This window comes from Mobula birostris, chromosome 30 (assembly GCF_030028105.1).
Source record: "Mobula birostris isolate sMobBir1 chromosome 30, sMobBir1.hap1, whole genome shotgun sequence".
NCBI classification, from domain to species: domain Eukaryota; kingdom Metazoa; phylum Chordata; class Chondrichthyes; order Myliobatiformes; family Myliobatidae; genus Mobula; species Mobula birostris.
Genome location: NC_092399.1, coordinates 12506826 through 12578914, shown reverse-complemented (window position 1 = coordinate 12578914; position 72089 = coordinate 12506826).

The window sequence follows — 72089 nt, the reverse complement described above, 5'->3', positions numbered from 1 at the left end:
TCCTTAAGGGAAACGTGAAAGATCCTGGTTGGTATAGATCTCCTTAAGGGAAACGTGAAAGGTCCTCGTCAGTATAGACCTCCTTAAGGGAAATGTGAAAGGTCCTCGTCAGTATAGGCCTCCTTAAGGGAAATGTGAAAGGTCCTGGTTGGTACAGACCTCCTTAAGGGAAACGTGAAAGGTCCTGGTTGGTATAGATCTCCTTAAAGGAAACATGAAAGGTCCTGGTTGGTATAGACCTCCTTAAGGGAAACATGAAAGGTCTTGGTAGGTATAGACCTCCTTAAGGGAAACATGAAAGGTCTTGGTAGGTATAGACCTCCTTAACAGAACATGATTGTGAACATGTTATGTATGAAATGGAAATGTGGTGGACTGGGAGGTAACATACCACATATTACAGTGTGTCATGCATGTCAGCCACTGACTTTTTACTTTTTTCAGAAAAGATTTAAAACAGGGGCAGTGATCAAAACAGGATAACAGAAAGGATTGCAAGAGTGGACAGTAATGCGACCGGTGCAAAAGAGAAAGGAAGGAAGTACAATCAAATGGAGGTCAAATGTTAACACAAGGAAAGGAAGTCAACAGTTTTGCCTGCAGTCCGTTGGGTGTGTGCTTCTCTGGGTGTGAGTGGACCTTTACCCTCGTGACTCGTGCCAACCCATATTCCGCCGGCGTCATTCAGTTACTGGAGCTGTGCCCTGAACTCCAATCTTTCTCCTCACAGTTTCCTAATCGGCCCTATTGCAGCATGACACTTCCTGAACTGAGAGAGTGCATTTACATAAACAGATAAATCACTCTCCATTATTACATCCGCAGTTTCTGGAGCAAGCAGCAAGGCTTGTGAACGCGCCGCAGAGGAAGAGTCTAAAACTTCCTCCATCCTGCAATTTGGAATTCCATGCGGCGATATTCTAAGAGATTTGCTGCTCCGGCAGCCCACGGATAAAAGGAAAAGGCAAACAAAAGTAAGCAACCGAAATGGAACAAAGGAATAAAAATAGAACCAGGGTGGAAATTGGTGGGAAATGAAATGCTAGCAAAAACGATTGGTAGAAAATTTCCACCAATATCTGGGGCCAAGAAGATGTGGAATTCAGCACTGTGCAGCACCACCGGAGACAAGGCACTTCCCAAGAGGGAAAAAAATTGCTGAAAGAGGGTGATACTATTTCTTCAGGCTGGCATTGACCACCCGGTCATTCAAAGCAACTGTGAGGTGTCTGGGGCCAAATTAACCAGCTGATCCCTTTTCTCCACAGTTGAATTCAGAAGTGGAAAGTAGATACCTGAAACATACAGGTTATTGCTCAGAAAAACTACTCTTTGCATGGTAGCATCGTGGTTAGCACAATGCTTTATAGTACAGGGGACCTGGGTTCAATTCCTGCTGCTGCCCGTAAGGAGTTTGTACGTTCTCCCCGTGACTGCATGTGTTTCCTCTGGGTGCTCTGGTTTCCTCCCAAAGTCCAAAGGCAAACTGGTTGGTAGGTTAACTGGTCGTTGTAAATTGTCCTGTGATTAGTCTACTATTAAATTGAGGGATTGCCGGGTGGCATGGCGTGAAGGGCCAGGAGGGGCTTTTCTGTGCTATATCTCAATAAATAAAAATAAGTATTTCATTGTGCTAACCCTGAATGTGCCATGGTTCAAAAGCTCCAGACCCCATCCACCAGTGAGTGGGTGGTGGCAAAGCTGGGTAGGGCAGAAAAGATTGGTTCTTTGGAGGCACAAGATGCCCAAATCTGGAGGATAAGTCTGCTGGAAGAAGTCTGTTGGTTGAGCAGCATTTGTATGGGGAAAGGAATTGGTTGACATTTCGGGTCAAAAACCCTGAGTGTTTTTTGTTAAAAATTGATACTTGATTCTTGGGGATGGGAGGCAGTGAACTAACTGTATCAAAAGGGAAACACAAAGCTTGCTCATGAATGCTTGTATCTAGCATGGATACTTCTTTTAAAATTCACTTTGATTCTGATGTCAATATTGGAAAAGAAGAAGAAGAGAAGAAAGCCCTTAACTCCGAGTAGAGTCATCAGGATGCTATCATGATGGCTTTTTTTTTTAGCAGGCTTTACAAGGCTGAGTTGCTAGCTCGATGCTCAACCCAGCACGGACGGAAAGCGTGCAAGGGAGCCCGCTGGATTTGAACTCGGGAGCCTTCGCTCCAAAGTCTGGCGCTGATGCCACTATGCCACCAGCCAGCTCTCCATATTGGAAAGGCAGGTACTTTTGCTGCTCTTGTAATGATTTTGAGGGGTTAGGTTGTTGGATGAGGTGCTGTCTCCTTTCCTTGCCGAGGAGTATATGCCAAAGCCCAGAGGGTGTCACAGTAGCGTAGTGGTTAGTACAGACCTTCATAGTACAGGCGATCTGGGTTCAATTCCCACTGCACCCTGTAAGGAGTTTGCATGTTGCTCCTGTGACCGCGCGAGTTTCCTCCCAATTTCCAAATACGTACCAGGTAGTTAACTGGTCATTGCAAATTGTCCTGTGATTAGGTTAGAGCTAAATTGGGGGTTTTTGGGCGGTGAGCGGCCTATTCTGATGCAGAGTGGAGAAGCGCTGTGGTGTTTAACCCGAAGGTGGTGTTAATTGATGTTCATGAGAACCTTTACAGTATGATCAGAGACCCTTCAATGCTCCTGTTTCAGAATCAGAATTAGGTTTAATATCATTGGCATATGTCACGACCCACCCAGCCAACAAACTTTTCGTCCCTCTTCCCTCTGGGAGAAGGCTCAGGAGCTTGAAGACTCGTACAGCCAGATTTGGGATCAGCTTCTTTCCAACTGTGATAAGACTGCTGAACGGATCCTGACCCAGATCTGGGCCGTACCCTCCAAATACCCAGACCTGCCTCTCGGTTTTTTTACACTACCTTACTTTCTGATTTTCTATTTTCTATTTATGATTTATAATTTAAGTTTTTAATATTTACTAATTTTTACTATTTTTAATATTTAATATTTGTAATCATGGGAGTGGGAAGCGCAGAATCAAATATCGCTGTGATGATTGTACGTTCTGGTATCAATTGTTTGGCGACAATAAAGTATAAGTATTTGTTGTGGAATGTATTGCAGCAGTACAATGCAATACATGGTAAATAGAGAAAAAAATAAACGAATTACAGTAAGTATATATATATCTATATTAAATAGTAGTGCAAAACCAGAAATAATTTAACGAAAGTAGTGAGGTAGAGTTCATGGGTTCAATGTCCACTTAGAATTTGGATGGCAGACGGGAAGCAGCTGTTCCTAAATTGCTGGTGTGTGCCTTCAGGCTTCTGTACTTCCTTCCTTAACAATCAGAAGAGGGCATGTCCTGGGTGATGTGGGTCCTTAATAATGAGCGCTGTTTTTCTGAGACACCGCTCTTTGAAGATGTCTTGGATACGACGGAGGCTAGTACCCATGATGGAGCTAACTAATTTTACAACTTTCTGTAGCTTCTTTTGCATTGCACTGTAGCTCCCCCAAACCAGACAGTGATGCAGCCTGTCAGAATGCTCTCCTCAGTACATCTGTAGAAGTTTTCAAGTGCTTTCGGTGACAAACCAAATCTCCTCAAATTCCTGATGAAATATAGCCACTGTCTTGACTTCTTTATAGCTGCATCGATATGTTGGGACCAGGTTAGGTCCTTGGAGACCTTGACACCCAGGAATTTGCTCACTCTCCCCACCTCTGATCCCTCTATGAGGATTGGTTCATGTTCCCTCGTCTTACCCATCCTGAAGTCCACAATCAGCTCTTGGGTCTTACTGACATTGAGTGCAAGGTTGTTGCTACGAAACTGCTCCATCAGCTGGTATATTACTGACATTTTTATGACGTTATGCAGAGCTGAAAGAACACTAGATTGTGCAAAAACTGTGCCTACTCTGCTTTAGATAAAGAGTGCTAAGTGTAAAGTATTTATTGAAATGGGAACCAGCATATTCTGAGGAGGTCAGATAATGGTACGTACATTAGCAAAACTAGCAGGCTGTATTTCTAGCTTTAAGAGCTGCCTACACTTCTAAAGCACCCCTCTGGAAGCTCACCACCGTCATCATTGTGGGTGATCATGGCCTCATGACCATGATTGTCCTTGGTAACCTTCAGAATATGTTTCAGCTGATATTTCTTTTCATTAGTTGAAATTGGAGCTTCAAACAAATTTCTGTGTCGGAGTTGGACACATTGGCTCCGTAGAGTCGAGCTCTCCCATTCTGCCTGAAGGCAACTCTTACATCATTGGTGTGACATTGAACATTTTCAAAAGCAGCCTTCCTCATGGTATGTATAACATCAGAGGAAACAGAGCTGGGGTACAAACAGAAGCACAAAGTGCCTGAGGAACTCAGATGGTCAGGCGGCACCTATAGAGAGGGGTCAACAATTGATGTTTTGGGCCAAGACGTTTCATCAGTACCAGAAAGGAAGGAGGAAGAAGCCAGAATAATAAACTGAGGGGAGGAAAAGGTTTACAAACTGGCAGATGATAGGCGAAACTAGGTGAGGAGGAAGGTGGGTGGGGGTGGGAGGACGGAGTGAGAAGATGCGAGGTGATAGGTTGAAGAGATAAAAGGCAGAAGAAGAAGGAATCTGATAGGAAAGGAGAGTGGGCCATAGGAGGAAGCCGAGGAGGGAGGTGATAGGCAGGTGAGGAGAAGAGAAGGGGAGAGAAGGGAGCCAGAATGGGGAATGGAGGAGAAATTACAGGAAGTTAGAGGAACTAACATTCATAACCCAGGCCCCTGCTAAGCCATTCATTTGCAGCTGATCAGATAGACAGTTCATTTTGCCTCCATATCCCTGTCTCTCCTGGATTCCTTAATGTCTGAAAATCTTCTTATCTTAGTCTTTAACATCCATTGCAGTTAGTGAGAAGATTTATAATCTACTATACAGAGAGATAGCCGACCCCTAATCACAAAAAGTCTCCACTTCTAGGTTCTCTAGATACAGTGAAGTCTCTCAACATCGATATTAGCACTTCCTTCCACAATCTACAGTATACACAATACTTAACTGATCTAAACTCCAGTGGGCATTGATCAACTTTGCTCAGACTTGCCTCATAAAGCAACAGTCCCCTCTCCATTACTAAACCCAGCTCAACCTTTAGGCCGGTAAATCCTTCCTTTGCCATGAAAGCTGAATGAAGTGCTCCAAGTAAAGCCCTTCAGTGTGGCAGCATTTGCAATAAAGGGCAAAACACACTTTCCTGCCAAATATTAGATCTCTACATCTCATCACAGTTTACTTTCCCGATCCGCGTTGTATTGTCTGCAACCAGGACATGGCTTACTGTGGCTGATCTTTGTTCCATTAGTAATCATATAATGAAAGTATCATACATACAAGTTAGGAACAGTATTCCATTATCGCCTTCTCAGAACTGCTCTGCCACTTAATGAGGAACAAGAGAAATTCTGCAGATGCTAGAAATCCAAGCAGCACACTCAAAACGCAGGAGGAACTCAGCAGGCCAGGCAGCATCTATGGAAAAGAGTAAACAGTCGACGTTTCAGGCCAAGACTCTCTATCAGGACTGGAGAATAAAAGCTGAGGCTAGTGTTAGAAAGAGGGGAGAGTGGAAGAAAAAATACAAGATGATAGGTGAAACTGGAAGGGGGGAAAGATTGAAGTAACGAGCTGGGAAGTTGACTGGTGAAAAAGATAAAGGGCTGGAGAAGGGAGAATCTGATTGGAGAGGACAGAAGGACATGAAAGAAAGGGAAGGGAGGTGATGGTCAGGTAAGGAGATTGGAGACAGGGGGAAGTAGGAACGGAGAATAGTGAAGAGGGATAGGCCATTACTGGAAGTTCAAGAAATCGATGTTCATGCTGTCAGGTTGGAGGTTACCCGGATGGAATATAAGGTGTTGCTCCTCCAACCTGAGTGAGGCCTCATCGTGACAGTAGAGGAGACCATGGGCTGACATGTCAGAATGGGAATTTAAATTGGTGGCCAATGGGATATCCCAATTTTTCTGGTGGATGGAGCGTAGGTGCTCGGCGAAGTGGTCCCCCAACCTATGTCGGGTCTCACCGATATACAGGAGGCCCTACAGTAGATGATCCCAACAGATCTGCAGGTGAAGTGTTGCCTCACCTGGAAGGACTGATTGAGGACCTGAATGGTAGTGAGGGAAGAGGTGTAGGGGCAGGTGTAGCACTTGTTTTGCTTGCAAGGTGTGTACATAAGCCGTGATTTGCACTTCCTTACAGGTTTGGGGATGGTACAAATCTGGTATTTGTATTGAATTGAATTGGCTTTATTCTTACATCCTTCAGATACATGAGGAGTCAAAATCTTCACATTCCGTCTCCATTCAAATGTGCAATGTGCAAATTATAGCAATTTGTAATAAATAGTATGTACAGTAAGATATACAACAGAACAGTCAGTATAGTTTAGAAATACAATTGTGTCAGTGTGAATTAATCAGTCTGATGGCCTGGTGGAAGAAGTTGTCCTGGTGCCTGTTGGTAGTTGGGGTGACTAGGGTCCCCAGTGATCCTTCAGGCCTTTTTTACGCACCTGTCACTGTAAATGTCCTGAATAGTGGGAAGTTCACATCCACCGATGCCCTGTTTAGTCTGCACCACTCTCTGCAGAGTCCTGCGATTGAGGGAAGTACAATTCCCATACTAAACAGTGATGCAACCACTCAGGATGCTCTCAATTTTGCCCCTCTAGAAAGTCCTTAGGTTTTGAAGACTCATACCAAACTTCTTCAACCATCTGAGGTGAAAGAGGCGCTGTAGTAATTTTTTCACCACACAGCCAGTATGTACAGACCACATGAGATCCTCAGTGATGTGTATACTGAGGAACTTGAAGCTGTTCACCTTCTCAACAGGTGTCAATAGGGGTTAGCCTGTTTCCATTCGTCCTGCAGTCCACAACCAGCTCCTTTGTTTTTGTGACATTAAAGGAGAGGTTGTTTTCTTGACACCACTGTGTCAGGGTGATGACTTCTTCTCTGTAGGCATCTAGCAATCCTTCCGGAAACCGTGGAAATATACGGAAAACAGTCAGTATTGACAGGTTGCTCCTTGTAGTTAGGCTTCCGGGTTTTTCTGTCGGCTCTTTTAAGGGCCTGATTGATTTCCTTCACCTTATGGCCATTCTGTAGGAATGTCATGAGTAATCGTTTTTTTTTCTTGGGGAGACGCTCCAGGTCTGAAATAGTTTTCATGCGGTTAATCAAAGCAAAAAGAACTGCTCTACATTGGAAGGCGTGATGGTGGCTGTTATTGTTGAGGTATGTCAGTCTGAGTGGGTTTCTGATTGATGCCATGTCCAGGGCTACTGTCTGGTTTCCATTGTATTAGAATATCCAGGAACAGCAAGCAACCTTTCTTCTCCATCTCCACTGTAAATTGAATGTTTGGATATATACTGTTCAGATGGTTGTGGAACCTTTGGAGTGCCTGGAATCCATAAGGCCACACTATGAGGGTGTCATCGACATATTCGAAGAAGCATTTGGGGCGTAAAGATGATGAACTAGCCCTCTTCTCAAAGTTCTCCATGTAGAAATTAGCAATAGCCAACGACACAGGTGATCCTGTGGCCTCTTCGTCCGTTTATTCATAATAGTTCCTCTTATGGAGGAAGTACGTCGATGCAAGGGTGTGCTCATCAAGAACATGTTGGGCAGGCAAAAGTAAATGAACTGTTCAGGGAAGAGAAAAAAAGATAAAGTGCTAAGCTGCAGTTTCAAAAAGGGCACTAGTCTACATGCTGTTCATGAAACCGCTGATAATGATGAGAGTGACTCAGAGCTGGGTAGCCTTGAGATTTATAATGTGAAAACTAACAAGAGACAAGCAGTGTGTCTTGCAGCAGAAGCGAACAACAAATTAATTAAAATGGAATTGGACACTGGCTTAACACAGGTGTTGTGTGTGTTGATTTTCTCTTGTTTGTAATACAGACATGGATCTTTACATCTGACTCCAGCACAAATTTCTGTAGCATAAATACTGTAGAATCTCAGCCAGGTGGAGGTCTGTTACTGAACTCCTTGTGGGATCCAGTGTTAATGTTATGAATCTGTCCACGGGTTTAGAATAAGTCAATGAATATGCAGTAAAAAAAATCACTCCCTACTATGTACAGTTTTCTTTTTTCGATTGTTCTTTCTTTCCTCTCCTTTCTATAAGTGTATACCTCAGATAAATATTATGTGGAGATTTGTGACAAATATGATTATATGATATATATGTCCAGTATCTGAAATACATCTTATGGAAATGTTTGTTTGATGATGAAATTCAATAAAAAATAAATTACAAAAAAAAGAATATTGCTGTTTGTTTGAAATTTGCTTAAATTTAAACTAAAATTAAATACTAAAAGTTTTTCTATATCCATGGACCACAATTAGATTGCATATTGAATCATGAAATGTGATGTGCTGCTGTATTTCTCAGTTTCTTTTTCTTATTCTAGAATCTTGGTCCTTCTGAAGATCTCCATGGCTATGACTATGTAGAGATGGCAAAAAGATGGGAAAAAGGTGATGGCATTCCTTTTGATTCCACTTATAAAACTTAAAGCATTCTGCAATCAACAATGGTTTTGGTTCTAAATGTTCCTGTATTACTTTTGCAATATCATCAACCTTTATTTCACCTGGCTTGGATGGAGCAGTTGACCTTCTAAGCAAATGGTACGCTTTTCCACCCATTGCAGTCAGCTACACCGGCACTTGCGTTTTCTTGGCTATTTCATTTGCTTCAAGATACCTTTCAATTCATTCAGTATACTTCATCCAGTTATCTGTTCTGCAATCAAAGAGTATTTACTTTTCGCTTCTTCTGAATTCACCTGTGGGGAAAGGGGAGCAGCTGGCTAATTTGGCCCCAGACCTCTCACAGTTGTTTTGAAGGCCCCTGGGGGAACAATGCAAAAGAGCCTGCTCTCTAGTATTACCACAGTGCGGCTCAGGTCAGTAATTTAGCACAGTGCAAAATCGAACCTGTATTCCTCGGCCCTACATATTGGTGCTTCGGTGCAGTGATCCTCGTGTTGCTCTGCCAGCTACACTTAGTGGCCCCCGCCCTCCCCCCCCCATTAGGTATATCTGAACACCTGTTTGTTAATGCAAATATCTAATCAGCCAATCATGTGGCAGCAACGCAATGCATAAAACATGCAGACATGGCCAAGAGGTTCAGTGCTCTTCAAACCAAACTTCAAATTGGGGGAGAAATGTGATCTAAGTGTCTTATACCTTGGAACCATTGTTGGTGCCAGTCGGGGTGGTTTGAGTATCTCAGAAACTGCTGACCTCCTGGGATTTCCACACACAAGTCTTTGGAGTTTACAGAGGGTGGTATGAAAAACAAAAAGCATTCAGTGAGTGATAGCTCTGTGGGTGAAAATACCTTGTTAATGAGAGAGATCAGAGGAGAATGATCAGACTGGTACACGCTGACAGAAAGGCGACATTAACTCAAATACCTATGTAAGCTGCAGAATTATCTGCAGCTTAATGTGAAAAAGACTAAGGAGCTGGTGGTAGACCTGAGGAGAGCTAGGGTACCGGTGACCCCTGTTTCCATCCAGGGGGTCAGTGTGGACATGGTGGAGGATTACAAATACCTAGGGATACGAATTGACAATAAACTGGACTGGTCAAAGAACACTGAGGCTGTCTACAAGAAGGGCCAGAGCTGTCTCTACTTCCTGAGGAGACTGAGGTCCTTTAACATCTGCCGGACGACGCTGAGGATGTTCTACGAGTCTGTGGTGGCCAGTGCTATCATGTTTGCTGTTGTGTGCTGGGGCAGCAGGCTGAGGGTAGCAGACACCAACAGAATCAACAAACTCATCCATAAGGCCAGTGATTTTGTGGGGATGGAACTGGACTCTCTCACGGTGGTGTCTGAAAAGAGGATGCTGTCTAAGTTGCATGCCATCTTGGTCAATGTTTCCCATCCACTACATAATGTACTGGGTAGGCACAGGAGTACATTCAGCCAGAGACTCATTCCACCGAGATGCAACACAGAGCGTCATAGGAAGTCATTCCTGCCTGTGGCCATCAAACTTTACAACTCCTCCCTTGGAGGGTCAGACACCCTGAGCCGATAGGCTGGTCCTGGACTTATTTCATAATTTACTGGCATAATTTACGTACTACTATTTAACTATTCATGGTTCTATTACTATTTATTATTTATGGTGCAACTGTAACGAAAACCAATTTCCCACGGGATCAATAAAGTATGACTATGACTATGACTTTGTAATACAATGGTAGTGTACAGAAGAGCATCTCTGACTACACAACACAATGAACCTTGATGTGGACGGGCAACAGCAGAAGACCACAAACATATACTCAGTGGCAACTTTATTAGGTATTGGAGATGGAGTATCTAATAAAGGGGCTATTGAGTTTATATTGAAGTTATTGAGTTTATATTATCTCCAAGGAAAGACTGCTTGTTTTAATATGTTGTCAGACCAGAACCATGTACTACAAATGGCTCCTGCACTCCCAGCCTGCCACTCCTGCTTCATAATGGTTGCTGCATTCTCAACCTTTTACACCTGATAACACTACCATGTGAGAGCAATTTTATCAAGTATAGACAGGATACTCTTGATTCCTAATGGTTTTGGAATTAACAAACAATTTGTTACACAGTAAGGGTTTTTTGGTTTCTCAATGTGGAAATTGCATAAAATGTTGCACTCAAACCTCCTTATCTGTGAACAGGATTTAAAAAAAATGAGTGTAGGTTAATTGCAAAAAAAAATCCCAAATTTTTCCTGATTAGTTGTGATAGAGTCCAGTCCAATTCTGTTGACAGTAACACCTGTGCCATCGTGTGCAGAGTTCTCCTCTTCACTTTAGGACTGCTTTTTGACTCCTTGCCAGTAAAAACCTGCCTGCAGAGTGCACCTCCCAATGTCTGGCACCTGTTTGACCTGCTGCTATCAAGGGAGAGTAATTTTAGAAATGCTGCTTAATATTTTTCACCTTACATAGGCAAACAAAACTGCTGGAGGTTTTAATAATGATGGAACGTTTTCCTATTTCTTTGGAATAATTGCACGTCGCCACAAATTTGCCCTCATCTAAAGATGATATAATTGTAACTGATGAATGTCCGTGAACAGCTTTTCTGAAACTTCTATGCGCAAACAGCATCAGCCAATTAATCCATTTTGTGCAATCTTTTGTCTGTTTCAGTGCCAGGTTTTAAAAGTTCATGTTGGAACTAGTCCTTTGCTATAGCATCACTATTCATTCAAGTTATAGCTTTTAAAACTTCACCCTTTAATTTTCTTTCAATATTATAGAATTACATCCTACCAATAAAATTGCAGAAATATTGTTTGGGGTGGAGGTAGAGTGGTAGGGGAAGGGACTGTGAAAGTGCAGGAAGCTACCTGTGTAAAATAGCTTTAACATCAAGTAGGGTGAGCTCGCTAATTATAATCAGCTGTCCAATCACAACATTAAGAAAATTATGCTTGGTAAGGCTGCTCTAAGCTTGCAGAGGCTGGTGATTGGCACTAGGAATGTATTTTTGGTAATCAGCTGCATTCTTCCTGTGTTTGAAAGTCCTTGGTTTATGTATGTACATATATCCATGTGCAAAGCTTCACAGCACCCAGCAAGTTCAATTTTAATGTTGGAGAGCTATAGATAATTGACACCCCCAATATTTGAAATTTAAAATGCTCAAGGCTAAATTTCAAAAAGTACAATTTCACTGGTTTTGGGACTAAATAATTTATCAGTCTGAAGTTAACTTCTACATGGAAGAAGATAGTTTAGTAATTTTTTCAAAGTTTTTGATTTAAGTTTATTCCATCTCTTCTTAGACCCTTAACTTCTAATGGACCACAGGCCACCTGTCTCCATTGTCCTCTGTTTTGAGCCACTTTCTTGAGGGTGGGCTAGGACTGTGCCCATTGTCTAATTTCGGCCTCGATGTCTTTCCTCCATTTGATCGTTGCATGTCCCATTTTCCTCTTCCATTGGAGATTCCTTTTTAATGCCTGCCTGGTGATATCATAGGTTATCTTCTTCAAGGTGTGGCCAAACCACTTCCATTTCCATTTCCATTTGCATATTTGTATCTCTAAAGTTTATTCCATAGTGAGACTATCTAGTCCTCCAATAAACATCTCTGAACTTAATTGATGCACCATGCTTTCAGCAATTCAAGTTCTTAAGCTATGATATTCCTCTCTTCTCTGTCTCTCCTACTTAAAGTGCTCCTTATAACCCTGTCCCTGATCACTATGGACTTCTGTCCTAATATATGGCTTAGTCTCAAATGCCAAAAACTTTTATGAAGTACCAATGTATAGTACATTTGCCTCCCATATATTTAGCAATGACACTGTAGGGTAGTGGTTAGCACAGTGGTTTGCAATGCAGGCCACGAGGGTTCAATTCCCGTTGCTGTCTGTAAGGAGTTTGGTTTATTGTCCCCGTGACGGTGTCAGTTTCCTCCGGGTGCTCTGGTTTCCTCCCAGATTCCAACTGGTCATTGTAAATTGTCCCGTGATTAGGCTAGGATTAAAAATTGGGGAACCGCTGGACGGCGTGGCTTGAAGGGCCAGGAGGACCTATACCGTACCGCGCTGTATCTAAATAAATAAACATTCATCAAAGCTTCGAAAAATACAATGAAGCATGTCACTTGTGTCAATGACCTACGCGGTCTGAATATATATGCTCGGGGCTTCTGACACCAACATGCCCACAGCTTGCTAACCCCCACTACTATGTACATCTTTGGAATGTGGGAGGAAACCCAGGTAGCCATGGGGCAAATGTACATGAATTCCAAAAGTAAATTGATATGTACTTACATGCTCGTATTACAGAGGCCTGTGAGCGTTTACCTTACATGATAAAGAGATGAAGATTGAGGCTGTGTAAATTACCAAAGCCGCAGTTGCTTGGTTCTTTTTTTGTTTTTATTCTCAAGCAGACCAAATAGTAACTTGTTCATGCCAGCTAATAGTTTAATGCTACTCTGCACACATTCCACTCTACTTTGGACATGGCTGACGCAGGGCATCCCACAGATGTTTTAATACTCTGTTCATAGATCTTCATAGATGTTTTAATACTCTGACAGCCTATCAACACAAGAGAGCAAAGTGCCATTTAGTGAGGTGGAACAGGAAGAGGTTCTGGGTGTGACATTTGGAAAAATATTGTAATATCACAGTAAAACATTAAAATGATGCTGAGGTAAAGGGGACTTTGGATACCTATGTAATTCTGTAAGGTTTCAGTTCAGTGAAAATTTTTACAGATACCATTAAGTTGATACACTATTGTTAGTTCTTAGGGCTAGAGTTGGATAATCCCAATCACAGCAGTTACATTGGGGAATAAACCCTTGAGTCCTGCCGAAGGTTAGAAAGAATTATGTTCTTTATTTTATGTATTGATTTATTTAAGTTTAAAGCTTTGTTTTGTTTTCCAAAGTCAGTGTCGAAATAATATTTTTAAAGTATGTATATGTCACTATATTACATTGTGATTCATTTTCTTGCAAGCATTTACAAGAAAGTAAAGAAATACAATAAAATTTATGAAAAAACATACATATTTATAATTCTTTATAGCATTTATACAGATATTTTTACATTTAGAAACATTTGAAAATCCTGGCAGCTGTAACAGCCAGCAGGGTGTGGGGCAGAACACAGACCACTGTCAAAGCTGCTAATATAAAAACATAAGAATTAGGCCTTTCTGCCCATCTAGCCTATCCCATCACTCAGTATGGTCATGGTTGATATTTTGCCTCACTTTCCTGCACTAATCTGTATCATTTGATTTGTTGCAACATACAGAAAATGTTGGAGGAACTCAAGAAATGAGCAGTGAATGTTTCGGGCTGAGACCGCTCAACAAGACTGGAAAGAAGGAGGCCAGAAGCTATAATTAATGGGTGGGGGAGAGGGTGGAACAAGACATAGAAGGGAATAGTGAATCCAGGTGAACGAGGGAAGGTAGGTAGCGGGTGGGGCCAAAATGATGTCTGTTGAGTTCCTCTAGCACCTTTATGTGTGTGTGTTGCTCTAGATTTCCAGATTTTTTTTGTGTCCGCTAAATTGCTTAATATGCAGAAACATCTCAGTCTTTGTCCTGAGGGTATTTAGTGTCTGAACCTCCCCATCACCTTTAGATGGTGGATTTGAAAGAATCACTCTCCTCTGGCTGAAAAAAAATTCTTCTAATCACAGTTCTGAAAAACCAAATGCTTATACTGAGACAGTGAATTGGGTTCTAAGCATTACAAGCAGGGAATCGTTATCCCTGTATCTACTGTCAATCACTGTAAGATTTTATCTTCCATTAAATAATCTGTCATCCTTCTAAAGTCTAGAGCAGCGGTTCCCAACCTGAGGTCCACAGACTCCTTGCTTAATGGCATTGGTCCGTGGCGTAAAAAAGGTTGGGAACCCCGGTCTAGAGGGTCCATCTGCTTAATCTCTCCTAATGGGGCAAACGTCCATCCCAGGAATCAATCTGGTGAACCTTTGCTGTATGCCTTTATCACGAACCTCCAAGGGATCTTGTACCTCCCTTGAATAGGTAGAACAGAGTTGTACACAAATCACATGTATCTTCCTCTTAATCTATTCCACTTCATGGAAGACAGACCTAGCCTCTCTGCACTCTCCTTGTAATTCAAGGACTCCATCTCCCACAACATCCTGGTTGCTGAACCTTCTCTGCATCCTCTCCAGTGCTTTCACATCCTTCTGATAGTATGGTGACAAGAAGTGCACTCAGTACTCTGGTTCAGGTCTGATCAACGTTTTGTAAAGTTACAGCATCATCTCCCTCCTCAGGTATTCAGTGCCCTGTCTAATGAAGTTCAGTATCCGACAGAGCCATTGAATTATACAATGCAGAAACTGGCTCTTTGGCCCAAGGTGTCTATAAAGTATATAGCATGTTTAGAATGTCTTATTAAGCATATCATCTAACTGCCACCTTTTTAACATCCTTGAATTTGCACTCCAAAGTCCCTTTTCATTAATATTCCCCAGAACCATACAATTCATGGTCTATGCTAGCCTTATTAATATTCCCCAATAATAGTACTTCACCTCACTATTATCAGGATTAAACTCCAATTGCCATGTCTCAGCCATTTTACTAACATGTCAATATTACTCTGTGATCTCAGACTATTCTCTGCTCTGTTAACAGCTCAGTGTTATCTGCTAGTTTACTGAGAACAATCAGGGGTTCCCAACCTGTGGTCCATAGATGCCTTGGTTAATGGTATCGGTCCATGGCTTAGAAAAAGGTTGGGATCCCCAGTCCTACATCCATATACAAATCATTAATGTATACCTGTATTACAAACTGCATGGGTCCCAATTGAAAACCACTGGCCACAGGCATCCAATCACAAAATCAAGCCTTTACCATCACCCACAGTCTCTCATTACCAATCTGTAATCTACGTACTCTTATGTAGATGTACTGTATATTACCTGTAAACTATATACTGTATTAATTATTTCAAAGTTAGACAATTCTTTATCCATCTTAAATGTAGCTTTCCCATTTTACCAGTTCATTCTTCATATTTTCATCGTTTGCTTCACCTAGGTTTAAGACCCTGATTTCAGATGGTACTAAATTACTTTTAATCTTTATGTAAGATGCTATCATATCATGACTATTCTTCGCTGATAGCTGCATGAACCACCAGCTAATTAATCAACACTTTCTCATTGCACATTACCAGATCTGAAATACCCTGTACCTCTGGATACTCACCTGGTCAACCAAGTCTCGCACCCCTCATGATTTCATCCTTACGATTTCTGCTAAATGGATTTTCCCAATCAACAGGCAGATTAAAGTTACTCATGATTACCGTGTTATCTTTGTTACATACATTTGTAATTTCCTGACTTACACCTTACCCAGAACTACCACTGTTTCAGGCTACAGATAGCTCCACACTAATGCTTTCTCATCATCATCATCAGGTGCCATGCCCAGTTTGAGCTTTGACTGCCATGGCCCACACACTCTTGTTTTGGGTCAAGTGGATCAATTCAATGGTATTCATTTCAAATTCTCTGGCTGCTGTCTCCATCATCATTTGTCTTTGTCTTCCTCTTGCTTTCTTCCCTTCAATCTTTCCCATAATTACCGTGCATTCTAACTCCTCTTTCCTAATCACATGTCCAATGAAGTTACGTTGTCTTTTTATGATCTCATACATTATTTCTCTTTTTGTGTTTGCTCTGTTCATGACATCCTCGTTAGATATTCATTTCGTCCAAGATATTCTTTGCATCCTCCTCAAAAACCACATCTCTGTTACTACAACTCGTTTCCTCATGTTACTAGATATTGTCCAACATTCTGAGCCATATAACATAGCTGGATAAACGTAACATTTCAGAACTCTGAGGCGGGTTGTCACGCCTAGTTTAGTATTGATCAGTATACTCTTCATTCTCGTAAAGGTGCCTTTTGCCATCCCTATTCTTCTTTTGATGTGCAAGTCGCACCTGCCATCTGATGTCACCCAGCTTCCTAAATAGCAAAAGTTCTTTACTTGTTTTATGTCTTCCCCATTTATTCCCAGCCTGCAGATAGGATTCTCCTTCTTTTTGGATATCACCATACATTCTGTCTTTTTGCAATTGATAGATAGACCCATTTTTGCACTTTCTTCAACAATTATATCAATTAAGTTTTGTAGTTCTTCCTCCGTACTTGCAATTAACACAGTGTCATCTGCATATCTGAAATTATTGATGTTTTCACCGCCAACTTTGATTCCCAAGATGTCTCTTATTTTTTGTAATATTGTTTCACTGTACACATTAAATAAATCAGGGGAGAAAACACACCCTTGTCTAATTCCTCTCTTGATTTTCATAAACCGACTCACTTCTCCATCTATTCTTACAGCGGCAGTTTGTTCCCAGTACAGATTTCTGATTAGGTGTAGGTCTTTCGAATCTAGATCTGGAGTTTCCTGTAATATTTCAAATAACTTATTGTGCTTCACTTTATCAAATGCTTTTGTGCAGTTGATAAAAGAAACAAACCTTTTTGCACTTGAATAGCTTGTTCTGTTAGTATCCTTAACATCAATATTGCTCTTCTTGTACCTTCGTCTTTCACAAAACCACATTGTTCTTTGCCTGTTTCAGATTGTATCTTATTTTTAGCTCTTGTCATAAAAATTCTTAGAAGTATCTTGGTGATATGACTCATTAAACTTATTGTCCTATGTAATTCACATTCGATTGCTCTCTACCCTTGCATTTTTCTTATCACCAGCCAAACTGATTCCATCTCTAGATTTTCTGAGCTAGCATTGTTTTTTTCTTTACTGTCTTTATGCCATCCTTTATTATAAGGGTGACACTTCCACCTTCACCATTTTGCATAACTCTTCTGTCAGTTATGTAGTGTATTTGGTATTTCAGTAATATTGTAAGTGTGTTGTTTGATTAAGCATTCATTTGCTTGCATAATTCAACATAGGTTATATGTAAAGGTATGTAAATGGCATATGTCATTATGCCACCACATCATATGTGAGCGTCTCCCAAAAAAAATAAAAGGAAGAAAACTAAGTAGGCAAGTATCCTCGCTCCTGTGTTTTTTTTATGATTATGTAATAGTGGAGATGAGGAAGCTTTAAAACAAATTTGAGACAACTACCCACCTGTTGAATAGCAGCAATGGTTATCTTCACGAGGGGAGAGAGATATTCAAGTAAAATAAAAGGCAGAAAATAGATGAAATTAACAAGCCATGAGTGTTCATAAACAATAAATACTGGATGATAATGATAATTAATAAATAAAAAGCAGAAATGGCTGGCTACACGGAGAAGATTGACGAGTTCAATTGCACAACAGATAACTGGTTGGTGTATACTGAATGAATTGAGCAGAATTTTGAAGCAAATGAAATAGTGGAAGAAAAACAAATGCTAGTGTTGCTGAGTGCAATGGGTGCAAAAGCATACAGTTTGCTTAGAAGTTTAACTTCTCGAACCAAACTAGCCGAAATGAGCTTTGCAGATATTGTAAATGTAATGCAGGAACACTTACAGCCAAAAACATTGTTGATTGCAGGATGCTTTAGGTTTCATAAGCAGAATCAAAAAGAAGAGGAGTCCATTTCAGCTTAGGTGGCTGAATTGAGGAAATTGTCCATGCGTTTTCAGTTCAGTGATGGAATGATGCACTGAGAAATTGTTTAGTTTGTGAAATCTTAGAACAAAACATTCAAAAGTAGTTCCTAACTGAAGCACAACTCACATTTTAGAAGGGCACCCCTCCCGCGGCTCTCCACCCTCGCCATTCCCAATATTCTTTGCTCCGGCCAGATCTACAAACTCGCTCTCTGATCCATGCTGACAAATAGAGTACTGCGCAAAATCCTTGGGCATCTAGGTGTGTAAATGTGCCTAAGACTTTTGCATAGTACTGTAGATTACAAAAACATGGCTCAAGTAAAAGAATGATTTTAGAAGCTGCTGACACACAAGTAAATTAATGTGATGTGAAGAATGTGCAACATAAAAATTTTAGCCTTTGTTTACCACCTGTGGTGCAGTACCTGGTGACTGTACATCCTGTCAAATATAGTCACCAGATCCACAGTCAGAGGAGCAGATTACAGAGAGATGCATGTGAACTACTACTTGCAGTAGAAATCTAGTGTAAATGCAGTCAGGGTCCATGCTAATAATTACTTAACCTCCCTATAAAGATCAGGTCCTGCTGACTACCTGAAATAAAACAGAGGAATGCATGCTCAGTCAGTTAGTGATTGCTTTACAAAATGTGAGATGAGCTGCTGGATTTCTATAAATCCTCCCGGCAGTATGGTATCCCTCCAAAAACACAAGAGGTTTTGCAGATGCTGGAAATCCAAAGTAATACACACAAAAAGCTTGAGGTGTTATTATTTGGGAAGACCCCTCCTGGACCCAGCGTGTATGTGCAATTACGAAGAAAGCATGACGATGCTTCTATTTCCATAGGTGTTTGCAGAGATTTGGCATGTCATTTCAAACTTTGACAGACTTTTATAGATGTGTAGCGGGAAGTATATTGATTGGCTGCATCACAGGCAGGTATGGAAACACCAATACCCTTGAAAGGAAAATCCTACAAAAAGTAGTGTTTTTCACCAATTCATCATGGGTAAAGCCCTTGCAACCATTGAGCACATGTACACGAAGCACTCTCACAGGAAAGCAGCATCCATCATCAGGGACCCCCACCACCCAAGGGAACGTCGACTCAGACCATGAGAGGCCTGCGTCGGGCATTTTCATACCTTACAAGGTGCAGATTGGAAGTCTGTGTAGGGCGCCACTCCTCGCACAGACACTAGAGCAATGTGTGGTTAAGTGCCTTGCTCAAGGGCACAAACATGCTGCCACAGCTGAGGCTTGAACTAGCAACCTTGAGGTAACTAGGCCAACGCCTTAACCACTTGGCCACGTGCCCAACACAAATCATGGCCTCTTCTCACTGCGGTTATCAGGAAGAAGATACAAGACTCCGAGGACTTATACCACCAGGTTCAGGAACAGTTACCACCCCTTAACCATCAGGCCCTTGAACCAAAGGGGATAACTTCACTCAACTTCACTTGTCCATTACTGAAATGTTCCCACAGCCGATGGGCTCACTTTCAAGGAGTGAGTCTTCATCTCATGTTCTCGATATTTATTTATTTATTATTATTTCTTCTTTTTGTACTTGCACAGTTTGTTGTCTTCTGCACTCTGGTTGAAAACCCTAGATTGGCAGCCATTCATTGATTCTGCTATGGTTATTATTCTATAGGTTTATTGAGTATGCCCACAAGAAAATAAACCTCAGGATTGTATATGGTGACATATATGTACTCTGATAACAAAATTTATTAACCCAGGTACATGCACAGCTTATTTTTGTCTGAGAGATTTTAATGAATCTTGTACTGTTGATTTTGCACGGTATCTAAGATTTAGGTTGAAATAGACTGCTACCATTTCACCATAATCCTTTGGTTTCAGTTTCAACGTCCCCTATGCTTCACTTTCATTGTGCCGTGTTGTATGAAATGCACGATCATGGTCTACGATCATGATTGCCCTTGGCAAATTTTTCTGCAGTTATCATTTTCCATTGCTTTCTCCTGGGCAGTGTCAGTACAAGACAGGTGACCACAGCCATTATCAATACCCTTCAGAGATTGTCTGCCTGGTGTCAGTGGTCGCATAACCAGGACTTGTGATCTGCACCGGCTGCTCATATGACCATCCACCATCTGCTCCCACAGCTTCCCGTGACTCTGATCAGGAGGGCTAAGCAGGTGCTACAACTTTCTCAAGGGTGACCTTCAGACTAGCAGAGGGAAGGAGCGCCTTACACCTCCTTTAGTAGAGACGTATCTCAACCCCGCCACCCATATGCTTCACTTTAGTCTCTAATTAATTAGTAACTGTGCAGGTCCACGTAATAACTGTGAACACTTTGGACCTTCAGTCACGTCATTCCACAAATTCAAAATTATCTGCAAGTGACCTTGGAAAGCACAAAGTACCTTGGGAATGAAATTGCTGGAGCACAACAATAGTCAGACCACAATGTGTTCAAAACGAAGCAATGTTTTATTCTGAATATTGTAGTTACAAAATTATAGTTCAGTTATAGTTCAGTCGATGTTGTTTATTTGGATCTTCAGAAGACCTTTGACAAGCTGTCACTCATGAGACTTCTTAACAAGATAAGAGTCCATGGTATTACAGGAAAGATACTAGCATGGATAGAAGATTGGCTGACTGGCAGGAGATAAAGAATGGGAATAATGAGGAGCTTTTTTGGTTGGCTGCCGATGACGAGTGGTGTTCTGCAGGGGTCAAAGTTTTCATGTCATATGTCAATGATTTGGATGATGGCATTGATGGTTTTGTGGCCAAGTTTATGGAAGAAACCAAGGTAAGTGTAGGGGCAGGTAGTGTTGAACAAGGAGGGAGTCTGCAGAAGATCTTGAACAGATTAAGAGAAGCTGCAAAATAGTGGTAGATGGAATATAGTACAGGGAAGTATATGGTCATGCAGTTTGGTGGAAGGAATAAAGGTGTAGACTATATTCTAATAGGGAGAAAATTCAAAAATCAGAGGTGCAAAGGGACTTGGGAGTCCTTGTGCAGGATTCCCTAAAGGTTAACTTGCAGGTTTGGTTCGTGGTAAGGAAGGCAAATGCAATGTTAGCATTCATTTCAAGAGGACTAGAACACAAAAGCAAGGTTGTAATGCTGAGGCTTTATAAGGCACTGGTCAGACTGCTTTTTCCTAGGGCTGAAATGGCTAACATGAGAGGCCACAGTTTTAAGGTGCTTGGAATTAGGTACAAAAGAGGTATCAGGGTAAGTTTTTTATGCAGGGAGTGGTGAGTGCGTGGAATGTACTGCGGGTGACGGTGGTGGAGGCGAATACGATAAGGTCTATTAAGAGACTCGTGGATAGGTACATGGAGGTTAGAAAAATAGAGGGCTATGGGTAACCCTAGGTAATTTCAAAAGTAAGTTCATGTTCGGCACAGCATTGCGGGCCAAAGGGCCTGTATTACGCTGTAGGTTTTCTATGTTTTTCTATGTTTCTAACCCTGAGATTCGACTTCCCCAGAGACAGCCATGGAACAAGAAGAACATGGTGCCCGTTCAAAGAAGAAAACATCAAAAAGGTACTTAATGAATACTTTGCTTCAGTATTCACTACGGAAAAGGATATTAGCGATTGTAGGGATGACTTGCAGAGGGCTGAAAAGCTTGAGCATGTAGACATTAAGTAAGAGGATGTGCTAGAGCTTTTGGAAAGCACCGTTGGATAAGTCACCAGGACCGGATGAGATGTACCCCAGGCTACTGTGGGAAGCAGGGGAGGATATTGCTGAGCCTTTGGCGATTATCTTTGCATGAAGACGGGAGAGGTTCCAAAGGATTGGAGGGTTGCAGATGTTGTTCCCTTATTCAAGAAAGGGAGTAGGGATAGTCCAGGAAATTATAGATCAGTGAGTCTTACTTCAGTGGTTGGTAGTTTGATGGAGAAGATCCTGAGAGGCAGGATTTATGAACATTTGGAGAGGCATAATATGATTAGGAATAGTCAGCATGGCTTTGTCAAAGGCAGGTCGTGCCTTACAAGCCTGATTGAATTTTTTGAGAATGTGACTAAACACGTTGATGAAGGTAGACCCATAGATGTAGTGTATATGGATTTTAGCAAGGCATTTGATAAGGTATCCCATGCAAGGCTTATTGAGAAAATAAGGAGGCATGAGATCTAAGGGAACATTGCTTTGTGGATCCAGAAATGGCTTGCCCACAGAAGCAAAGAGTGGTTCTAGACGGGTCATATTCTGCCTGGAAGTCGGTGACCAATGGTGTGCCTCAGGAATCTATTCTGGGACCCCTTCTCTTTGTGATTTTTATAAATGACCTGGATGAGGAAGTGGAGGGATGGGTTAGTAAGTTTGCTGACGACACAAAGGTTGGGGGTGTTATGGATAGTGTGGAGGGCCGTCAGAGGTTACAGTGGGACATTGATAGGATGCAAAACTGGGTTGAGAAGTGGCAGATGGAGTTTAACTCAGTTAAGTGTGAGGCAGTTCATTTTGGTAGCTCAAATATGATGGCAGAATATAGCATTAATGGCAAGACTCTTGACAGTGTGAAGGATCAGAAGGATCTTTTTCTAATTCCATAGGACACTTAAAGCTGCTATGCAGGTTGACTCCATGGTTAAGAAGGCATACGGTGGATTAGCCTTCATCAATTGTGGGATTAAGTTTCAGAGCCGAGAGGTAATGTTGCATCTATATAGGACCCTGGTCAGACCCCACTTGGAGTACTGTGCTCAATTCTGCTCGCCTCACTACAGGAAGGATGTGGAAACCGTAGAAAGGGTGCAGGGAAGATTTACAACGATGTTGCCTGGATTGGAGAGCATGCCTTATGAGAATAGGTTGAGTGAACTCGGCCTTTTCTCCTTGGAGCGACGGAGGATGAGAGGTGACCTGATAGAGGTGTACAAGATAATGAGAGGCATTGATCGTGTGGATAGTCAGAGGCTTTTTCCCAGGGCTGAAATGGCTAGCAAGAGAGGGCATAGTTTTAAGGCGCTTGGAAGTATGTACAGAGGAGATGTCAGGGGTAAGTTTTTTGCGCAGAGAGTGGTGAGTGCGTGGAATGGGCTGCTGGCGACGGTGGTGGAGGCAGAAACGATAGGCTCTTTTAAGAGACTCCTGGATGGATACATGGAGCTTAGAAAAATAGAGGGCTATGGGTAAACCTAGGAAGTTCTAAGGTAAGGACAAGTTCGGCACAGATTTGTGGGCCAAGGGCCTGTATTGTGCTTTAGGTTTTCTATGTTTCTGTGTTTCTAAAAACACCCTGCCTCCCCACATACAAAAAAGAAACAAATGAGAAGCACAGAAAATAAAACACAAAATCAAAAGGCATTTTACAGTTTAGCTCAGTGTTTCTTATCAGCAGGCCGCCCCAATTCAAAATCGCCCAAACCAGCAGCAAAAGAAAGGGAACGACCAGAGGAACTAGAAACACATCATAATGTGTTTCAGTTCACAATCCACAAACCAGAGCGATTAAACCTTGCTCTGGTACCATCCTCCAACAGCGTCGAGGGAGAGAGAGAGAGAACTTCTTCGAATGCAAGGACCTTCCCTTGAGAGCAGTGAGTGAGAAGGAGAGAGAGGCCATCACATGGAGACAACTTCCTTTGGCAGCACCGAGCAAGACGCTGGTAGATGGCGCTGAACACTCGCTGGTCCTCCGCACCCGCCTCGGCCATTTCACTCTTCCTCGGTGCTTCAATCGGTGAGATCGGTGAGAAATGGAGTCGACCATGGGCCTGTGCCCCACCTCCAGCTTCCCGGACTCGGCACTGCATGCTTGTGGGATCCTCTCAGAGACAGCAAACACACACCACCGGTAGATCACAGGCTCCAACAGGAGCAGGACCACATCTGAAATAAAAGGAAGAAGCAAAAGAAGTGAAAGGGGTAGCTTTGTAAACAATCTTGATAATATCACCTCCGGTTAGCGCTGTTCTTTGCCGCCATCTTCTTCAAGCCACCATCTTCTGTGTTGACACTATACAGAATTTGTGGCAGCTCAGTCAGGGTGCATTCTACAGCTCTGCTGCAAAGTGAAGGTTAAAGTTCAAAATCAATTTATTATCCAAAAGCACATACATCACCATGTACAATCCTGAGATTCATTTTCTTGTGGGCATACTCAATAAATCCATAATAGAATAATAACCATAACAGAATCAATGAAAGACTGCATCAATTTGGGCATTCAACCAGTGTGCAAAAGAAAACATACTGTGCAAATACAAAAGGAGATAAATAATAATCAATAAATAAGCAATAAATATCGAGAACATGAGATGAAGAGTCTTTGAAAGTGAGTTGATAGGTCATAGGAAGTGAAGGGGCGAGTGAATTTGAATGAAGTTATTCCATTTGGTTCAAGAGCCTGATGGTTAGGGGTTGTCGTCGTGGCTATCCCTCGAGGTCGAGGATGATGGTCTTTGTTCTGTTGATCTACTTATGGGCTCTCAAGTGGCTTATGAGTCTAATAACAAACAACAGGAATTCTGCAGATGCTGGAAATTCAAGCAACACACATCAAAGTTGCTGGTGAATGCAGCAGGCCAGGCAACATCTGTAGGAAGAGGCGCAGTCGACGTTTCAGGCCGAGACCCTTCGTCAGGACTAACTGAAGGAAGAGTGAGTAAGGGATTTGAAAGTTGGAGGGGGAGGGGGAGATCCAAAATGATAGGAGAAGACAGGAGGGGGAGGGATAGAGCCAAGAGCTGGACAGGTGATAGGCAAAAGGGAATATGAGAGGATCATGGGACAGGAGGTCCGGGAAGAAAGACAAGGTGGGGGGGACCCAGAGGATGGGCAAGAGGTATATTCAGAGGGACAGAGGGAGAAAAAGGAGAATGAGAGAAAGAATGTGTGCATAAAAATGAGTAACAGATGGGGTACGAGGGGGAGGTGGGGCATTAGCGGAAGTTAGAGAAGTCGATGTTCATGCCATCAGGTTGGAGGCTACCCAAATGGAATATAAGGTGTTGTTCCTCCAACCTGAGTGTGGCTTCATCTTTACAGTAGAGGAGGCCATGGATGGACATGTCAGAATGGGAATGGGATGTGGAATTAAAATGTGTGGCCACTGGGAGATGCTGCTTTCTCTGGCGGACAGAGCGTAGATGTTCAGCAAAGCGGTCTCCCAGTCTGCGTCGGGTCTCGCCAATATATAAAAGGCCACATCGGGAGCACCGGACGCAGTATATCACCCCAGTCGACTCACAGGTGAAGTGTTGCCTCACCTGGAAGGACTGTTTGGGGCCCTGAATGGTGGTAAGGGAGGAAGTGTAAGGGCATGTGTAGCACTTGTTCCGCTTAGACGGATAAGTGCCAGGAGGGAGATCAGTGGGGAGGGATGGGGGGGACGAATGGACAAGGGAGTTGTGTAGGGAGCGATCCCTGCGGAATGCAGAGAGGGGGGGGAGGGAAAGATGTGCTTAGTGGTGGGATCCCGTTGGAGGTGGCGGAAGTTACGGAGAATAATATGTTGGAGACGGAGGCTGGTGGGGTGGTAGGTGAGGACCAGGGGAACCCTATTCCTAGTGGGGTGGCGAGAGGATGGAGTGAGAGCAGATGTACGTGAAATGGGGGAGATGCGTTTAAGAGCAGAGTTGATAGTGGAGGAAGGGAAGCCCCTTTCTTTAAAAAAGGAAGACATCTCCCTCGTCTTAGAATGAAAAGCCTCATCCTGAGAGCAGATGCGGCGGAGACGGAGGAATTGCGAGAAGGGGATGGCGTTTTTGCAAGAGACAGGGTGAGAAGAGGAATAGTCCAGATAGCTGTGAGAGTCAGTAGGCTTATAGTAGACATCAGTGGATAAGCTGTCTCCAGAGACAGAGACAGAAAGATCTAGAAAGGGGAGGGAGGTGTCGGAAATGGACCAGGTAAACTTGAGGGCAGGGTGAAAGTTGGAGGCAAAGTTAATAAAGTCAACGAGTTCTGCATGCGTGCAGGAAGCAGCACCAATGTAGTCATCGATGTAGCGAAGGAAAAGTGGGGTACAGATACCAGAATAGGCACGGAACATAGATTGTTCCACAATCCCAACAAAAAGGCAGACATAGCTGGGACCCATACGGGTGTCCATAGCTACATCTTTAGTTTGGAGGAAGTGGGAGGAGCCAAAGGAGAAATTATTAAGAGTAAGGACTAATTCCGCTAGACGGAGCAGAGTGGTGGTAGAGGGGAACTGATTAGGTCTGGAATCCAAAAAGAAGCGTAGAGTCTAATCTTGGCTTTGAAAGTTCTTCCACATTCAGGACAGGTAGTTCCAGATGGCAGATCAGGCTTGGTTGTTGCTGCCTAGAAATTGTTCCAATCAATTATGTTGAAATATTGACTTATTCACATTGTAAGCATGCTTGATATCTTTTTCAATTAAGTGTTACACAATAATTAATTTAATAAATGAAAAATTTAGGTGTCATCGATTATTTCAGAGCTATTTCAAGATAGTTCAGGATTGTGATCTTCCTAAGTTCAAAGGTTATCATGTGTAACATGGCAATGTAGCGGTTATCATATTACTTTTCAGTGCCAGCAACCCTCATAGGGGTTTGAATCCTGCCACTGCCTGTAAGGAATTTGTACGTTTTCCCTATGACTGCATGGGTTTCTTCCAGGTGCTTCAATTTCCTCCCTCATTCCAAAGACATATGGTTAAGATTAGGGAGTTGCAGGCATGCTATTTTGATGCTAGAACTGTGACAACGTTTGTGGACTGCCCGGCACAAATTTCAATGATTTGATCTAACGCAAATGACGCATCTCACTGCATGTTTCGATGCACATGTGACAAGTACAGCTAATCTTTTGAACTATGACATAGACATTATATAAATTAGACCGCTCAATACATGATAGAATGACTTGGAGTTTCCGACCACTTTTGGTTTGGCTGACTGGTTATGTTTCTCCTGTACTACTTTGGAGCTAAGCTTTTGATCTTCTAAAAACATCTTTTTGAATGAAAACTATTCCAATGAAAATAATAAGACTTTGCTGTCAAGGGTATAAATTAATTGGGACTGATAAAGGCTGTACATTGAAATATTGTAACACCAAATGAATATCTAAAAGTGTTAAAAAATTGAATAAAATCAGAACTTTTAGAGACACTAGAAAAAGCTTAAACACTAAATAAATTGATTAGCTAAATTAAAATAAAATTGCATAAATTAACTGAAGCATGCTTGTCTGTTGCACTTTGTTAAGAAGAATGGCATAGCCATACCTGTACCAGCTCTCACCTGGTACCAACTCAATGAACAACATCTCTGGAGAATTTCAGGAAGTTGGCCGTCTGCCACCAGACACCATGAAGAGGCCAAAATCAGGGTACAGTCAAAATATTATCAGAAGTATGCCTCAAAATGTTTTCTGCATTCATGCATGTTTTCCTGGGAGCCTTGAGCCTCCCAAAAGTTTTGAAGAGGCTTGATGGCAATTTGATAGTGGTGATTCAGAGACTGGTGACATTTCTCAGCAGAATTCAATTCATTAGTCTACGATTCTTTCAAGGACAAACTGGGAATGTCTTTTATTTTCCTTAATTCAAAGACAGACTTTACCCTGAAGTCTAAAGTCTAGACATTACTGGACTTTATAGGGAAGACAGTACAACCAGTTCACATCTTTCTCGACATTCATTATATGAGGAGACTGGAACATGAAAGCAAGGATGTAATGCCAAGACTTGATAAGGCATTGGCCAGTCCACATTTGGAGTACTGGGAGCCGATTTGGGCCCCATATCTGAGAAAGGATATGCTAGTGTTGGAAAGGGGCCAGAGGGATTTTGCGAGAATGATCCTGTGAGTGAAAGGGTTAACATACAGTGTGAGGAATATGATAGCTCTAGACTTGTTCTTGCTGCACAGTTTAGAAGAATGAGGAGGGAATCTCATTGAAACCTACCAAACATTGAAGGACTTAGACAGAGTGGACATGGAGAGAATGTTTCCACTAATATAGAGTCATAGAGTTGTAGAGAACGACAGCAAAGAAACAGGCCCTTTGGCCCATCTAGTCCATGCCAAACCACTTAGCCTGCCTAGTCCCATTGACCTGCACCATCCACATGTAGGACTAGAGAGCACAGCCTCAAAATAGAAGGAGACAATAGTGCCTAATGGCGACTCCTCTGCTTGCATCTTCAGAAACAGCTCTATTTCCACCTTTACTATCTCTATATTTCCCTTTCAGGGTTACTTTGAAGACCCTGACCCAGTGTTACACGCTGACTTTGGTTCTTTGCTGGAATGGGACCCACTCTCGGGGTTTCACGACCGGCCGCTATTCGACATGCCAAGGGCATGGCCTAAGAGCTCTGCTCGCTTTCAGAGGGCCAAGATCTCGTGGCTCTGGAGATGGGCGGATCGAAGGTCAGTGTCCCGGCAGGTCGGTGTGTCATGGGAGTCTGAAGATCTATGGCTGTGTGCCCAGAGACCTGAGATCTTTGGGCACAGAGCTCGCAAAAAGTGACGCAACAGACTTTTAACATCATAAACCAGTGAGCTGTTTGTTATGTCTCTCCTCTCGCTGTGAAATGGAGGCATTTCTTTCTCCCTTATTAGGGAGAGAGAGAGAGAGCCTATGTTATGTTGAATACCAGGTGAACGAGTAGTCTTTGGGGTACTGCAAGTCTGTGTCTTTGCTGTTGCTTTGCTGCACGCTCGAGTGCTCAGTGGTGGGTGCTGATGCTCATTTTGCCGGTGGGTGGAGGGGGGATTGTTGCTTGCTGCCGCTTACACGCGGGAGGGAGGAGCTGGGGGGGGGGACCTTGGGGTTCTAACATTTAATTGTCATTCATTCTTTGGGGGCACTCCTCTGTTTTCGTGGATGGTTGCGAAGAAAAAACATTTCAGGATGTATATTGTATACATTCCTCTGACATTAAATGTACCTTTGAAACCTTTGAACCTTTGAAATGAGGAAGAATTTCTTTAGCCAGAGCGTGGTGATTCTGTGGAATTCATTGCCACAGACACCAAGTCATTGGGTATATTTAAAGCGGAGATTGATAAGTTCTTGATTAGTAAGAGCATCAAAGGTTATGGGGAGAAGACAGGAGGATGGGTTGAGAGGGAAAATAAATCAGCCATAATAGAATGGTGGAGTGTCTCACTAGGCCGTATAGCTTAATTCTGCTCCTATGTATTTTTTTTGCGTGTGCCTGCGTGCGTGCGAGTCTGTGCGTGTGCGTGCGTGTGCGTCTGTGTGTCCATGTGTGCGTGCGTGCATGCGTCCATGATGATGTCTTTTTCATGGCTTTTACAAGGCGCGGAGTGAGAGAGAGAGACTGTGTGGCACGCCACTCCTCACACAGACATTTTCGCAGTATTTTTCCCTTTGTTTTACAAGGTGAAGTTGCGATCTCGACACCCAACCTGGCACAGATGGAAAGCGTACTCGGGAGCGGACCTGAGTGGTTTTGAACCCAGGAACCTCTGCTCCCGGGTCTGGCGCTGATGTCATTGCGTCACCAGCCGGTCTGCTCCTAAGTATTATGATCTTCAAATTAATACATTCTATTACAATGCAGCAATACCTCTTGTTTCATTTTAAATCCTGAGCCCATGAAGTGATTGAGAAGCTGTTTCACACGGCCCTGTCACTCAGTGTTCAGTAGTAGCAGGATCTTAGACTGTGGCCCTTCCCCACAAAGATTCAGTGCATCCTTCGCCATGGAACATGCCAGTCAGGAGTATTTGCTTGTTGTCCTGTCTTGCAGTGGAAGAAGAAAACACTTCAGGCAGACTAAAACAGCACCTTTCACAGAATTGAGCTTCCAGTAGCAGTTGATCTTTACATCATCATGCACAGTCGGGAACAACCCATTTATCCAATGCCCCTCTGTTATACAGCTTCTCGGGGCGCACCTCGACAAGGAATATTGCATCCTTTCCTGAACGTTCTCGGCAAACACATTGTGCACAATGAAGAGGGTGATTGGTACATTCACATCGCAGCCCTCTCAAGGATGGTGTGCAGAGTGAGACTCTGACCGTACAGGAAGGATCTGTCAGGGAGGGCCCTTCTCACTGCCAGCCGGGTGAAGTTGATCCTTGCTCATGAGTTCAGGTGATGAGGCATTCTGCCAAATGCTTGGGTAATCCTCTCAAATGATTCACCATGGCCTATTCACACAGGCTGGGCAGGATGGTCCTGCCTGACTTGTGGCCCTGGGTGTTTCTCAGCATGAAGGACAGATGGTGTGGCAAGATCTAATTGAGTGAAACACTGAGTTGCAATGAGGCCATGCCAGTACTCGGACCTGTGAAGCAGCAGCTCAAACACTTTATGGGTTCAACGGTTCAGTTTAATATCGGAGAATATATGCAGTATGCAACCTGACATTCTTACTCTTCACAGACGTCCATGAAACAGAAAAACCCTAAAGAATGAATGACAGAAACATCAGAACCCCAAAGTCCCCCCATGCACAAGCAGTACCAAAGGCATCGACATACCCCCTCCCCCTAACTGCACCAGCAAAAGCACCGATACCCCTTCGCCCCATCATGCAAAAGCCCCCCGTGGTTCAAATAGGGAGCATAAGTAGTATGAATGCATTGTAATTGAAAATATTGATTTGACTGTACAATGCATATTGACAAAGATGTGAAATAATCATAATGTGTCCCTCATATTAATTAATCAATCTACCTTTTCTTTTTGTATTTGCACAGTTCGTCTGCTTTCGCACATTGTTGTGTAGTTTTTCATTGATTTTATTGTATTTCTGTGTTCTACTCTCTGACCAGATGGAGGAAGCACAGCAGCTACTGACAAAAGTGGAAATTGAGTGCAATAAAGTTGGACTTCACCTGAACGCTAAAAAGACAGAGTACATGGTGTATAACTGCGACGAAGGTACTCTCAAGACCGTAAAGAATGATACCATTAAGAAAGTCTTTGACTACAAGTACCTCGGGTCAAGAATGATGAGTTCGGAGAAGGACATAAAGATACGGAAGGCGCTGGCGTGGAGGGCTATGAATGATACGAAGGAACTCTGGAAGTCGAACTGACCAGAGGGCTTAAAAAGAGGATTTTCATAGCAGTCATAGAGTCCATTCTCACATACAGATGCGAGATGTGGACACTCACCAAGACTATGCGAAAATCTCTAGATGGTTGCCATACACGAATGCTCCGGATGGCTCTTGACATGAGCTGGCAACAGCACTTGACGAACGTCGAGCTCTATAATGACCTACCTACCGATGCTCACCATTAAAATTGAGGCGAGAAGACTGCAACTAACGGGGCACTGTCTACACCACCCTGAGCTACCTGCCAGCCTAGTCATCATCTGGGAGCCCAAGCACAGGAGGATGAACCCTGGGCGCCCTCCCAAGACTATGGTCAACACGCTCCTAGAAGACAGCGGCGCGGCTAATGTAGATGAACTGAACACACTGATGAGGGAGAGGGAGAATTGTAGAGTCCGTCATCGTGCCCGACGCCGGCCCCCTAGGCCTGAGTTGACGTAGTAGTAGTAGTAGTAGTAGTCAGTTTTCTACTGTCAATGCTGGTAAGAAATGAATCTCAGGGAAATTATGGTGACATAATTGTACTTTGATAATTACTTTTAACTTTGAAAATTGAAATTCAGCGTCTGATTGTATTTGTTGGCATGCTTTGGTTCTATGCACAGCTTGATTCACCCACACACAAAGGCGGGTCATCAGGTTGTGGGTTACGTTGGGATTGTTTCCTCCTCTCCCTCTGGAGATTTGCGTATCATGACCCGATGGAATTGATTCAGGACCACAGCGCAGGGTTCTTCTGCTACTGGAGAGGGAAGGGCCAGGTTGGGTGATGAGATGATTATGACGATGATGATGGCATCCGTCTGTCTTGAAGGACAATGGAGTAAGTGGCTTCTCCAGGGCACAAGCTTGGGCAGAAGATATGGAGATCCTGGGATGCCCAGTCGTCAAGATTCCCCCTCGGGCTCACTGGTATAGTCCAAAGGAAAGCGAAGCAGTATGCTTGGCACCAGCTTATTTGCAGGAGCTGCCCAAAGGGTGTTCAGTGATGTGCAGCTGCCTTAGGAGCTTCACTGTGGATTTTCTATCTGGGTTTACCCCATAGCCTTCGTTTCTCCCTGTCTGGGTTTACCCATAGCCGGGGATCTAGTTCATGAGCACCGGGACGTGCCCACGCGCCGGTGGGCCTGCGTGCTACGTGGGCAGGGGCTGGACCTCCTCCTTGTTCTCTGTAGTTCTGCCTGAGTCCGAAAGATGTTCGGTTTCCCTGTGTCGCCAGCTTGGAGGCACGTTGGAGAGGCTATGTACTGGCAGGGAGAGACTTACACACTCAACTCTCCTTTTTGCGGGACTGCTAGCCGGCGGTGGAAGCTGAAAGCGGGAGTGTCAAGCCACACTACCACACTAAACGCGCCACAACAACCATCTGACACCATGAAACCCGTCAATTATTGTGGTAGTATACCACCTCGGGGGGGCCACATGAGTGGCAGCCGTACTATTGATGTGTGTGAATGTTTTGGGACAATACAGAAGGGATTCACTCTGAATGTATGGAATAAACAGATATTGCAAAGTTTAGCCTTGTAAATTTTTTTAAATTATGAATAAACTTTATTTTGATAATGGTCCTTAATAAGAATGCTCACTGTGCCATCCCACACCCACGATATGATCACCTGACTGTACTTCTACTCCCAGTGTATAGGCGGAGATTAAAGACTGCATCACAAGTGGCGAGGACCAAGAAGATATGGTCAAGGGAAGCAGAGAAGCACTTCCAGGACTGCTTTGAGTTGCTGAACTGGACAATATTCAGGGATTCATATTTAAATCTGAATGAATATGTCACGTTTGTCACCGATTCCATCAAGACCTGCGTGGGTGAGTGTGTGCCTTCAAGAACATACCAGGCGTACTCAAACCAAAAGCCATGGATGAATCAGGAGGTTCATAGCCTGCTGAGGGCTAGATCTGTGACATTCAAGACCAGTGAACCAAAACTAGACAAGAATTCCAGGTATGACCATTGGAACGATATTTTAAGAGCAAAAAAGAAATTCCAATTGAAGAGCAAAAAGGCAAAAGTTTAGGGGTAACATGAGGGGTAACTTCTTTACTCAGAGAGTGGTGGCTGTGTGGAACGAGCTTCCAGCAGAAGTGGTTGAGGCAGTTTCGATGTCATCTAAAGTTAAATTGGACAGATATATGGACAGGAAGGGAATGGAGGGTTATGGACCGGGTGCAGGTCGGTGGGACTAGGTGAGGGTAGGAGTTCGGCACGGATTAGAACGGCTGAGATGGCCTGTTTCCGTGCTGTAATTGTTATATGGTTATATGTTATATGGTTAGAAATGGGATCAGATGTATGCCAGCTCTGGTAGGGTTTGCTGGCCATTACTTACTACAAAGCCAAACCTAACCGTAAATGGCTGTGATGATCACTCCCAGATGAGCTAAATGCCTTTTATGCACGTTTTGAAAGGGAGAATGAAACTACACCTGTGTGAATCCCTACAGCATCTTCTGACCTTGTGATCTCTATCTCAGAGGCTGACTTTAGGACATCTTTCAAGAGGGTGAATCCTCACAAAGTGCCGGGCCCTGATGATGTACAAGATCATAAGACATGGGAGCAGAATTAGGCCATTTGGCCCATCGAGTCCACTCCGCCATTTCATCGTGGCTGATTTCAGATCCCATTCAACCCCATACAGCTTCCCCCTCACCATTACCCTTGATGCCGCGAGCAATCAGGAATCTATCAGCTTCTGCTTTGAATATACCCATGGACCTGGCCTCCACTGCAGTCGGCGGCAGAGCATTCCACAGATTCACTACTCTTTGGCTAAAAAAGTTCCTCCTTATTTCTGTTCTAAAAGGTTGACCCTCAATTTTGAGGCTGTGCCTTCTAGTTCTGGATACCCCCACCAGAGGAAACATCCTCTCCACATCCACCTTATCTAGTCCCTTCAACACTCGGTAGGTTTCAGTGAGATCCCCACGTATTCCAGTAAACACAAAGTTGCAAAACGCTCCTCATGTGTTAACCCCTTCATTCCCTGAATCATCCTTGTGAACCTCCTCTGGACTCTCTCCAATGAAAATACATCCTTTCCGAGATAAGGGGCCCAGAACTGTTGATAATGCTCCAAGTGTGGCCTTACTGGTAAGGAAGTAAACCTGCTCCAGCCAACTGGCAGGACTGTTCAGGGACATTTTCAATCTCGCTCTGCTTTAGTCAGTGGTTCCCACCTCCATCGGGGGAGCCGAGTGAGTTGCCTCATTAACTATCACCCAGTTGTATTCACATCCACTGTAACACACACAAGATGCTGGAGGAACTCAGCAGATAAGGCAGCATCTATGGAAAAGATTAAACAGTCCATGTTTTAGGCCGAGACCTTTCTTCAGGATTCTGAAGGAGTCAGTCCTGAAGAAGGTTCTTGGCTCAAAATGGCGACTGTTTACTCTTTTCCACAGATGCTGCCTGACCTGCTGAGTTCCTCCAGCGTTTTGTGTGTGTTGCTTTGGATTTCCGGCATCTGCAGATGTTCTCGTGTTTCTTCATGTCTGCTGTGATGAAATGCTTTGAGAGGTTGGTCATGGCCAGAATCAACTCCTGCCTAAGCAAGGACCTAGACCCACTGCAATTTGCCTATCGCGACAATAGGTCCACAATGGATGCAATCTTACTGGCTCACTACTTGATCTTGGATCACCTGGACAATAACAATACCTACGTCATTGCTGTTTATTGATTACAGCTCAGCATTCAACACAACATACTCCCACTTCTAATCAATGCGCTCCAATACCTGGGCCTCTGTACCTCCCTCTGCAACTGGATCCTCGACTTCCTCACTTGGTGGCCCCAGTCAGTGCCGATCGGAAATCACATCTCCTCCTCACTGACGATCAACACTGGCACACCTCAAGGATGCGTGCTCCACTCTCTCTACACCCACAATTGCGTGGCTAGGCACAGCTCAACCACCGTCTATAAATTTGCTGATGGCGTTGGCAGAATTTTAGATGGTGACGAGGACAGGAATGAGATTGATCAGTTGGTTCAGTGGCGTTGTAACAACAGCTTTGCACAGCGTCAGAAAGACCAAGGAATTGGATTATGGATTTCAAGAAGGGGAAGTCGAGGGAACACACGCCAGTTTTCATTGAGGGATCAGAAGTGGAAAAGGTGAGCAGTTTCATCTTCTTGGGTGTCAACATCTCTGAAGATCTAAACTAGGCCCAACATATTGATGCAATTATAAAGAGGACATGACAGTGGTTATTCTTCATTAGGTGTTTGAGTAGATTTGGTTAAGGCATCAAGGACTCGCAAATTCCTACAGATGTGCCGTGGAGAGCATCCTAGCTGGTTGCATCACCGTCTGGTATGGAGGGGCCACTGCACAGGATTGGATAAAGCTGTAGGAAGTTGGAAACTGTACCAGCTCCATCTTGGGCACAAGCCTCCCCAGGATTGAGGACACCTCCAAAATAGAGGCATCTGTCAATAAGCATCCCCATCACCCAAGACGTGCTCTCTTCTTAGTGTTGCCATCAAGGGGAAGGCACAGGACCCTGAAGACACACACTCAACATTTTAGAAATGGTTTCTTCCCCTCCACCTTCAGATTTCTGAACAGACAATGAACCCATGTACATCACCTCACTATTTTTTCCCAATTTTAATTTAATTTAATTTTTATACCTTATATTTCTTATTGTAATATATAGCTTTTTAAATATTGTGTATTGCAATGTACTGCTGCCACGAAACAACGAATTTCACGACATATGTCAGTGATATTAAACCTTATTCTGATTCTGAAAATTTGGTTCTTCATGGATCTCCAGTTGAAGCAGAAGGTACCTCGAGTTACTGCCAAGGCCCAGGAGCCAGATGTGGGCCATGTGAACACCATATACAGCAACACTGAAAGCATCACACCTGGTGGTCATGAGGAGAGGGTGCTCCCTCCCCCGCCCACCGTTAAAGTTTTTGTTTGACCTTGCCTATCCACTCCGGCCAATTCTTGCCATACACACTCTTTCTTCCAAACCAGATGCTCAGGCAGTCAAACCAATTAGTGAAGGGACCAGTATATTGGTTGGGTGGTTGCTAAAGGAAATGGCCTTACTTTTCCCTGAAGCTGAATCTGGCCCCTGACCCTCAAAATGGTAGCAGATACCAATATGATCTGACTAGATTGTATTTTATAGAAAGACATTAAATACTGGCTTATTGCATTGAAGTGATGAACTTAGGCCATTGTTCCTCTCCCTGCATCCACTAACACACTTTTACAGTAAATGCTGATTTGCATTGGTAGTGTTCTTTGCATCGTTGAATAATGATACGTTTGGTGTAACTTATCACCATGCGATTTCCCTCAGTAACCAAGAAACTTATTGCTTTATAATGCATTGTATCAATTTATGCAAATACCTGGTATCATCAGTTTCTTCAGGCATAAATTCAGGTTTAACATTGGATTTTGAGTCTGGGCCCACTAGGAACTGCAGGTGCAAGTTCTGTTGCCAGTGGAATTCAGCACCTTTGTTATAGTACAATGCAAAACTTATATCAGTATTTTAGTTAATTTAAATAATTGAAAATATAACTTGTTAATTTATATAATAATATGGAAAACAGGCCAGAATTTGCAAGCAGAACAATAACTCATTGTAAATTTGTGGTGAGGGCAATAAACTAGGGGCCATGAACTGTCATTAATTATTGGATAATTTTTAATTGTCTGTTTTTACCTGGTAAACCTCAGCTCCAACATTACTGAAGAGGAGGAAACTGACGCACTTGTATTCGAAGTACAAACTAAGTAAACTTTCTGCTGCATGACAGGAGTGATATGACAAGCTAAGTACCCTTACCACCATGCCATTCAACTTTACTGGCCCAGAAAGAAATTTTGAAGTTTGACATCTACAGCATTTAAATAGTTCATCAATCTTCTTCAGTGCTAAATTTCTATGTATTTTTTTTTTTACCTTTCTGTCATTTTTCTTTTCCTTTTGCTGCACATTTTTAACTTAAATCATTTCCTTCATCTGTGCTTTCCTCTATTCCTGAATGTCATGAGTGGCCCATTCCCCCATGGTCATGCACTCGGGTCAGAGTGAGGGTTAGATGCTGCCCTCTCCTCTTACTGTTGTGTTACCACTTCATACACGCTTGCGGTGAAACATCGCGTTGGTCCAAAGAAAATCCAGTAGTGATGCTCATCACACAAAGCCCACACCAGCCAGTAAAAACATTTGCCCAGACCCTCACCGAATCAGATTAAATTAACTGCAAGAATATATATTTTTTAACTTGGAGGTTTCATCTTAAAGTACAACTGATGGGATTTCACCTGCGGGGTGAGGGTGAGACCATTAAACCATTGTATTTCCAGAAATAACTTCTGGAAATGAGGGTCGGGCTGGTTCTGCTCACTGCTGTGCGATGTTTGCTCTGGTCTTTGCTGCACTGAGGCTGAGGGTGTGGCCCTGCTCTGGGCTTCGTGCTTCTGAGCTCCATGCTGACGTGTCCCGCTGTGCGATGAACCGAGGCTGAGCCTGTGGACCTGCTTTGGCTGCTCCAGGACCTCGTGTCTTATGGACCCGGTTTTATTCTAAATGCTGTTGCCTGCTTTTATTGCTTGCATGATTTGTGTTTCTTTTCCTGTCTCTGTGTACTGGGTGTTTGCTAGTCTTTTCGTTATGGGTTCTCTTAAGCTTCTTGTTTTGAGGCTGCCTGTAAGGAGATAAATCTCAAATATACATACTTTGATAAAAAATGTACTTTGAACTTTGAACTTCTACCTTTATTTGGTATCACTTCTTGAGTTTTGCAACATCTTTGGTGCATTTCTCCCAGTGCCATATCACCAGGTTCCATGTGTAAAGCATTGGTGCCCAGTCTAACGTCTCCAACAGCTGTGGAGGGGGACAGGAGACGGTGTATATGGGTCTGATTACCTGACATGAGTTCTAGAGTTAGTTCCAGTTCCTTGCAGTTCACTGTTGGGGAAAGCAAACTCATCAGCTTGGGTACCTACAACAAATTCGCCTCTGTTGTCACCCAGTGTCCTTGCCATCAGCTGAGAATAAAGCAAGCAGCCACTCAGGTCCTGTGGACATCCCAGAAATATTTGCAGCCCCCGACTCACTTCGGTGCTTTTACCATCTGATCTCTTTTACATTCCAGGGTCTTTAATCAGTTCAGCACTACCTAATACTGCTCACCTAGAAATCCTATCTTCCCCAAGATCTCTGCTCTAGGTACTCATTGAAAAAGGATCTAGTGCTTTTCTGGTATATATGATGCAGAAACTCTTCTCAGACTTCCAGCCAGGTCCATCCCTGATGAAGAAGGCAGAGTTTGACATCGAAATGTTGATAAAACCGACAACTGGATCTGGCTGGAAGTCCAAGTAGAGTTTATGTGTCAACATATTTATTCTCTCTATGAATGTGTTTGCCTCCACCTTTGCAATGTTTTTCTGTTCTTTATCTACTGCTGAAATATTCCATTTTATTTAACTCCTGCCTTATGCATTTTCTTTGATCTGCCAATGGTCATAGAGACCTCAGCTTCTGGGCCCACTTTCTAAACATTCCTCCTAATTCTTGTTAGCAAATCCTTAACAAACCTTACAACAGCTAAGCTTTAGTTATAAGAAGTAGGATCATAAAACAGAGGAGCAGAATTAGGCCATTCATCACGATATATCATCTATCAGGGATGAGCAACCATATCTAAGCAACTACAGATAATGGAATATGGAGCAATTAACAAATTTCAGGAGGAAATCAGTGCGTTGGACACATATGTGGAGGGAAAAGAATTGCTGATGTAATCTTTTCCCTCTGCGGGTGTCCCCCAACCTGTGGAGTTCCTCTAGCACTTTGTTTTTGCTTTGGTCATCTTTGTTTCCCTTCCTGCCTCCTGTTTCTTGTTGTATAAACACAGGCTATAGTTACAGAAAAATAATTGTACAATGTGATCGTTGACTTAAATTACGCTTGTGTTGGTAAAAGAGAATAAGATGTGGCTGTACTCTTACTGGGAGATTGTAACATCGGAACAGCGAGCTGCTGGTCTCTTGCTCTCGTTGCTGCAGAATGAACTCTCTCTCCCCCGCTAGGGAGAGATAGCCTGTCTCAGGCACCAAGGTGCTGGGTTATGGACTGTCGTTTCTGATGGACTCTAGATCCAAGTATCTTTGAGGGATTTTGCTATTGCTTGCATGGTGAGGGGAGTGGGGAGGTCAGTGCTTTTGCTGGTGCAAGTGGGGAGAGGGGGAGGCAGAGGACTGGTTCTTCTGCTGCTGCTTGCAAGGGGGAGGGAGGGCTTTGGGGTTCTGATGTTTGAGTCCTTCATTCTTTGGGGGTCTTTTGTTCTGTGGATGTCTGTGAAGAGTAAGAATTTCAGGTTGTATACAAGTACATTCACTGATACGCTGACAGTGGACTGTCTTGTATCCCTTTCTCTTCACCATTTACACCTCGGACTTCAACTACTGCACAGAGTCTTGTCATCTTCAGAAGTTTTCTGATGACTCTGCCATAGTTGAGTGCATCAGCAAGGGAGATGAGGCTGAGTACAGGGCTATGGTAGGAAACTTTGTCACATGGTGTGAGCAGAATTATCTGCAGCTTAATGTGAAAAAGACTAAGGAGCTGGTGGTAGACCTGAGGAGAGCTAAGGTACCGGCGACACCTGTTTCCATCCAAGGGGTCAGTGTGGACATGGTGGAGGATTACAAATACCTGGGGATACGAGTTGACAATAAACTGGACTGGTCAAAGAACACTGAGGTTGTCTACAAGAAGGGTCAGAGCCGTCTTTATTTCCTGAAGTGACTGAGGTCCTTTAACATCTGCCAGACGATGGTGAGGATGTTCTACGAGACTGTGGTGGCCAGTGCAATCATGTTTGCTGTTGTGTGCTGGTGCAGCAGGCTGAGGGTAGCAGACACCAACAGAATCAACAAGCTCATTCGTAAGGCCAGTGATGTTATGGGGATGGAACTGGACTCTCTGACGTTGGTGTCTGAAAAGGGGATGCTGGCCAAGTTCCATGCCATCTTGGTCAATGTCTCCCATCCACTACATAATGTACTGGTTGGGCACAGGAGTACATTCAGCCAGAGACTCATTCCACCGAGATGCAACACAGAGCGTCATAGGAGGTCATTCCTGCCTGTGGCCATCAAACTTTACAACTCCTCCCTTGAAGGGTCAGACACCCTGTGCCAATAGGCTGGTCCTGGACTTATTTCCTGGCATCATTTACATATTACTATTTATGGTTTTATTACTATTTAATCAAATGCAACTGTAACAAAAACCAATTTCCCCCGGGATCAATAAAGTATGACTATGACTATTCGTAGAAGTCTGTGAAGAGTAAGAATTTCAGGCTGTATACTGTATGCAAAGAAAGTACAAAAATGGGTTTATCTGTCAATTGCAAAATGACAGAATGTATGGTGATATCCAAAAAGAAGGAGAATCCTATCTGCAGGCTGAGAATAAACAGGGAAGACATAAAACAAGTAAAGAACTTTTGCTACTTAGGAAACTTGTTGACATCAGATGGCAGGTGTGACATGGACATCAAAAGAAGAATAGGGATGGCAAAAGACACCTTTACAAGAATGAAGAGTATACTGACCAGTACATGACAATGACAATGACCATGACAACCTGCCTCAGTTACTGAAATGTTACGTTTATCCAGTTATGTTATATGGCTCCGAATGTTGGACAATATCTAGTAACATGAGGAAACGAATTGAAGCAGCAGAGATGTGGTTTTTGATGAGGATGCAAAGAATATCATGGATGAAATGAATATCTAACGAGGATGTCATGAACAGAGCAAACACAAAAAGAGAAATAATGTATGAGATCATGAAAAGGCAACATAACTTCATTGGACATGTGATTAGGAAAGAGGGGTTAGAATGCACGGTAATTATGGTAAAGATTGAAGGGAAGAAAGCAAGAGGAAGACAAAGACAAATGATGATGGAGACAGCAGCCAGAGAACTGGAAATGAATAGCAATGAATTGATCCACTTCACCCGAGACAGGAGTGTGTAGGCCATGGCAGTCAAAGCTCAAAATGGGGATGGCACCTGATGATGATGATGATACTGTATACATTCTCTGATATTAAATTGGACCATTTCAGCCATAGAACTGTGTCCTGTATTATATGCCTGAAACAAGTTCTTGAGACGGGTCAGATTACTGTCAATGTGGACAATTTCCTGGAACGATTATGACCGGTATTCCTCCGTCTTTGGAAATGGCTCGTAATTATGGATTCTCTCCCTCCCTCCCTCCCTAATTCACTAGCTATTGGATTTCATTCACAGCACCAGACAGACATTTCACTCAATTACCTTGAAAATGTTTTTGCCTTTAAAGTCCTGTACATTGTCCCCAGTGTTTCACAAGCCTTACCCTTGATCAAGCCTGCAATATTTTGGAAAAAATGGAACCATTTTTTTGTTGTATCCATCCAAGGTCAGTAAACTCTGACGCACACTTTACTCCTCGACATTCCACTAATGTTATTTAGAGCAGTTCAGTCTGTTTCTGGAAAAGATGTATACGGCTGGTTTAGCTGTTACCTTGACTTACAGAGGGAGGGAGTCTTCCAACAGCCAAGGATTTAACTCACTGTGCCACCAGATTCCTGAAGAATTCATCTGTTTAGTAAGGTCTGAGCTCTGATGTTGAAACATTTTTTACTACTGCACAAGATGGTCAGTGTCCGGACAGGTAGGCCTGGATAGTTACTGTGGAGTCTGAAGTTTCAAAACAGTTCCAAGACGAAAGAAACCTCAAGACACGATGTAACCAGTTACAGTCACCACAAGCTTACTTGGTTTTAGCAACATTAAATATGATGTGTAGAGGAGGAGACAAAGACTGAAAATATATTTTAAACTGAGAGAAACCTATATAGCAAAACTGAAAACAAACACATTGAAACTAATTGCTTTGCAAATCTTTCCATGAAAATGACTTTTGTTTTCACATAGGATAAAACCCACACATTTTACTGCTGAGTGGCACTAATTTTAATTCAGTTTTATTTCCATATAAGAAAATTATTTTCGAACAGTCACTTTCATGCAATCGTTGTGTGGCAAATCCTGAAGTTCTTATCTAGTCGCTGCCAAGTCAGATCTGTTTTCACGAAGGTAAATTCTTGGAAATTGGCTCCAGATGGAGTCCCTGGATGGATTATGAAATTGTGCACCAACTGGCCATTGCCTTCGCTAACACCTTCAACCTCTCACTTCAGCACTTTAGATAATGAGAACACTCAGTCCTCCTTTATTGTCATTTAGAAATGCATACATGCATTAAGAAATGATACAATGTTTCTCCGGAGTGATATCACAGAAAACAAGACAGACCAAAGAATAACACTGACAAAACCACATAATTATAACATATAGTTACAGCAGTGCAAAGCAATACCATAATTTGATGAAGAACAGTCCAGAGGCACAGTAAAAAAAAATAGTCTCAAAGCCCCCGAGTCGATCGACTCCCGAGTCCCCGATAGCAGGCGGCAAAAGGGAGAAACTCCCTGCCGTAAACCTCCAGGCACCGTCAACTTGCCGATGCCTTGGAAGCAGCCGACCCTGAGTCCATCCGTCCGAAAACTCCGAGCTTCCGAGCAGCCTCTCCGATGCAGCCTCCCGAGCGCCATCCTCTGCCGAATGCCATCGACCTCTCCCCGGCTGCTGAAACACGCAAAGCCGAGGATTTTGAGGCCTTCAGCTCCAGAGATTCCAGTTATCACACAGTAGCAGCGGCAGCAAAGCAGACATTTCAGAAGTTTTCCAGATGATGCGCTATGCACTCACGTCTGCCTCCATCAAATCAGGATTGTGCACGGGCCCCTACTTGACAGATAACAGATATTCATCACCGGAGAGGCTGCGTGCGCTGTCGTCGTGCCGCCATCTTCTTAGCGACAACCAATGCATTCACTTTCCAGGACTCTTCATCTCATGTTCTCAATATTTATTGCTTATTTATTATTATTATTAGTTCTTCTTTTTGTTGTGGACATTTTGTTGTCTTCTGCACTCTGGTTGAACACCCTATTTGGGCAGTCTTTCATTGATTCTGATATAGTTATTATTCTATAGATTTACTGATTAGGTCCACAAGAAAATGAATCTCAGGTATATGGTGACATACATGCACTTTGAAAATAACATTTACTTTGAACTTTCCCCATCTGCTTCAATGAAGCCTCCATTATTCCAGACCTCAGGAAAAGTGAAGTGTCCTAACTCAATGGTTTCAGACCAGCAGTTCTAACATCAATCATACTTTGAGAGACTGGTAATCCCCACATCACCACCAGCCTCACTGACAATCTAACCTCCCTGTACTTTGCATGTGGGGAAAATAGGTTCAGGGATTATTCCACCTCCCTTGCAATACATTCACCTCTGGATAACCTCAATAGTAATAACACATATGCCAGGATGCTTTTTGTTTATTACAGCTTAACTAACATCATACCCCATGGGGTGTATGGGGTGTCAGGGAGGGGTAGCACCTCTGGTGGGGGAACATGTCGTGTCCTTTTCAGGGTAGTTAGTCCACCTTTGGTCCCCACCTGGCACTCAGCTCTCACCTGTGGCTCCCCGTAGCTGTTTGCATGCGACAGCGGCCACACTCCGGGCAACGGTTTCGACAAGCCGGCTAAACCAGGTGAGGGTAGCCGACGGGTCTCAAACCCTCGGTGAGATAGGGTGTTGTCTATCCCAGCATGTGAAGACAGACTCCAGCGGATTGAGCGGACGAGACCAATGGAAGGTCCAATGGTCAAGAAGGCGGTTTCTGCAAGCGTCATGGAACGTGTAGAGCAGGACGAGACACAGAAGGCGTCCTGGTCATCCACTGCGCCTAGTCCCATCTCCAGCCGTCTCGACTCTGTCTTGCCACTGGATCCAGATGGGAATTGGGAAGAGAGAGTGAGGCTGACGCTGCGCAACTCTCCCTCACTTAAATCCAAATCACGCGCTAGTCTCGACACCATCATAATGGTATCGAGGTCTTCATCGACGTCAATGATGGACGAACAACCAACATCATACTAATTAATGAGTTCATACCTAAAGTCTTGTACTGGTACTGGCTTCTAGACTTCCTCACTGGCAGATATCAATCAGTTAGAATTGGGTGTAAAATTTTATCTACCCTGACCCTGAACACTGGTACTTCCAGTGTTGTGTGCTCCTTGTGCTACAGCACCACCTCCATCTTTACTTTCACCGTTACACCACTGTTGTATGCGGAACAATTAAAGTGATGGGACAGAGTACAGGAAAGGGATCACAGACCTCATGCCATGATGTCAGAACGACAACTTTGCCCTTAACAGCAGCAAGAATAAAGATCAACGTTGCTGGTGAACGCAGCAGGCCAGGCAGCATCTCTAAGAAGAGGTACAGTCGACGTTTCGGGCCGAGACCCTTCTTCAGGACTAACTGAAAGAAGAGCGAGTAAAAAATTTTGAAAAGATTTCAAATCTCTTACTAGATCTTCTTTCAGTTAGTCCTGATGAAGAGCCTCGGCGCAAAACGTCGACTGTACCTCTTCCTGGAGATGCTGCCTGGCCTGCTGCGTTCACCAGCAACTTTTATGTGTGTTGCTTGGATTTCTAGCATCTGCAGATTTCCTCGTGTTTGCAAGAATAAAGAGCTGGTTCTTGACCTAAGGAATTGAGAGTGTGATCATAATCCTAGCCTCATCAATGGATGGTTGACAGCTTCCAGTTCCTTGGCACTGATATCACCAGGTCTCGCCACACGGATGCAGTGATCAAGAAAGTGTGGCAGTGTACCTGCTTGCTGACACATCTGGGAAGATTTGGCTTGCCCATGAGGATTCTCTCAAACTATTGCAGATGTGTAATAGAAAATATCCTGATGGGCTGTATCTCAGCCTAGTATGGCAATGGCTCTTCAGGGAGTGGTGAACGTAGCCCAGTCCATCACAGGTCCATCTCTTCGTTCCACCTGGTCCACCTTCACAGTGCATTGCATCAGGAGGGCTAATATTACCTGTCATGCTGATCATTCTCTTTTCTCTCTCTTGCCTTTTGGGAGAAGACACATGAACTTGAATGCCCAGATTACTAGACAGCTACTTTCCCACTGCTACCAGCTTTCTGAACCAGCCACACCGTTCACACACACTTCTAGGTAATTCTGCTACGTTAAGACCGTAGATATACAAATAGAATTCGACTATTTTGTCCATCAAGTCTCTCTGCCATTTGATCACGGCTAATTCATTCTCACACTCTTAATTCAACATCTCTTTGTTATTCCATTATTGTCACTACAGTATTTCCTTTTGCTCTGCTTAAAAATGCATTATGATTTTAGCACCATTCCGTCGTCTTGTGTTTGTCGCTGCATTTATTGTTATTTTTTTATTACCATGTGTTCTGTTTACTCTGCGATCTTCATGTGAGCAAGGCATTTCATTTCATCCAAGTAGACCGGACAGGATTGGACATCGGCGCAGATGCAGTAGGAGCATTTCCGCGCTGGTCTGGAGCGGAGCTTGAAAAAGCAGTCAGGTTTCAGCGGAAGTCTTCGATTGGGCAGCAGCATAGATGCAGGTGACGTACTCTGTGCAGGTCAGGAGCGGAGCTTCAAAAACCCAGTCTCCATAAAAGAGAGATAGCGTCTAGCTGAGTGGTCATCGTTGCAGTGGTCTGAGTCGGCGATGTAAGACTTTGGCTCAACAGGTGGAGGCAAGGCAAGTAGGTAAGCTTATTTCTTATTTAACTCTTACAAGAATAGGGGGTATGTCTGCAGGGCTAGTGTTCTATTCTGGGTGCCAGATGTGGGATTCCCAGGAGACGTCCAGCCTCCCTAATGGCCACATCGAGATGCAACTCCTTAGAGACCATGTTAGGGAACCGGGGCTGCAACTCGATGACCTTTGGCTTGTTAGGGAAAGTGAGGAGGTGATAGACAGGAGCTACATGGAGGTAGCCACCCCAAGGTGACAGGAAATGGATAAATGGGTGACTGTCCAGAGGGAAGGGAAAATGTCAGATAGTGGAGAGCACCCCTGTGGCCATCCCACTCAACAATAAGTACTCCATTTTGAGTCCTGTTGGGTGCGGGTAGGAGGAAATGACCTACATGGGGGAAGCAACAGTGGCCGTGCCTCTGGCACTGAGTCTGCCCCTGTGGCTCAGAAGGGTAGGAAACTGAAGAGGATGGCAGCGGTAATAGTTAAGGGGACAGATAGGCGATTCTGTGGACATGAAAAAGAAACACGGATGATTGTTTGCCTCCCAGGTGCCAGGGTCCGTAGTGTTTCTGAACGTGCCCACAATATCCTGAAAAAGGATGGTGAGCAGTCAGAAGTTGTGGTATATTTTAGTACCAATGACATAGGTAGAAAAAGGGAGGAGATCCAGAAAACAGAATACAGGGAGTTAGGAAAGAAATTCAGAAGCAGGACCTCAAGGGTAGTAATCTCGGGAATGCTGACTGTGCCACACGACAGTGAGGATAGGAACAGAATGAGGTAGCAGGTAAATATATGGCTGAAGAGTTGGAGCAGGAGGGCAGGAATTCAGATTTCTGGATCATTGGGACCTCTTCTGGGGCAGCTGTGACCTGTACAAAAGGGATGGGTTGCACTTGGATCTGAGTGGGACCAATATCCCTGCAGGCAGGTTTGATAGAGCTGTTGGGGGTGATTTAAATTAATATGGCAGGGGATGGGAATCAGTATGACAGAGCTGAGGATGAGCCGGCAGGCTTACAAGTACACGATGGGTGTAACATGAATGCAAGGGGAACAAGCCAATGACTGGGGTACACATGCAGATAGTGCAAAGAGTTAAATTATACTACAGAGGCAAAATTGAAAAGGACAAAGAATGCAGGACTGAAGGTGTTGTATTTAAATGTAAATAGTACTCAGAATAAGGTGGATGAACTCGTAGCGCAATTAGTGATTGGTCGGTATGACGTTGTGGGCATCACTGAGTCATGGCTGAAAGAAGGTCATAGTTGGCAGTTTAATATCAAAGGATATACTTTGTATAAAAAGGACAGGCAGGAAGGCATAGACGGTGGTGTGGCCTTGTTGGTAAGAGATGGAATTACATCTTTAGAAAGAGGTGACAGAAGGTTAGTGAATGTTGAATCTTTGTGGGTGGAGTTGGGAAACTGCAAGGGTGAAAAAAACATATGGGAATCATATATAGACCTCCAAATAGTAGCCAGGATGTAGGATTGAGATTGCAAAGGGAGCTGGAAAGAGCACGTAATAAGGGTAATGTCACAATTGTAATGAAGGACTTCAATATGCAAGAGGATTGGGAAAATCAGGTTGGTGTCAAATCGCAAGAGAGGGAATTTGTTGAATGCCTATAAGAAGGCTTTTTAGAGAGCAGCTTGTGCTTGAGCCTATTCAGGGAAAGGCTATTTTAGATTGAGTGTTGTGTAATAATCCAGATTTTATTAGGGAACTCAAGATAAAGGAACCTTTAGAGATTGATTGATTGAATTCATACTGCAATTTGAGAGGGAGAAGCACAAGTCAGAAGAGTCAGTATCGCAATGGAATAAGGGGCGTTATACAGGCAAGAGAGAGGAGTTTGTCCAAATGGATTGGAGGGGGATACTGGCAGGGATGATGGCAGAGCAGATGTGACTGAAGTTTCTCAGAATAGTTCAAATGGCGCAGGATAGATATGCCTCACGGAAGAACAAGTTTTCAAGCGGTAAGGGTAGGAAACCGTGGCTGATAAGGGAAATTAAGGGTTGCATAAAAGCCAAGGAAAGGGCATATAATGTAGCTAAAGTGAGTGGAAAGTTGGATGATTGGCGAACTTTAAAAATCCAACAAAAGGTAATTAAAAAACCCAGAAGAAGGTAAAAGATGATATATGAGGGCAAACTAGCCAACAATATAAAGCAGGATCTAAAGGGTTTTTCAGTTATATTAAGAATAAAGGGCAGGTGAGAATTGATATTGAACCACTGAAAAAATGATACTGGTGAGGTAGTAATGTAGGTCAAAGAAATGGCGGGAAGAACTTAAAAAGTACTTTGCATCAGTATTCACTGTGGAAGAAACTAGTAGTGTGCCAGAGGTCCATGAGAGTCAGTCAGCAGGAGTGAGTGCCATTGCTACTACAAAGGAAAAAGTACTAGGCAAACTCAGAAAGTCCTGAGGTAGATAAGTGACCAGATAAATGACATCCCAGAGTCCTGAAAGAGTTTGCTGAAGAGATAGCAGATGCATTGGTCATGATCTTTCAAGAATCACTTGATTCTGCAATGGCCCCGGAGGACTGGAAGATGGCAAATATCACTCCACTCTTTAAGAAGGGAAGAAGGCAAAAAATCGAAATTATAGGCCAGTTAGCCTAGCCTTAGTGGTTGGGAAATTGTTGGAGTCCATTATTAAGGATGAGGTTTTGAGACTAATGATAAAATAAAGTCAGCATGGTTTCTACAAAGGGAAACCTTGTCTGACAAATCTGTTAGAGTTCTTCAAGGAAGTGACAAGCAGGGTGGACAAAGGAGAGGCAGTAGATGTTATTTAATTGGATTTCATCAGGCATTTGATAAGGTGCCACACATGAAGCTGCTTAACAAGATAAAATCCCATGGTGTTAAAGGACAGATACTGGTATGGATAGAGGAATGGCTGACAGGCTGGAGTTGCAATGTTGGCATTTAGTTCAAGGGTAATAGAATATAAAAGCAAGGAGATAATGGTGAGGCTTTATAAGACACAAGCCAGGCCACACTTGGAGTATGTCAGCAGTTTTGGGTCCCATATCTCAGAAAGGATGTGTTGTCATTGGAGAGAGTCCAGAGGAGGTTCACGAGGATGATTCCATGAGTGAAGAGGTTAACATCTGAGGGGCATTTAGCAGCTTTGGGCCTGCACTCACTAGAATTTAGAAAAAAGTAGCGGGGCTGGATCTCAATGAAACCTACCGAATGTTGAAAGGACTAAATAAGGTGGATGTGAAGAGGATGCTTCCTATGGTGGGGGTACCAGAACTAGAGAGCAGAGCCTCAAAATTGGGAGGGGGTCACCCTTTAGAACAGAAGTAAGAGGAATTTTTTAACCAGAGAGTAGGGAATATGTGGAAAGCTCTGTCACTGACAGCTGTGGAGGCCGAGACCCTGGGCATATTTAAAGCAAAAATTGATAGTTTCCTGATTGGTCAGGGCATCAAAGGCAACAAGGCAGGTGAGTGGGATCTGGGAGCAGCCATGATGGAATGGCGCAGCAGATTCGATGGGCTGAATGACCTAAATATGCTCCTATGTCTTATAGTCTGATGGTCTTAGACACTAATCTGAAAGGGAATCTGAGAATTGTTTCAGCTTATTGGCTGTCCTCTGAGGCCCGATGTGCAACATGCAGATTTCTGAATGGTCCATGAATCCATGAACACTACATCTTTATTGGTCTTTTGCACTATTCACTTTTGTTACTTGTAGTAATTTTTCTGTGCTTCGCTGTACTGCTGCCACAAAACCACAAATTTCACAAGATATGCCAGTGATAATAAACCTGAGTCTTATTCAGAAAATAAGAAATAGCAACAGAAGACGGCAGTACAGTTCTTCAAACCTCGTCACCTTTTAATGAGATTAGAGTTGAACTGATCTTGGACTTAACTCTACTTTCTTGCCTATTCCCCAGAACCCTCCAAAAATTTATTTCATTCTTATACTTGAAGATTCACTACCCCCTGCTCCCTGAGTTATACAATTCCAAAGATTCAAAACCATGAGAGAAGAAATTCCTCCTCATCTCATCCTTGACTTCTAAACATGGTGAAAAATCCACGACAGTGCCTCTACTTTCTTAGACGTTTGCTCAGATTCAGCACGTCATCTTAAACTTTGATAAACTTCTATAGATGCTCAGTGGAGAGTATCTTGTCTCGTTGCATCGTAGGCTGGTATGAAATCACCAATGCCCGACAATGGAAAAATCTACACAAACTGCTGACTGCAGCCCAGTCCATCACACGTAAAGTCCTCCCCGGCATTGAGTTCATCTACAAGGAGTGCTGCCACAAGAGAGCAACATCGATCATCAACACCCCACCATCCAGATCATGCACACTTCTCAGTGCTGCCCTCAGGAAGGTGGTACAGGAGTCTTAGGTTCTGCACCACCAGTTCAGAAACAGTTATTACTCTCCAACCATCAGGCTCCTAAACCAGCACGGGTAACTTCACTCACCTCGACTTTGAACTGATTCCACAACCTATGGACTCATTTTCAAGGACTTACGTTGCCAGTATTATTATCTACTTATTTACTTTTTTATTTGCACAGTTCGTCTTTTTTGCACATTGTCTGCCTTTGTCTGTGAGTAGTTTTTCATTGATTCTATTGCACTTCTTAGCTTTCCCGTGAATGCCTGCAAGAAAATGAATCTCAAGATTTTATATAGTGACATACTTTGATAATAAATTTACTTTGAACTTCAAAGCAATATCATGCCTATTGTTGGAGTCACTGAAGTAAGTGCTTGGTTTCATATTTATATTGTTAATTCTGTGTTAGTGTTTATTAAGGCCCTGCAGTGGCTGTGGTGAAGAACACTTAAAATCTGTGGGAAGTACAGAAAGGACAAAGGCAGATGTAGAATCAAAGATGTTGAAATAATTTATATCAGGCTTGAGGTGAAACAGTAGTGTATTTCCTGCAGGGTAAAGTTCTGCAAAAACATGAACAAGTCCTTTGTTTCCACATGACATTAAAGGTGTGTAGTTTACATTCAGTTTAAGCTCCTGATAGGCAATTAATCATAGGCGTTTTCACCTTAATGAGTGTTGTGACATTCTTTTCTTGGAACAAGTGTTTGGAATCTTTATATTGCATATTTTACATGTAGTAAAAGGTAATCAAATGGAATTTCATATCTGACAAAATTAAGATTTTGTGATGGTATATATTTGAATAACCGGAGCACCATGTTGGAAGAGTTCCATGTCTGGTAAACTTCTTTGAATAAACGTTAAGCAATATTTGTTAGTGTGATTCGGTTTTCTGTAAGGGTCTATTGATGATTTATGGAGAGGCATTTTTATTTAGCAGTGATCAACAGATCTGCATCATTGTATAGTTACGGTTACTTGAAATAGAGGGGATTTAATGGGCAAGTGAGGGAGTCAAGGGAAATGAGTGGTGAATGGCACTGGAGGGATCCCTCTGGGAATGGTATTGTAACATAGTGGTTAGTGTGATGCATTTACTGTTACAATGCGGTGTTGGGGAGCGGACCCAAGTGCAGGACACAGACATGGAGGTAACATTAACAGAAGTGTATTTTATTAGTCGTTGCCAGAAAAGCTGGGGAGCGAAGATAGAATGATTACGCGGACAAGGATGCTGGACAACAAACAGGAGGAGCTTGGACATGGAGCCTGGACTTGGACTTGAACCCGGAGCCTGGACTTGGACTTGGACACGGAGCCTGGACTTTGACTTGGACTTGGACACAGAGTCTGGACTGGACTAGGACTTGGACTTGGATCCGGAGCCTGGACTTTGACCTGGACTTGAACACAGAACCTGGACTTGGACTTGGACCTGAAGCCTGGACCTGGGCGAGGACTCGGACACAGAGCCTGGACTTGGACCTGAAGCCTGGATTTGGACTTGGACTCGAACCTGGACTTGGACACGGAGCCAGAATACCCAACTCGGAGTAGCGGCAAATGACCAGACCTACTCAGCTGGAAACGAGATGACTAAACCAACCAATGACAGACAATACGAATCTTGACATGGAGTAGCTCATGAAGTGGCAAACAGCCGGCAATCACTCAGCTGAACATGAAGAGACAGAATTCCCAACTCAGAGTGGCGGCAAACGGGCATTGGAGTTCAGTTCCAATGTTCTCCCTGTGGGGTGCGTGCATTTTCTCTGTGTTCTCTGATTTCCTCCCACAGTCCAAAGGCATACCGGTTAGTAGGTTAATTGATCATTGTAAGTTGTCCCAGTGATTAGGCTAGGGTTAAATCAGGGATTGCTGGGTGGTGCAGCTTGAAGGGCCGATTCCACACTGTATCTCACTGAATAAATAAACTGGCATAGTGTCTGAGGGCTAACTGATCTCCTTCTCTGTCATAAAGGAAGTAAGAAGATATGAAGATGATGAAACTGAACCTGATCTTCCAAACTCTAAAAGTCATTTTTAAATGATATGGTGTATTCCATCAAGAGTCCTGAAGTTGCTAATTTTACAAAAGAGTTGTTGCTTTTTACTTATCTGCCACCTCTCCTGAGAGGTCTGCCTCCACCCAGCATACTGAGAGCATGAGGCCTTGGCCTACGGTCCATCTCACAATCATATTTAGAATCAAGATCACTGGCCTTTTTGACAACAGGTGACAGAATCAGAATTAAGTTTAATGTCTCCAGCATAGGTCGTGAAATTTGTGTTATGTGGCCGCAGTACCTTGTAATACATATGTAACCCACAGATTTGGCCAGCCGTGTTAATGTAGGGGGAGATAGCCTTGGCCCGGCCAAACTTGAGAAATCTTGTTTGGGTGAATGCTACGTGATGTGTTCCCCTGTCACAAACTAGTACCATGAAATAACAAACAGTACACAATATGCAATTAAACGATTGAGCTTTATAATTCTTAATTTAACTATATGGCTGGTAAGGAAAACAAAAAGAATAAGGGCCCATTTTAATGAAACAGTCCAATGTGCACATCGGAGCTCACTCTTTTCCCGTCTGTTCGTTCTCCATCGATTTCCCTCGGGCGTCGTCGACTCCCGACCCCCTTCCAAGTCCGCTCAGTCCTCCAGTCTACGACTTCCCCGTTTCTCTCTCTACCTTCTCCCAAACCAAAGCCTGCGAAATCCCTTCTCTTGGGCACATAAGGAAGAAAAACACCTCCCCTCATTGGCCAGCGCACATTCCAAAGCCCCCGTTATCTCTAGTCATAACCCAAACACTGCAGCTACAGAGAAACCATTACATTAGCAGTGAACCCTTTCCCAGGGTGTGACACATAATTATTAAAATCTGTAAATTACAGCAAGTATATATATATATATATATATATATATATATTAAAAAAAGTTAAATTAATTATATCGTTCAAATAGAGAAAAAAAATGTCGTGAGGTAGAGTTAATCAGTTCAATGTCTATTCATAAGTCTGTTGGCAGAGGGGAAGAAGCTATTCCTGAATCATTGTGTATGTGCCTTCAGGCTTCTGTACCTCGTCCTTGATGGTAGCAATGAGAACAAGGCATGTCCTGGGTGATGGAAGTCCTTAATGATGGATGCCGCCATTTTGAGGCATCGCTCCTTGAAGATGTCCTCGATACTACAGAAGCTAGTGCCCATGATGGAGCTGACTGAGTTCACAACCTTCTACAGCTAATTTTGATCCCGTGTAGTGACCCTCCCTGCCACTCCATGCCAGGTAGAATGCTTTCCACAGTAGATTTATAGAAATTTGTGAGTGCCTTTGCTGACACTTACAAATTTATCAGACAAACCTGATAACATGGGATTGTGTATATAAGCATTCTGTTATAAATTACTAGACAATGATGAAGAACAAGATCCTGAATGATGTGTTTTTTTCCCCCAACAACAACATGCCTTAGCAGTAACTAATTTAACGGCAAGTGAACCTAGGCCTTCTAGTTGTGCTTGGCAGGAGAAGCAGTTGTTTTTCTGTATAGTACTTCTGGTACCTGCTAGGAGACAATGTGTAGATATTTCTGCACATTTAGAAACAGACCAATCATATTACTGCAAAGACGAGTATCAAAATTGAGATGTTGTTCCTTTAAACGTTCCTTACCCATTGCCAAGGCTAGCACTTATTGTACATTTTAATGGTACACCACCTTCTGCAGCTGTTGTAGCTCATCTAATAAAGTTACATCTCCCAGAGCTCTACCAGCAACGGTGATAAGACAGCGACATAAATCTAAGTGAAAATTTTGTCTGAAATGAAGAACAGAGACCATGGTACTTTCCATGAATCTGATACCTTTGTCCCACTGAACAGGAGGTTTTTTTTGGTGGCAATCAGAAAAAAAATAGTTTGGTGTTGTCAGCATTTAGCTCTAGTAGTTTTCTGCTCATCCGAAAGAGATCAAGCAAGCATTTGTTAAGATCCTAGCCTCTGAAACATCTTTCTCAACATTGCTGTCCTACCTTCCCTAACTACTTAAAGGTTACCTTTTGTACTAAATGTTGGGTTACCTGCCCTTTATATGAGGGGTGTTAACATTTGTCATTACTCTGTATTGCAGAGATTTGTCCATGGCTCATTCTGAAGGCTTCTGATGCTCCAGCATTGCCCCTCAACAATTTGGATCAATGCACCATAGAGGGCATCCTGCCTGGCTGCATCGTGGCTTGGTATGGCAACTCTTCTGCCTGAGACCACAACAAACTGCAGAGCTGTGGACACAGCCCAGCACATCATGAAAACCAACCTCCTCTTTATGGACTCTTTCCACACTTCTCACTGCCTTGGTAAAACAGCCAGTGCAATCAGGGACCTCACCCGCCCCAGGCATTCTCACGTCTTCCCTCTTCCCATCAGGCAGAATATACTGAAGCTATAAAGCAGCGGCCCCCAACCACTAGGCCGCAAAGCATGTGCGACCGGGCCATGGGCCACGAGCCGTGCGGAAACGATATGATTTGGCGATATGAAACGATATGAAACAGCTGCACATTTCCTCATTCCCTGTCACGCCCACTGTTGAACTTTAACGCACACGAGGTCATCAGTGACCCAAGACGTGCAAAGGGATGGGTCCGTGACCCATTTGTGAATGTCCCCAGTGAACCTTCCATGTCAGCGCGGGAAAAAGCTTAACTCCTCGAGCTTGCAAACGACAGTGCACTGAATGGTATGTTTGACATAACATCTCTGCCGGCATTCTGGATCAAAGTCAAGGCTGAATATCCTGAGATAGCTATGAAAGCACTGAAAACGTTGCTTCCATTTCCAATATATCTTTGTGAAGCGGAGTTTCCTGCAATGAATGCAACGAAAACTAAATTGCGGAATAGACTGGACATAAGGAACCCCCTTCGAGTATCACTGTCTCCCATCACCGCTTGTTGTAGGGAAACAAGCCCAGGGCTCCCACTGATTCAGCGATATTGGTGTGTTGCAATGATTTTATATGTTCATATGAGGAAAATATGCACTGTGTGTTTAATATCCAAACGTTACTTAAAGTGTTATGATGCTATTGACTTACAAGTGACTTATAATTCAGTTGTCCCCAGCCTCCGGGCTGTGAAGAATGCGGCGGTACAGCGGTGGCCGGAACGCACCCAGCACATCTCTAAGAAAAAGCTGAAATAAACAAGCAAATTAATTAGGTGCTGCCCATCACGTAATTAATTAGCTTGTTCATTTCGGCTTTTTTCTTAAAGATGTGCTGGGTGCATTCCGGCCACCGCTGTACTGCCGCATTCTTCACGGCAATGTATCGGTCCGCGGCCCGGAGGTTGGCAACCACCGTTATAATTGACTTATCACTATACTCATGCGAGGAAAATATGCACTGTGTGTTTAATATTAAATTTGTCAGATAAACCCCTTTAGGAACGAAATTGAGTGTATTAGCCACTTATAAGAGACTTATCACCTATATTCTGTTTGTGATTAACACCCAGCCCGCCCCCCCCCCCCCCCCCCCGGTCAGCCGGTCCGCAAGAATATTGTCAGTATTAAACCGGTCCGCGGTGCAAAAAAGGTTGGGGAGCCCTTCTATAACGCAGCTCCCTCCAGGCTCAAGGATCAGCTTCTACTGCACAGTTATGAGTCAAACCCCTGTTTTCTTGGGCTTCTCTGAAAACATGCTCCAAAACCCTGTCATAATCTCCATTGGGCTTCCCGTCACACTAGCTACCTCCCCGGGACATAACATGGTTGGTTTAGGGTGAGTGTACCACACACTGTGTATAATTAAAGGAAGTATAGTTATGAATATTAACTTGAGTAACAGGTTAGTAAAAAAAAAGAAAAAAAAAACAAAAGGGCCCATTATAATTAAACAGTCAAATGTGCACAGTTTGGTGCTCAAATCTTCCAAAAAGTGCACATGCGCCGGTCGTGCATGCAGCCTGGTACAGCCGTTCTGATCAATATTCTTACTTTCTTCTTACTTTTTAACTTACGTTATTTTTTGTATTTTTTTCATGGTAACATGTCGAAGCTGCACCCTCTCTAACATGCTGGTAGACAGAGTTTTATTTGGGTTTTTAACGCTGGAATTAGTTACATCCCGACACGCGGGACAGAAGCAAGGTCGCATTGTGTATTCCAGGGACCAGCTGCTTGCGCTTATGCCGGCCGGTTTAGCGAGCAGAGCGGCTGACACCCCTGCTGAAATCTGGAGGAAAACACACAGAGGATGCAGAGGGGCATCACAAAGTCGAGGAAAGAGGGCCAGGTCGAGACAACAGAGACTTATGGAGAAGAGGAGTTCGGTGGGTTATAAAATGGACGAGTTCACGGCGCTAGCCAGGCGTCAGAGAACATTTCGGGAGTGCAGTGTGATGTGTTTCACTGGGGACATACCCGATCAAAACTTCTCCAAGGACGGCTTCCAGACCGTTCCGGCTGACCGGAAGTGCACTGAGAGCGGTAAGCGTAAAGGAGCTGGATGCTTTCTGTTCTGGCTAACAACAGATGGTGCAATCCGGGTCATATTACGATCGAGGAACGTGTTTGTAGACCGGATATTGAACTTTTTACTGTCGGACTTCGGCCACATTCCACCGAGATACAACACTGGGCGTCACGGGAGGTCGTTCCTGCCTGTGGCCATCGAACGTTGCAGCTCCTCCCATGGAGGGACAGACACCCTGAGCCAATAGACTGACCCTGGACTTATTTTCCATCTGGCATAGTTTGCATTTTGTTGTTTGATTGTTTGTGGTTTTTGTATTGCTCTATTTACGCTCTATTCTTGGTTGGTGCGGCTGTAACGAAAGCCAATTTCCCTCAGGATCAATAAAGTATATCTATCTATCTATCTATCAAAAGTCATAATCATTGATCCTCGGTAAACTCCTGCACCTTGCTCCATTGAATCATGGTCCCCACCCGATTGAATCCTACGACTGGTTCTCTCCAGCGTCTTATCTCTTCATCTCCTACCAAACAAAGACAAAAGCTCACAGTGGTGCCAGGCACATAAAAGAAATCTCCCGCTCCCTTGACTGGATGGCTCACATTCCAAAACACTCCTAATCTCTAACCATAACCCAAACACTACTTCTACAGAAAGACCAGTACATGAAATATCTGACAACTTTAGCAGTGAAATCTTTACTGTGTTACATAAGATTGTGAGTTGAAGAATGCACCATGTCGTACTGTGGGACCACTATTGAATGGTCCCCTTGTATGATAAATTGGACTCTATAATCTACCTTGTCATGACTCTGACCTTATTATCGGGCATCACTGCATGTTCTCTTTAACTTTAAGCCTCTATTCTGCATTCTGTTACCAGCTCAATGCCCAGATGTGATGAAATGGTCTGCATACACGGCATGTAAAACAAAGCCTTATCTTGTAGCTTAGTAACATGGACATGTAGCTTAGTGACTGGCAGAAGGCAAAGAGTGGAAATAAAGGGGACCTTTCGAGGTTGGCTGCCGGTGACTAGTGGTACTTTGCAGGGGGTTGGGGTTGGGCCTGCTACTTTTCATGTTATATGTTAATGATCCGGATAATGGAATAGATGGTTTTGAGGCTAAGTTTGTAGATGATACAAAACCAGGTGTTGGGGGGGGGGGGGCAGGTGGTGTTGAGGAGGGAGTCTGCAGAAGGACTTGAACAGATTAGGAGAATTGGCAAAGAAGTGGCAGATGGAATACAGTGCAGAGATGTGTACTGTCTTGCACTTCGCAATACAGAATAGAGGTGCAGACTATTTTCTAACAGGGAGTGAACTTAGTAATTGAAGGCGCAAAGGGATTTGGAAGCCCTTGGGCAGAATTGCCTGAAGGTTAGTTTGCATGGTGAGGAAGGAACGCAAATACAATGTTAACATTCATTTTGAATGTTAAAAATGAATGTTAAAAACCTTCTGCACATTCAACAACAACACACCCTGGTTGACATCACAGCTCAGGCAGCTTCGTCGGGAGAAGGAGGAGGCGTACAGAAGAGGGGACAGGATTCTGTACAAACGAGCCAAGAACACACTGACAAGGGAGTTTAAGGCAGTGAAGAAGCACTACATTGGAAAACCACAAAACAGGTTTTCAGACAACGACCCAGTGTCAGTGTGGAAGGGGCTCCAAGAGATCACCAACTTCAAGAAACCATTCCCCCAGGCTGTGGAGAACCATCAACTGGCTGACGATCTGAACAAGTTTTATTGTAGATTCGACACCTTCATTTCCCCCAACCAAAACACAGACCTACCTGCAACTCCCATCATCCATCACCCTGACATCACTTTCTCACCCCACATTACAAAAACTGCTCCCCCTACCCCTCTTCACTTCAACCCTCTTGTACCTGCACTCAGGATCTGTGAGAGGGAGGTGAGTCAGCTGTTCTGGAGGCAGAAGACCAGGAAAGCGCCAGGCCCAGACGACGTGTCTCACTCCTGCCTGAAGACCTGCGCTGATCAGCTGGCCCCCATCTACACATGGATCTTCAATAGATCACTGGAGCTGTGTGAAGTCCCTCATTGCTTCAAGTGCTCCATTATCATTCCAGTCCCTAAGAAACCCACTATCAAGGGACTAAATGAGTACAGGCCTGTTGCCTTGACATCTGTGGTCATGAAGTCCTTTGAGAGACTAGTGCTGGCTCACCTGAAGGACATCACAGGTCCCCCTGCTGGACCCCTGCAGTTTGCTTATCGGGCAAATAGGTCAGTGGATGATGCAGTCAATGTGGGACTGCACTACATACTACAACACCTCGACAACCCAGGAACTTCTACGAGTGTCCTGTTTGTTGACTTCAGCTCGGCGTTCAACACCATTGTCCCAGAAATTCTCTACTCCAAACTCATCCAGCTCACTTTCTCCCCCGCCATCTGTCAGTGGATCACAAGCTTCCTGACTGACAGGGTGCAGCACGTGAGGCTGGGGATCATCATTTCTGCACCCGGACAATCAGTACCGGTGCCCCCCAGGGATGTGTGCTCTCCCCACTGCTCTTCTCCCTTTACACTAATGACTGCACCTCACAGGATCCATCTGTTAAACTCCTGAAGTTTGCAGACGACACAACTGTCATTGGCCTTATCCGAGACGGTGATGAGTCTGCATACAGACGGGTGGTGGAACGGCTGGCCCTCTGGTGTGGTCAGCTCAATACGCTCAAGATTGTGGAGATGACAGTGGATTTGAGGAAGACCCCCCCAATACTCTCCCCACTCACTATACTCAACGGTATTGTGTCTGCTGTGGAGACCTCCAGGTTTCTGGGTGTCACAATCTCCCAGGACCTGAAGTGGACACCCAACGCAGACACTCTTATCAAAAAGGCTTAGCAGAGGTTGTATTTCCTACGCCAACTCAGGAAGTACAACCTGCCTCAGGAGCTGCTGATTCAATTCTATTCAGGAATAATCCAGTCTGTTCTCTGTTTGTCCATCACTGTCTGGTTTGGATCAGCTACCAAACAAGACAAGAATAGACTCCAAAGAACCGTCAGGGCTGCGGAAAGGATTATTGGTGTGAAGCTGCCCTCGATCCAGGACTTATATACATCTAGAGTCAGGAAGCGAGCAAGCAGCATCATTGTAGACCCACCACACCCTGGACATCACCTGTTCCAACTCCTTCCTTCTGGTAGGTGCTTTAGATCACAGAATGCCGGGACAAATAGGCACAAGAACAGTTTCTTTCCGTATGCCATCAGTCATATGAACACTTGAATTTTAGTCTATTATAAACCAAGCCCACCTGTACATAGTGGAGGATTACAAATACCTGGGGATACGAATTGACAATAAACTGGACTGGTCAAAGAACACTGAGGCTGTCTACAAGAAGGGTCAGAGCCGTCTCTATTTCCTGAGGAGACTGAGGACCTTTAACATCTGTTGGACGATGCTGAGGATGTTCTACGAGTCTGTGGTCTATCATGTTTGCTGTTGTGTGCTGGGGCAGCAGGCTGAGGGTAGCAGACACCAACAGAATCAACAAACTCATTCGTAAGGCCATTGATGTTGTGGGGATGGAACTGGACTCTCTGACGGTGGTGTCTGAAAAGAGGATGCTGTCCAAGTTGCATGCCATCTTGGACAATGTCTCCCATCCATTACATAATGTACTGGTTGGGCACAGGAGTACATTCAGCCGGAGACTCATTCCACCGAGATGCAACACTGAGCATCATCGGAAGTCATTCCTGCCTGTGGCCATCAAACTTTATAACTCCTCCCTTGGAGGGTCAGACACCTCGAGCCAATAGGCTGGTCCTGGACTTATTTCTTGGCATAATTTGCATATTATTATTTAATTATTTATGGTTTTATATTGCTATATTTATACTCTATTCTTGGTTGGGGCAACTGTAATGAAACCCAGTTTCTCTCGGGATCAATGAAGTATGACTATGACTATGACAATGACATACACAGGTATACCTCATCGTATATAGTTCACAATTATTTGCACTATTGTTTTGTTTGTTTTTTGATTCTGTACAGCCAGAGCTCAGGGAAACCAGCATCAAATTCCCTGTATGTGTCCAGATACTTGGTGATAATAAGGGATTCTGATTTTGAGAGGAATTGTATAGAAAAACAAGGTTGTAATGCTGAGGCTTTATAAGGAAATAGTCAGACCATATTTGGCATAGATCAAATGGAAAGCCAGAGACTTTTTCCCAAGGTGAAAGTGGCTCATACCGGGGCGAGGGGCACAATTTTAAGGTGATTGGAGGACAGTGTGGGTGAGATAGCAGAGTTAGATTTTTTTTACACAGAGGATTGTGGATTTCAGGAACATGCTGCCAGGGTTGGTAGTAGAGGCAGATACATCTGGGACATTCAGGAGATTGTTAGATAGGCCCATCGTTGAGAGAAAAATAGAGGACGATACAGGAAGAAAGGGTTAGATTGACCTTGACACAGGTTAAAAGGCTATTACAACGTTGTAAGCCGAAGGTATATAGGCAGGATGCAGAGCTGGGTGTAGAAGTGGCACATCCAACTCAAATGATAAAATGTGAAGTGATACACTGTGGAAGGTGAAAGTTGAAGGTAGGGTAAGGGCAAAGTTAATGGCAGCACCTGAATGAAAAAGAACGTATGGACATAGAATTGAGAAATTGGTAAGTATGCAATTTCAGACCCAGAACCCACAGTAGCGTGGTTGTATATTTCAAGCCCAGGAAATATACAACCTGGGAAATTTGTATATAGGAAAATTTCTATATACAAATATAGAAATTGTAGGAAATCAGGATCTACGTTGGCTGCCAATCAAAGGCCAGTGTCTTGGCCAAACCTCTTCACTACTCTGAGGACTCCGAGAAGAATTGTAATTGTCCAATTCTGAGCAAAACTAAGCCAGTTAATACTAAAGATTTTTTTTATGGTCCAATTGCTATTGCCATGATGGAGTCATTCAGTCGTTTTGTTCTCGCCTCTTCTCCAAAGCAGTCCTTAGGTCTTCCCCCAGTGCACTCCCACCCTCTCTGCAGCCCATGAACACCAAATGTTTTTAAACAGCAGAAGCATAGCAGGTAGAACCATATCATATAGATAAACCTATTCCTGTTTTCATTCTAATATGTGCTCACTAGGGAAAGTTATCAGAGAAATTTTCATCTGTTTTCCATAAGTTATAATGTCTTTCAGATGTAAATATGCAAGTTGACTGCACGAATTGCTCAAGCCAATTTTGTATTTGTTTTGAAATTGATCATTCTTGATCCTTGTTTCGATTGGTGGGGGGAATGAAGAATAAGATACAAAATATAAAATAGTAAAGAATTAAAAGGAGTGCACGTACTGCAGGGACAAATCTTTCGAGACCCCAGGACGGCATAGCAAAACAGTTGTTAAAGGGAGTGGGATTTTGTATTCTAGAACCAGAGCAAAAGGACCAATTAATTTGATAGTTGGCTCAGGGACCAAGTTGTAGGAAGTTCACAAGGATTTCCAATGTAATTTGCACTTACTGCCCATTGGGACTTGACATATAGTGGCAAAACTCATGCTCCTTCAAGGATACACTGCGGGTCACTTTGAGAAAGTCTAAAGCATAGTGTGTTGCCCTTAAGGCATTTGTTTAGCTTTGTTGGGTTTCCGCTTTAAGTAATTCATTTGTAACTATTTTCTAGTTAAAGTTAAAGATAAAATTCATTGTCTATGGTATATCGCGGCATGCGATGACGTCACCTCCGGTTTCGCCGCGTCTTGGGGGTTAACTTCCGGTTCAGAGAAGGTGTAAAGGTGGGGTCCCGCGCGTGCAGCATGAACGTGAAGAGCTCCATGTCTACCCACAAAGAAACATTATAGAAGCAACGTCGTAAGTTCATATGACAATATTTGAAGTGTAAATATTAACACGGATTCTGTTAAAGGAAGCGGCGCGCATGGTAGCTTTTCAATTTCAAACGCGGGGTCGGCTCGAGCCTGGTGGCGGTTTGATGCAACCCCCCCTCCCCCCTCTGGGAGGCTGAGGACACTTGCTAAAAGAAAAGAGCGTGTGTGGTCTCAAGAATGAAACAGACACTGTATAAGTTTGTATTTTTTTTATCAACAGTTTTCACCATACGACGTTAATGTGGAAGAGTGAACAGTAAATAGTTAACTTTACTATGACTCTGTCTTCATTGGCTCCGGTTTAACTTGGTGTTTAGTCAGAGTTTCAACACAGTGCACGAGAACACCACAGTTTAAAGGCGGAATCATTAGATGTTTCAACAAGTGGTATGATGGCTTTGTGATCAACATCAAGTCGCTGGCACTCAGCGCCAAGAGCAGTTGGACGTCGGCAAGTGTGGCTGCCCTTGCAAGAGCTAAAGCAGAAGCCGCCAAGGTGCGAGCGTCATACGCTAACCAAGAAGCAAAACTGAAAATGGAAATGGCTGCCAGAGAAGCAGAATGAACCACAAGAGACGCACAAAACCAGATGGAAAAGGCTGTCAGAGAAGCGGAAAGCCAGTTAGAAAAGGCAAGGATAGATACAGAGTTAGAAGTGCTGACGCTACAACCAGAAGCTGATGCAGCCGCGGTAGAAGCACAAGTGTTGGAAAACGCTGAAGAAATGCACGTTCTAGATGAAACAGGAAAATCTATATCAGAAAGGGCCAAATTGGAACGCACCAGTGAATATGTCCAATCTCAAATTGACCTGCAGATTCATTCTCCCTCTCCATATCTGCCTGTTGGCATCCCATCTCGTGTGAAATCACAGGGAAGCCTTGCTGCATCGCATCCACCTGGGGAGACAACTCACAATTGCAACATTGCAACAAACTCAAGTATGAAAGGGCTGACTATGAATACTTCCTGATACCAAACTTACCAGATCCGGCGAGAGCAGAGACAAAGACTGAAGTCAGAACATCAAATCCCATCATGAACGTACATGCTCAGTCATATGTCTCCCAACATATTCCCCCAGCTAGCACGCCACCTGCAGCAGAAACTTGGCACAGTATTTACGCGACTGGACCTCGTCAATTTAGGACTGTACCAGTTTGACGATAGGCCTGGAAATCACCGTGCGTGGTACTCTCATTCATCAGTGCCGCCTGTGGAGTCCAGCTCACAGCAATCCGAGAGTTGGACCTTATAACTAAGTGGCTGGGAAAGGAATCGAGTGAACAGGTGAAATGCATACGCTCAGTGTACGCCAACAACCCCAAGCTAGCCTTATGCAAAGCATGGGAGAGACTTTGGCACTGCTATGCGGCCCCTTAAATTATTGAAAGGGCGCTATTTCGACGGCTGGAGAATTTTCCTAGGGTGTCAGCCAAGGACCACACTAAATTACGAGAACTCGGAGATTTACTCATGGAGATTCAAGGTGCTAAAGAAGACGGCTATTTAACTGGCCTGTCGTATCTGGATACTTCATGCAGAATTGGACCAATTGTGGACAAACTTCCATTTGGGCTGCAGGAAAGATGGGTGTCTTTGGCTCAGAGTACAAGGAAAAGAACAGTGGTCGATTCCCTCCCTTTGAGTATTTTAGTAGGTTTGTGTGCAGTGAGACGAAGAAGCGAAATGACCCTAGCTTCATGAATCAAGGCAGCACCCCAACTCACACTAGGCCAGTCAAACCCAATTTGAACAATTTTAACATCAATAAACCCGTCTCCGTGCATAAAACCGAAGTCTCCGCAATCAGCGGTGACCCTAGCAAGAATTGTCCATTGCACAACAAACCCCACCCCCTCAAAAAATGCAGGATGTTTCGAAACAAACCCTTTGAGAAAGGAAGGCCCTTCTCAAGGAAAAAAGAATATATTTTAAGTGCTGTTCCTCTACCTTCCACCTTGCTAAAGAGTGTACGTTCCCTTTAAAGTGCTCAGAATGCAACAGCACTATTGTCAGCCCGAGCTCCACAGAAATTTGCGGTCCAGGTCAGTTGAGGCATTCGTGCTCAAAGATCTGCCTCACTAAGGTATACCCTAAGGCAGCCAAAGACAAGGCCATCAAAGCCTATGTAATTCTGGACGACCAGAGCAACCGCTCACTAGTCAGACCAGAGTTCTTTGAGTTGTTCAGCGCAGAGAGTAATCCATTCCCATACTACCTCAGAACTTGCTCTGGCATCGCAGAAACATATGGCAGGAAGGCAGAAGACTTCCAGCTCGAGTCGCTGGATGGCAAAGTTGTCATCAGTCTCCCTCCACTCTTAGAGTGCAATGAGATCTTAAATAACCGATCCGAGATTCCAACGCCAAGCGCAATGCTACACCAGCCCCATCTCCACCACATTGCCAGGCACATCCCAGAACTGGATCCGGAAGCAGAAATATTCCTGCAAAGCGGAAGAGACGTTCTTAGGGTGCACAAAGTCAGGCAGCAGGTCAATGGACCACACAATGCCTTTACTGAGAAAACTAAAGAAATTTGGCCTGTCCCCTAAAACCCTCACTAATTTTTATAGATGCACCGTAGAAAGCATTCTTCTAGGGTGCATCACAACCTGGTATGGAAGTTGTCCTTTCCAAGACCGAAAGAAGCTGCAGAAGATCGTGAACACGGAGCAGAACATCACACAAACCAATCTTCCGTCCTTGGACTCACTTTACACCGCACGCTGTCGGAGCAGTGCTGCCAGGATAATCAAGGACACGACCCACCCAGCCAACACACTTTTCGTCCCTCTTCCCTCTGGGAGAAGGTTCAGGAGCTTGAAGACTTGTACAGCCAGATTTGGGAACAGCTTCTTTCCAACTGTGATAAGACTGCTGAACGGATCCTGACCCGGATCTGGGCCGTACCCTCCAAATATCCAGACCTGCCTCTCAGTTTTTTTGCTCTACCTTACTTTCCATTCTTATATTTTCTATTTATGATTTATAATTTAAATTTTAAATATTTACTAATTTTTACTATTTTTAATATTTAATCCAGGGAGCGGGAAGCGCAGAATCAGATATCGCTATGAGATTGTACGTTCTAGTATCATTTGTTTGGCGACAATAAAGTATAAAGTATGCTCCCTTCACGCAACGTCTGGATCTGGGCTGGGTGGTGATAGGAGAGGTGTGCCCCGGCAACGTACACAAACCGACAGTTAACACGTTCAAGACTAACGTGCTAGGGAGAGGCCGCCATGCAACCTTTCTGCCCTGCACAAGCGTTATGGGCATCAAGGAAGCAGAACAAGAGCACAAGCATAGTAAAGTAACTGAGAAGACACCGAGACAGTCAGTCTTCACCCAAACTGAGCACGACAATAAACTCACTCCACCAATAGATAAGGAGTCAGCACCATCACCAGCCAAGGAAGCACCTCCACCAGCAGACAAAGAGTTAGCACAGTTACCAACTAAGGAATCAGCTCTATCAATGGACAAGGATACAGCACCACTAATGGATAAAGAACCAAAACAACAAATGATAAAGGACTAAAGCAACAAATAGAAAAAGGGTCAAAAACAAAAAAAAAAGATATTCAAAAGTGTTGTCTGAGCCACTCCCTGATCCTAATCCAGAGCTAATCAAGGTAGTATCTCAGGTAATTGTGGATCTTATTTTGGACAGATTTGGCTTATCAGAAGGAAAAGGAGCCCGGGAGCATATGGGGAAAAAAACGACGGAATTTAGGTGATCGCCAGAAACCCATTTATAAATTTGCACAATCCTGATATTTCTAAAGTAGAACTTTTAGAAGATGTGAGGACAACTAGGGACTTAATGATATTCCTGTTAGCCCATGGTGTCGGTCAAGATCCAGATCTTGACTATGAGAATGAGGATACAGTTGAAGAAATAGAAATTCAAAGCATAGACAATTTTGAGCGTATACTTCACGAAGGTGTTGGAACATTTGTTATCAATATAGAAGAAAAGCTTTCAATTTCGCAAGGAAGTACTAATAAGACAGAAGTGGACAGAGACCAGTTGCAGAGGTCGTTCTACTTCTACCTAAAGACTGATCTAGAGACTGAAGTTCTAAACCGTGTTCATAGTGACCTTACAAAGGTCAGGCGGGGAGTGTGTTGCCCTTAAGGCATTTGTTTAGCTTTGTTGGGTTTCTGCTTTAAATAATTTGTTTGTAACTATTTTCTAGTTAAAGATAAAATTCATTGTCTATGGTATGTCGCGGCATGTGATGATGTCACCTCCGGTTTCGCTGCGTCTTGGGGGGTAACTTCCAGTTCGGAGAAGGTGTAAAGGTGGGGTCCCGCGCGTGCAGCATGAACGTGAAGAGCTCCATATCTACCCACAAAGAAACATTATAGAAGCAACGCCGTAAGTTCATATGACAGTATTTGAAGTGAAAATATTAACACGGATTCTGTTAAAGGAAGTGGCAGTTGAAGTGGCACACGTGGCAGCTTTTCAATTTCAAACACGGGGTCAGCTCGAGCCCGGCGGCAGTTTGATGCGACCCCTCCCTCCCCTGGGCGGCTGAAGACACTCGCTGAAAGAAAGGGGCGCGCGTGGTCTCAAGAATGAAACAGACACTGTATAAGTTTGTATTTTTTTTATCAACAGTTCTCACCATACCATGTTAATGTGGAAGAGGGAACAGTAAACAGTTAACCTTACTACGACTCTGTCTTCATCGGCTCTGGTTTAACTTGGTGTTTAGTCAGAGTTTCAACACACTGCAAGAGAACACTACACGTAGAATCATGAAATGGTACAACACAAAAGCAAGACATTTACCCTATCAGGTCTATAGTGCCTCTTTCAAAGAACGATCTATTAATTTCACTCATTCGTTGTTCTCATATCCCTGCAACATTTCTATTTCAAGTAATTTTCTCATCCTCTTTAGAAGGTTTCTACTGAAACTACATCCACTCCTCTTTCTGACGGCAAATTTCAAATTCTGATCTTTTATTGTAGAAAAGTTATACTTTCCAAAGATTGGGCTGGCTTTGCTTTTATTTCTAACCAATTACATTTAAACTTATTTAAGATGGACAATCCACAGCAGGGGTGCATAAAAAGAGCTACTTTTAAATCAGGGCAACGATCGATATTCCCAAAGCAGTTTCTCTGAGTTGAGGGGTGACCAATCAGCAAGAGGCAATGCATAAAAAGACTTACCTTTCAGTCAGGTCCAGATTCAAGATTTAAAAAGCAGAGCTTCGAGCTAGTATTTTTTACTCAGAGGATCAGAGATAATGTTCTGTGGGTGCGGTAGAGGTACCTGGATGGTAAGTTGCTTCCCTGGTTTGGCACCAGTGGTGTCACAGGAGTTGCCATGGAGAAGGTTCTTGGGAAACTGAAAGCTCTGAAGGTAGATAAGTCACCTGGACCAAGGTTTTGACAGAGGTGGCTGAAGAGATTGTGGAGATATTAGTAATGATCTTTCAAGACTCAATAGATTCTGGAATGGTTCTGGAAGACTGGAAAATCGCAAATGTCACTCCACTCTTCAAGAAGGAAAAGAAGCAGAAGAAAAGAAATTATTGGCCAGTTAGTCTGACCTCACTGTCGGGAAGATGTTGGAGTCAAATGTTAAGGATGTGGTTTTGGGGTACTTGGAGGCACATGAAAAAATGCTAGGCAAACTCAAAAAGTCTTGAGGTAGCTAAGTGATCTGGACCAGATAAACGACATCCCAGGGTCCTGAAAGAGTTTGCTGAAGAGATAGCAGATGCATTCGTCACGATCTTTCAAGAATCACTTGATTCTGCAATGGTCCTGGAGGATTGGAAGATGGCAAATATCACTCCACTCCTTAAGAAGAGAAGAAGGCCAAAAAATGGAAATTTTAGGCCAGTTAGCCTAGACTTAGCAGTTGGGAAATTATTGGAGTCCATTATTAAGGATGAGGTTTTGAGACTAATGATAAAATAAATTAAAGTCAGCATGGTTTCTGTAAAGGGAAACCTTGTCTGACAAATCTGTTAGAGTTTTTCGAGGCAGTGACAAGCAGGGTGGACAAAGGAGAGGCAGTAGATGTTAATTAATTGGATTTCATCAGGCATTTGATAAGGTGCCACACATGAAGCTGCTTAACAAGATAAAATCCTATGGTGTTAAAGGACAGATACTGGTATGGATAGAGGAATGGCTGATAGGCTGGAGTTGCAATGTTGGCATTTATTTCAAGGGTAATAGAATATAAAAGCAAGGAGATAATGGTGAGGCTTTATAAGACACAAGCCAGGCCACACTTGGAGTATGTCAGCAGTTTGGGGTCCCATATCTCAGAAAGGATGTGTTGTCATTGGAGAGAGTCCAGAGGAGGTTCACGAGGATGATTCTGTGAATGAAGAGGTTAACATCTGAGGGGCATTTAGCAGCTTTGGGCCTGCACTCACTAGAATTTAGAAGAATGTAGAGGGGCTGGATCTCAATGAAACCTACCGAATGTTGAAAGGACTAAATAAGGTGGATGTGAAGAAGATGCTTCCTATAGTGGGGGTACCAGAACTAGAGAGCAGAGCCTCAAAATTGGGAGGGGGTCACCCTTTAGAACAGAAGTAAGAGGAATTTTTTAACCAGAGAGTAGGGAATATGTGGAAAGCTCTGTCACTGACAGCTGTGGAGGCCGAGACCCTGGGCATATTTAAGGCAAGTATTGATAGTTTCCTGATTGGTCAGGGCATCAAAGGCAACAAGGCAGGTGAGTGGGATCTGGGAGCAGCCATGATGGAATGGCGCAGCAGATTCGATGGGCTGAATGACCTAAATATGCTCCTATGTCTTATAGTCTGATGGTCTTAGACACTAATCTGAAAGGGAATCTGAGAATTGTTTCAGCTTATTGGCTGTCCTCTGAGGCCCGATGTGCAACATGCAGATTTCTGAATGGTCCATGAATCCATGAACACTACCTCTTTATTGGTCTTTTGCACTATTTACTTTTGTTACTTGTAGTGATTTTTCTGTGTTTCACTGTACTGCTGCCACAAAACAACAAATTTCCTCTGTCTCCGCCACATCTGCTCTCAGGATGAAGCTTTTCATTCCAGGACGAAGGAGATGTCCTCCTTTTTTAAAGAAAGGTTCTTCCCTTCCTCCACCATCAACTCTGCTCTCAATCGCATCTCCCCCATTTCACGCACATCTGCTCTCACTCCAGCCTCCCACCACCCCACTAGGAATAGGGTTCCCCTTGTCCTCACCTACCACCCCGCCAGCCTCTGGGTCCAACATATAATTCTCCGTAACTTCCGCCACCTCCAACAGGATCCCACCACTAAGCACATCTTTCCCTCCACCCCCTGCTTTCCGCAAGGATCACCCCCTACGTGACTCCCTTGTCCATTCGTTCTCCCACCCCCCCATCCCTCCTCACTGATCTCCCTCCTGGTACTTATCCTTGTAAGCGGAACAAGTGCTACACATGCCCTTACACTTCCTCACTTCCTCCCTCACTACCATTCAGGGCCCCAGACAGTCCTTCCAGGTGGGGCGACACTTCACCTGTGAGTTGGCTGGGGTGATATACTGTGTCCAGTGCTCCCGGTGCGGCCTTCTGTATACTGGCGAAACCCGACGCAGACTGGGAGATCGTTTCGCTGAACACCTATGCTCTGTCCGCCAGAGAAAGCAGGATCTTCCGGTGGCCACACATTTTAATTCCACATCCCATTCCCATTCTGATATGTCTATCCAGAGCCTCCTCTACTGTAAAGATGAAGCCACACTCAGGTTGGAGGAACAACACCTTATATTCCGTCTGGGTAGCCTCCAACCTGATGGTATGAACACTGACTCCTCAAACTTTCGCTAATGCCCCACCTCCCCCTCGTATCCCATCCGTTATTTATTTATATACACACATTCTTTTTCTCTCTCTCCTTTTTCTCCCTCTGTCCCTCTCACTATACCCCTTGCCCATCTTCTGGGTTTCCCCCCTCTCCCTTTTCTTTCTCCCTGAGCCTCCTGTCCCATGATCCTCTCATATCCCTTTTGCCAATCACCTGTCCAGCTCTTGGCTCCATCCCTCCCCCTCCTGTCTTCTCCTATCATTTTGGATCTCCCCCTCCCCCTCCCACTTTCAAATCTCTTACTCACTCTTCCTTCAGTTAGTCCTGACGAAGGGTCTCGGGCCGAAACGTTGACTGTACCTCTTCCTAGAGACGCTGCCTGGCCTGCTGCGTTCACCAGCAACTTTTATGTGTGTTGCTTGAAATTCCAGCATCTGCAGATTTCCTCGTGTTTGAAATTTCACAAGATATGCCAGTGATAATAAACCTAAGTCTTATTCAGAAAATAAGAAATAGCAACAGAAGACGGCAGTACAGTTCTTCAAACCTCGTCACCTTTTAATGAGATTAGAGTTGAACTGATCTTGGACTTAACTCTACTTTCTTGCCTATTCCCCAGAACCCTCCAAAAATTTATTTCAGTCTTATACTTGAAGATTCACTACCCCCTGCTCCCTGAGTTATACAATTCCAAAGATTCAAAACCATGAGAGAAGAAATTCCTCCTCATCTCATCCTTGACTTCTAAACATGGTGAAAAATCCACGACAGTGCCTCTACTTTCTTAGACGTTTGCTCAGATTCAGCACGTCATCCAAAACTTTGATAAACTTCTATAGATGCTCAGTGGAGAGTATCTTGTCTCGTTGCATCGTGGGCTGGTATGAAATCACCAATGCCCGACAATGGAAAAATCTACACAAACTGCTGACTGCAGCCCAGTCCATCACACGTAAAGTCCTCCCCGGCATTGAGTTCATCTACAAGGAGTGCTGCCACAAGAGAGCAACATCGATCATCAACACCCCACCATCCAGATCATGCACACTTCTCAGTGCTGCCCTCAGGAAGGTGGTACAGGAGCCTTAGGTTCTGCACCACCAGTTCAGAAACAGTTATTACTCTCCAACCATCAGGCTCCTAAACCAGCACGGGTAACTTCACTCACCTCGACTTTGAACTGATTCCACAACCTATGGACTCATTTTCAAGGACTTACGTTGCCAGTATTATTATCTACTTATTTACTTTTTTATTTGCACAGTTTGTCTTTTTTGCACATTGTCTGCCTTTGTCTGTGAGTAGTTTTTCATTGATTCTATTGCACTTCTTAGCTTTCCCGTGAATGCCTGCAAGAAAATGAATCTCAAGATTTTATATAGTGACATACTTTGATAATAAATTTACTTTGAACTTCAAAGCAATATCATGCCTATTGTTGGAGTCACTGAGGTAAATGCTTGGTTTCA